This window comes from Hyperoodon ampullatus (assembly GCF_949752795.1).
Source record: "Hyperoodon ampullatus genome assembly, chromosome: 11".
In the NCBI taxonomy this organism is placed as follows: Eukaryota; Metazoa; Chordata; class Mammalia; order Artiodactyla; family Ziphiidae; genus Hyperoodon; species Hyperoodon ampullatus.
In genome coordinates this window covers 34,292,246-34,361,868 of record NC_136924.1, presented here as the reverse complement: position 1 = coordinate 34,361,868, position 69,623 = coordinate 34,292,246, and the positions used below count along the sequence as shown (strand labels likewise).

General features: G+C 55.9%; 2 protein-coding genes across 4 annotated transcripts; one reads left to right on the top strand and one right to left on the bottom strand.

Moving 5' to 3' along the window:
* Positions 1-16,536: 16,536 nt before the first annotated feature.
* On the top strand, positions 16,537-47,366 carry TMPRSS6 (transmembrane serine protease 6; the record flags this gene model as incomplete). The annotated part of the gene is made up of 18 exons (XM_079714703.1): positions 16,537-16,732; positions 21,361-21,494; positions 22,715-22,782; positions 23,345-23,529; positions 23,793-23,834; positions 26,827-27,031; positions 29,858-29,994; positions 31,312-31,424; positions 31,728-31,837; positions 39,725-39,870; positions 40,254-40,352; positions 41,311-41,424; positions 42,734-42,850; positions 43,101-43,269; positions 44,637-44,908; positions 45,373-45,405; positions 46,539-46,675; positions 47,208-47,366. 18 exons carry the CDS (start codon positions 16,537-16,539, stop codon positions 47,364-47,366), a joined length of 2,436 nt encoding a protein of 811 aa, XP_079570829.1.
* Positions 47,367-49,902: 2,536 nt separating this feature from the next.
* On the bottom strand, positions 49,903-60,024 carry KCTD17 (potassium channel tetramerization domain containing 17; the record flags this gene model as incomplete). 3 transcript variants are annotated; one of them, XM_079714581.1, is made up of 9 exons in its annotated part: positions 49,903-50,109; positions 51,038-51,128; positions 51,482-51,559; positions 51,746-51,836; positions 53,211-53,336; positions 55,087-55,182; positions 56,155-56,246; positions 58,550-58,658; positions 59,851-60,024. In XM_079714581.1, the coding sequence occupies 9 exons, from the start codon at positions 60,022-60,024 to the stop codon at positions 50,040-50,042; spliced, it is 927 nt and encodes a 308-aa protein (XP_079570707.1). In that variant the 3' UTR covers positions 49,903-50,039. The 3 variants fall into 3 exon arrangements, with proteins under 3 accessions (XP_079570707.1, XP_079570708.1, XP_079570709.1); XM_079714582.1 differs by lacking the exon at positions 51,482-51,559; XM_079714583.1 differs by lacking the exons at positions 51,038-51,128; positions 51,482-51,559; positions 51,746-51,836 and having other exon boundaries at positions 49,946-50,109.
* Between the last annotated feature and the right edge of the window lie 9,599 nt (positions 60,025-69,623).

Sequence of the window (69,623 nt, the reverse complement as noted above, 5' to 3'; positions counted from 1 at the left end):
CTCTTTTCGAACCATCTTTTGTGCTATGGGCCATATCCTGTGCTAGATTCTGGGGATACAGGGGTGATAATAATGGCTATGGAAGAAAATCAGCCAGAGCCCCATTAGCACAAGCTTTATTTGGGAATACCAGGCGTGAGAAGACTCTGAAGGAGCTTCTAACTTGGGGAAGGAAGACAAAATTTTGTGCAGGGCTGTAGTAAGGGGCAGCCAGAGTTCAGCTTGTATTGGAAATAATTGTTTGAGGATGGTTCTTGGAAGAGAGAGAAATTGTTCTTACAGATCAGCAGCCACCGTTTGGCAATTTGGATTTTATCAACAGGCAGTGGGGGAGGGACAGCTATGGGGACGAGGACCTGTGAGAGCCACAGTAGAATGTTCTCCATCCTTCAGGGTCTCTTCAAGAGGGGCATTTGAGCACTTAGCAGGCATCAGGCTCTGCTCTAAATGCATTGTATTATTAACTCACTTGATCCTTACAACAGTGCCACAAGGGAGGGACTCTTCTTACTCTTTTTACAGATGAGAAGACTAAGGCACGGAGTGGTTAATGACTTGCCTAAGGCCACACAGATGGAACACAGTGGAGCAAGGATTTGAACCCAGGCAGTCTTTAGCACTCATGCGGGCAAGCTCTTTACTGCTTTAAAGTGTGGTCATTCAAGGATCTCATACAATCTCTCAGCGACCTGGCAAGACAGGAATGACCAAGATTCTGGGTTCTGCATCACAGATCCGGACAGGCAGCCCTGAGAGGACGGCGCCCTGTACCAGTCCACACAGTAAGTGTGGGTGGAAGGATGACTAGAAACTTGGGGTCTCACCCCTACATCTTGCTGTCTCATGGCCACTGTCTTTGGGGGCAGGGAGAGGGGGTTGGGTTGTTGATTAAGCTTGAGCTCAGCACCAGCAGCCTGGGGCTGGCCCCTGTGACAGCCCCGGGACATCCCCTTGGCTGGCTCTGAGACATTTTCCACCACCGCAGGTATGACACACATCCCATCACAGCGCCCAGGAGGGAGGGTGCTGGACAAAGCTGTGAGAAAGCAAAGCCGGAAGTGCTGAGTGGGGGGAGAGTTGCTTGTGGGGATAAAAGGTACCCAGTCTACAATTCCAGGAAGTCAGGATGCAGAGGGGAGGGAGGAGCTGGCGGGAGATGCATCATCTTCCATTCCTCTGTGCACCTGGCTACACGCCAAGCCCTGGCCACAGAGAGGAGGCTGGCTGCTGCCTGGTCTGCAAAGAGTCCCCAGCCCTGTGGGGGAGGGCATGACCACGGAGGACACAGATAAGTCAACTGAGAGTCACAGCCTCCTGCTGTGGAAGGCAGTCAATCAGAGCCTCTATTGAAAATGCCCCACCTGGGAAGGCTCTGGAGTCTCCTAACTCAGGCACGGAGGGTGGAACATTGTACGGGGCTTTAGCAAGAGGGGCTCAGCCGCATGCACACATAGTAGTCATCTCTGCTTCTCCGAGAGGAACACAGTCCAGACCCCTAATGGATGCCTGCAACCGAGGCTAGTACTGAATCCAATATATACTATGTTTTTTTCCTATACCTACATATCTATGGTAGATTTTAATTTATAAATGAGGCACAGTAAGAGAATATCTGAACTGCCAGTGTCACTAGTCTTGAGTTTTGGGGCCATTACTAAGTAATATAAGGGTTACTTGACCACAGCTCTGAGATACCACGACAATCCATCTGATAACCAAGGTGGCTACGAAGTGACTAACAGGCAGGATATGCTGGACAAAGGAATAATTCATGGCCTGGGTGGGGCAGAGCACAATTTGAAATTTAGGAATTGTTTATTTCTGGAATTTCCCATTTCATATTTTTGGACTGAGGTTGACCGCAGGTAACTGAAACCTCAGATAAGGGGGGATTTCTGAAGTTGGTCGAGGTTGGCTCTTGGAAGAGGGAGGAATTGTTCTGAGATTCATTCATTCACTCACTGCGCATTTACTGAGAGCTTTTTATGCGCAGGGCATGGTGCCAGTTGCCAGGGATGCAGCAGTGGAAGAAACACCGTCCAGCCTGCCCTGAGGCCCCTGCAGCCCCTTTGGGACAACTGGGGTGGTGGTTAAAGCACTAACTCTAGACCTAGTGGCCTGGAATAAATCCTGTTTCTGCCACCTACCAGCTGTGACCTTGGGCAAGTGCCTAAACTTCTCTGTGGCTCAGTTTTCTCATCTCTAAAAAAGGAGGAATACCAGGACTATTGTGAGGATTGAAGTGAGTGCCTATAAAGTACTTAGAAGAGACAAGCTGGCTTCACGGGAGATGGGACAGGGACAGGGCTGTGACTGGGGGAAACCCAAGGGCTGCAGGTGTGAAGGCAGCTGGCTTGCTGGGCAGCCTCTCAGATGTTCTCTGCTGTCTTGGTGATGCTGTTTGGGGAGGGGTTGAGCTGGATGCCACTGCAGTGTCTATTTCCCCCCAAGCACCTGCGTAGGTCTCAGGGGATAATGGTTTAAAGTGTGACCCTCCCTATGGGTACTCAAATGCCCAAAGGGATCAATCTCTGACAGGGGGATTCCAGGAGGTGTGAGAAAGGCGGAAGGAAAGGTACTGCGTCTTCTGCCTGCCTCTCAAATCCATCCATGTGAGCTGCCACCAGCCTAGTCCAGGGCCAAGGTCACTCAGGCTGTCCCACTTGTTCCAACTCTGAGCCACTTGTCCCCTTCGAGGCTCAGTCTCTTTGTCTGTAAATGGGGTGAAAGGTGTGGGCTAGGGGAAGCTGTCTTACCTTGAAGCTTCCTTCTGGCTGAACCAGTCTGTTCTGTGGCCTCCGGAAGGATTGGGATGGGGTCCCCGCTCACTCGGCTAAGATGACCCAGAAAATCTGCCATTGCAATTTTCCTCCCCGATCCCCACCTCCATTTTAAACGCCTGGGGGAGTTCCTAATTAGATAAACCTCATGAAACATGATTGGGAGCCCACTCTGCAGCAGGCAACCCATGCCCCATTCATTCTGATAAACTCATCGAGCTCCTCCTGTGTGCACGGCATTGTTCAAAGTAGACATTTGGATTGGAGGGAGTTGGGATTGCTTGGGTCAGGGCTTGGTGTTGGTCAACCCCAGTGTTTGAGAGGGTGCCCCTGGCCAAGGGTCCAGTGACTCTTGTAAAAGTAGGTGCAGGAGAGCGCCAGATGCAGCAGTCAGAGCAACCAGCCGGGAGCTAAGTCAGCAAGTGAAGTCTGCTGCTTGTGATTTATGCAAATACGAAACTAACAATGAAACCCATTACCGCTAGGATCTCAACTCAGATGCTGATGCTGATGTGAGAAGGAGAGGGGCCAGATAATAGCAACAGTATAGAAGATGATGCCAGCAAAGTGCAGTGAGCACTTAGTAAGTGCGGGCACTGTTCTAAGTTCCCCACGTAAGTTATCTCTTTCAATTTTCACACCACTTATGGTTATTGTCTCGTTTTATGTATGAGGAAGCAGAGGCACAATAAGATCCAATAACTTGTAACTCAAGGTCATGTGGCTTATAATAAGAGTCACAGTCAGGACTTGAACCCAGGCTGCTGACTTCAGTACCTGTGTTTTTAACCCATACAGTGAAGACAGTTGAGAGTGGTGGGGTCTGTGTCATACTGAAATCGCTCAGGGCAGCCACCGCTGACGGCTGCCATGTTGGGAGGTCGACCAGATCTTCGAAACGTTTAAGGGAAGCTGGAAATTCAGCTTTTTATGTGTAGTGACCTGACTTTTAAATATCGGCAACTAACTTAAAAAAAAATTTGAAACACAAGCAGGCCAAGCAAAATGTGCCTGCGTAGGAGGAAGAAAGGAAAGCCATCCTCTGGGATTTATTGCAAAAGGTCGCTTCCCCCTGACCTCGACTGGGCTGGGTGCTCCATCCTCCCGCCCCTGTGCTCTGAGCCACTCTGTGAGCCTTTGCCGGCCCTGATCCTCAATGTCCCATCCACCACGCATCCCAGCACCTGCCACAGGCTGTTCACTGAGTGGATGCGTAGACTGTGAAGGGGTGAGGGGCGGGAGGAAAGAAGAAAGGAAGGGAGGGAGGGGCAGTTACATAGAGGTTCCAAGACCTTGGACTCGCATAGAAATCAGAAACCAGCGTGGACGGCCAAAGGGACAGAGCCCACAGGCATTAGGCCCTCACACAGCCCCACGAGCACGAACAGCTGCCCTGATGACACGGAGTGTCAGGAGAAGAGAGGCACCGTCCAAGGCCGGAGCCCGTGCTGGGGCTGCCTCTGAAGGGCAGCAGGAAAGGGGCTCCTTGGAGAGCAAGGTCCGGACCCTCAAACTCAACGGCCTGTAGGGAGGAGCTCCGGCTGCAACAACATTTGAGGCAAAAAAAAAAATATATATATATACACACACACAGAAAAATATAGACATATAAATATATATATATATATATATATATATATATATATATATATATATATATATATATATATATATATATATATATATATATATTGTGCCTTGGAACTTTTTGTTAATTCTCCACATAAGGACATGCATGTTCAGTAATGATATTGCCCTTCGTCTTTATTATTATTTTTTTTAAGATGTTGGGGTAGGAGTTTATTAACTTATTTATTTATTTTTGCTGTGTTGGGTCTTCGTTTCTGTGCGAGGGCTTTCTCTAGTTGTGGCAAGCGGGGGCCGCTCTTCATCGCGGTGCGCGGGCCTCTCACTATCGCGGCCTCTCTTGTTGCGGAGCACAGGCTCCAGAAGCACAGGCTCAGTAGTTGTGGCTCACGGGCCTAATTGCTCCGCTGCATGTTGGAACCTCCCAGACCAGGGCTCAAACCCGTGTCCCCTGCATTAGCGGGCAGATTCTCAACCACTGCGCCACCAGGGAAGCCCTCGACTTTATTTTTAAATGTTTAGTTTTGGACAGAATGCAGGAAAGAGCACAGGACTGGGAACCTGGTGATTTGGGTTCCAGCCCCACCCATGCCGCAGCCTTGCCACATGACCTTGGGTAGTTCCCCACAACCCCCTGCCTGGAACCCCTCCTGTGGGGACCCCACAGTGGAGGAGGCCAGGCTGAATGACACATGAAGAGTTTCCATTCTGGGTCCCCAGCGGCCTGGCTTGAGGCAGCGCCTCTCAAACCTCAAACCCCTGATGAGAAACCACTCCCCTGACTGCCTGCTGGGAAAGCAGCGAGAGGGCAGGCCAGGGGCCTGTGAGTTCTCCCCCAGCAGACAGAGGCCAGAGGCCAGGGCCCAGGAGGGCTGGGAGGGCCAGGAGGGGAGGGGTGGCAAGGAGGGAGGGACACACACCCAGAGGGGATGACATCAGAGGGCTCTGAAGTCAGGGGGTCCTGGCTGTGTGACCAAGAGCAAATGACAATTGCTTTCTGAGCCCCACTTTCTCACCCGTAAAATGGGTGGGAAAGAATCATTTCTCTTAATCATTTTTCTTATTAGGGGACGAGGCCAGCCCTGTGTCTGGTTAGCAGTAGCATAAAGTCACAGAGTCTTAGCCTCTGTAAGGGTCCCGGAGGCCCTTAGGACCTTGAATCCTTCTGCAGGTGAGGGAACTCAGGCCACCGAGGCGGTGACTCCTGAGAGGTCTCCCATTTCAATCGATGGTAGCCCATCCTGATGGATTCTCCTTCCTTGAAGCATTAAGGAGCATCCCTAAGTCTACCGAGGACCCTGTCCTCCATCTGCTGCTGTGATGACAGAGTGTCTGCCGTGTGTCCCACTGTCTGTGTCCCCCCGGGCTGGGCTGCATCCCTCAAGGGCAGACACTGAGCCTTGTTTGTTTCCATGGCCTTGGGGCCCACACAGGCTGGCAATGCGTAGTTGCTTGACACCTGTTTAGAGAAGGAGCAAGTGAGTGGACAGAGGTGACAGAGGGTCCCTGGAGGGACCTGCCAGGGCAGCCTCTGAAGGCTTGGTCAAGACAACGGGAAAGGTGTGTGCAGCTCACGGGGTTTCCTTTCCTCCCAGCCACACGGAGTCTCCAGAGGTCGCACCTGTGTCTGTGTAGGAGAAGGGCGAGGAGGGTAGGAGCTCAGGTGTAGAGAGAGAATAGGCTTCGGAAGTGACTTGAGGACTCAGGGTGACTCGGACCTTTGGAACAGCAGCCCACAACATTGTCACTAAGCAGCTGGCTCCCACCCTCTCATCCTGTCTGTAACAGGCTGAACTGTGTCCCCCAAAAGATACGTGGAAATCCCAAACCCCAGTAGCTCTGGATGTGACCTTATTTGGATACAAGGAGCTTTGCCGTTGTGACTAGATGAGGTCACTAGTGTGTGCCCTGATCCAATATGACCGGTGTCCTTGCAGGAAGAGAAGAGACACTGAGAAAAACACACAGGGAGAAGCCCATGCAGTAAAGGAGGCAGAGGTTGAAGTTACGTGGCCACAACCCAAAGCAACACCAAGGAGGCCAGCAGCCACCACAGCTGGAAGAGGCAGGAAGGTCCTCCCTTAGAGCCTTGGGAGAGAGCGTGTTCCTGCCAGCACCTTGATCTTGGACTTGTAGCCTCCAGAACCGTGAGAGAATGAATTTCTGTTGTTCTCAGCCACCCCGTTGGTGGTACCGTGTTAGGACAGACCTAGGAAACAACTACTCTGTCTCGGGGCCTAGAAGAGCTTCGTTTTCCCAGACACTGTCTAGACGGTGTCTGGCAGGGGCACCTGGAGCCTGCCCCTCACCCCTCACCGCAGCCCCAGGGCTGTGAGCCCTGTGCTTCCTCAGAGGGTTTCAGAGGAGTCTCAGCTGGCTGAGAACCTTCTCCAGGGCAGGACCAGAAGGGGAGCTCTCCCGCTGTCCCCCAGCCTGATCCCCCTGGAACAGTACCATCACCCCTGTGCTGGATTGAACAGTGTCCCCAGAACCCATATCCACTGGGAACCTGTGAACATGACCTTGTTTGGACACACGGTCTTCGCAGATGTAAGCCAGTGAAGATGAGGTCATCCTGGATTAGAGGGGGCCCTAAATCCTCTATGACTGGTGTCCATATCTGAAGAGGGAAATTTGGACCCAGAGACACAGACACACAGGAAAGCGGCCACATGACAATAAAGGCAGAGATTGGAAGGATGCTTCTCCAAGCCAAGAAACGCCAAGGATTGCTGGCAACAACCAGAAGCTAGGAAGAGGCAAGGGAGGATTCTTTCTTCCTTCAGAGAGAGAACGGACAGACATTTGATTTTGGCCTCCCCTCCTGAATTGTGAGAGAAGAGATTCCTGTTGTTTTAGACCACCCAGTTTATGGTAATTTGTTACGGCAGCCTAGGAAACCGATACACTTCCCATCAAAAAGACCAGCTCCACCCGCCCTGGGCGGTGCATCCTGGGCCAAGCCAACCTCTCCTCTCAGAACCTTGGTCTCTTCCTCTGCTGAGACACCTAGTCACACTCCCAAGCCTGGACCTGAGGCATCACTGTGAAGGGCCCAACTGGGGGCCCAGAGCTCAAAATACTGTGTTATCAATGGAGTAGACAGGAACTGTTATTTGTTCACTCAACAAATGTTTGTTTGTCCTGTGTGCTAGGCAGTGTTCTAGGCTGGGATCCAGCAGGGGACCAGACAGACGACCTCTTTGTCTTCACGGGCCTCACAGTCTAGGGGTGGAGAGAGCAGGGGGAGATAATTTCAGGCACGTTGTGACGCGAGCTGCATCTGGGCTGTTGGGGTGCTCTCTGCGGGGCTTTCTTGAGTTCAGACAAGGTCAGCTTCCCCAGCCTCCTCCACCATGACTGAGCTCAAGACACCGCTAAAAATGCAGATATTTGTCTCTTCAGCCTCTTTGGTGGCCACCTGTGAGCACTTGGTGTGTTCACACAGCACAAACAGAGTTGCCATGGCATTTTACCAGCACCTTGTGTTAGTTTGCCTGGGCTGTGTAACAAAATACTCAGACTAGGCAGCTTTTTTGGCCTCGTGGCATGCGGGATCTTAGTCCCCCAACCCATGCCCCCTGCAACGGAAGCACGGAATCCTAACCACTGGACCGCTAGGAAATTCCCAAAACTGAGCAGCTTAAACAATGGCAATGTAATGTCTCACGGTTCTGGAGGTGAGAAGTCCAAGATCAGGGCAGTTCGCAGGGTTGATTCTTTCTGGGGGCTGTGAGGAAGAATCCATTCCATGGCTCTTCCCTACTTTCTGCTAGTTTGCTGGCGATCTTTGTCTCGCCTTGGCCAGTAGAAACATAATCTTGATCTCTGCCCTCATGTTCACGTGGAATTCTGTGTGTGTGTGTGTCTGTCTCCAAATTTCCCCTTTTCATAAGGGCATGAATCATATTGCATTAGGGACCCACCCTTCTCCAGTGTGACCTCATCTTAACTAATTACATGTGTGACAACCCTATTTGTAAATAAGGTCATATCCAGAGGTACTGGGGCTTCCATATATGAATTGGGGGGGAGGTCAACACATCACAAGCATCTTCTCTGGACTACCAGGAAGGCAGGCAACAATCATCCCTCTGGGAGGCACCCATCCCGCTGGGAGGCACCCAGGGCTGAGGTCAGGGTTGTGACTTGCCACCCCCTGGCATCCCTCTTGGAGTGTCAACTCATCTTCAGAATGTCTTATGAAGGGGGATGCTAATGTCCAACTGTCTTCCTTTCCAACCGAGGACTTTTCTATAACATCCAGCTCTGTTGAGCAGATGTCAGACGTGTCTCCTTCATGTCCCTGTCCCCAGTACCCAGCACAGCCTGACACTTTGTAAGTGCTTAATACATTTGCATGATTAATAAACCAGGAGTCATGAGTTCAAATTTCACCAGGGCCTCCTCAGTTTCTGCAAATTGGGGCTAAAAATGGTATCGACAAAAGGGTGGTTGTGAGAAGTAAATGATATAATGCAAGAAGTGCTGGGCACAATGCCTGGTCCATAGTGAGCCCCCCTCACAGCACCCGCCAGGACCTGGAGGGTGAGGGAGGGTGTAGCTGCCTGCCCCTGCCCCTGACTCCACCCTAAGCTTGGATTGAAAGAACGGCAGCTAATGTTTTTTAAGGGCCTCCCGCATGCCAGGCACAGCGCCTGCCATTCACATCCAGTTCCATCTTTCTGCCTTCCACAACCCAGCTTTATCATCCCTGTTCCACAGGTGACAAGATGGCAGCTTGGGGAGGTGATGTGTCTTGCCAGGTCACAGCAGGTGGAAGAACTGAGATTCGGGCCAGGTCCTCTGTTCTCCAGCCCCCAGCTGGACCCTTGTCGCCCGAGTGTGGTGCACATGCTTAAGCCTGTCTCTCCCTGTCCTGCTGGGTCAGCCTGCTGTGCCCTGTGGCCTCCAAGCCTCACCAGTCAGGCCTCCAGGTGGTTCCTCTGTCCCTGCAGACCAAGGGGACCCAGTGTTAGTGTGAAATGCAGATTCCCAGGGAGCAGAAAGGCCTTCATCCCCTGTTTGTGACCGTGTCCCGCTGCCTCAGGGAAAAGAGTCTCCAGGCCATATGGTTGCCCCGTTGACAGAGGGCAGCCTGTCTCAGTGGCAGTCTCCACCCACGGCTCTCTGAGCAACTGGGGAGTTGGCACCCTTGCCCCTGCTTTCAAATGCCTCCCTTAACCCTTTGCTGCCCGCCCCCATGTCAGCCCTTCCCCCCCAGGCTGTGGCCAATCGATGGCTGGGCGGCAGATAAGTACAGAGGACATGATTGCACAAGATCTTCTGCTTTTCAAAGACTGTCCAGCTACCAGCCTGCCTGGTGCGGGGGCCTGGGCCGCTTTGGAGGGGGACAGAGGCAAGGCTTGTGGGTGTCTCTACCTGCCCCCCAATGCTCCTTGCTCCCATCCTAAGCACCCGTCCCTTGGAACGTTTGCAGGGGCGCGGGGCCAGGGCCTGAGAGGAGGGGAGGCTGGAGGGAGTAGGGAAAATTGTCCAGGGCGAGGGTGATGGAGTGGGGGCAGGGCTGGGGTCCGTGGTCTCAGGTCAGGGTTAGGCCCTGGGCAGGGCTAAGGGGTAGGAGAAGAGAGGGAAGGTGTTTCCCCCCCCAGAATCTCTAAGGTGTTCCCCACCCAGCCCCTCATTGTGCCCTCTGCCTGAGCCTGAGCCCAGCCATTCCCTTGCCTGGAGGTGGCCACCAGTCTGTACACACCCAGAAAACCCTGGTTCCCAACACGTGCTTTTGAGCACGGTCATGTCTAAACCCACCATCTCTGCTGCGGCTCCGTTCAATACCACACTTGTGATCTCAGTGTTCTGTTTTGGTCAAATGTGATATTTTTAAAAAACTTTATTGAAGTATCCAATGTTCTTGAAGTCACATTAAAAAATGTAAAAATAAGCAGGTGAAATGAATTTCAATAATATATTTTATTAACCCTATACAGCTAACGTGTTATCATTTCAACATGTGATCAACATAAAAAATGCTCCTTGAGCTTATATTACATTCTTTGCACTCAGTCTTCGAAACCTGGTATAGATCTTGCCCATGTGGCACGTCTCAGTTCAGACTGGCCGCATCCCAGGGGCTCAAGAGCTGCATGTGGCCAGAGGCCACCAAAATGGACAGCACAGCTGTCTAGAATCAAGTAGAAATTCAACTAATTTCCAGCTAAACAGAAAATAGCACCAAAGCCACCCCAACTCCATTTTTCTCCCCTCCCGTCCCCAGAGCACAGGGGCCCAGCCTCCTTGCTTCTCTCGGAGCCACTGGCTCCTCTGGTCTCACCTGTCCAGGTAAGGAGACCCGCGTGAGCCCCTGCCCACCCTGCACGGGCCCCCGCACAGCCCCCAGTCCTTGGTCACCCCACCTCATGCTCTAGGGGACCAGGGGCTGTAACCAGGCAGGAATGTCACCAGGCAACAGGCCTCGGGGGAGAGCTCAGATCTCCTGCACCTGCCCGCCAGCCTCCAGGGTGCCCACGGGGCGGGGCGAGGCGGGGCGGGGCACTGCCTGCCTCCTGCCTCCGGCCTGTTTACGTGCTCAGTCACAGTGCTGTCCCCAGCCCAACGGGAGGCCCGTGGAGCTTGGGGCCACAGGCCACAGGGGACAAGGGCCAGACACCCCGGCCATGGCTGTGGGCCATTGATCCAGCCCAGGCTGGCTGGGTAGGGGGTGGGGAGACCTTGGTCTGGACAAACAGAGGCTCTGAGGTCTGCGTGCGGCAGGCCCGACACCCACCTGCCACTCCCAAAGGTAAGCGGGGACCTCCAGGCCAGGGGACCAGGATCTATGAATGACCCGGTGACAGCGTCTACCTGGAGAGCCAGGCCTGGCTCCCTGGGTCTTAAGCCAACTGCCCTGCTCCGAGGCCTGGTCTGCTGGGCCTCACGGGCCAGAGAGTGACCCAGTGAGCAGAAGGTGAGGGGTCCATAGAGCTGGGGTCGGAGGCCAGATGTACGGACAGGCACGGGGCAGTGGAGGGGCTGCAGGTTCCGGGGGCTGGGACGCCTGGGGCTCAGCTGGGGCTGGTGGACTCTGGGGCAGGGACGGGGCAGGGGAGAGGCCTGATCTGCCAGTCTGAGCACCCCACCCTGATTCTGGGCTGGACAAGCTGCCCCCTCCGTATGCAGGTACCCCACCTGGGCTTTCCGGTATGGGAGACAGGCCCAGAGCCCCCCAACACTACACTATACAGGGGGCAGGCTCAGAGTTGAATGTGGTTGTGTGTGTGTGTGTGTGTGTGTGTGCAAGCATGCATCTAGCAGTTTGTATGTCACAGATAGCTGTGCGTGTACTTCAGCGTGTTCCCATCTGTGTACATCTGTGTGTGAGTTTATGAGTTTGTGTATGGAAGGGACTTTCACCCATTCCCCCCACGCCTGGGTACTCAGAGTCAAAGCAGCTTATGGTAGGGATTGGCTCTAGGCCTGAACGGCCTCCCTGGTAGGTCCTAGATAAGAATCCCAGCTCTACCTCACTCTGCTCTGCCTTACTCTGGCTGAGTGACCTCGAGTACGTCCTTTTCTCTCTCTGTACCTCAGTTTCCCCAGCCATTAAGTAGAGACAGCAAGGCTGCTGGAGGTTGAAATGGAATTCAGCTGTGGCGACAGCCAGCACAGGCTGGCACGCGGGAGGAGGAACGGCTCTGCCCCAGTGAGCTCAGCCTCCTGTGGGCAGACCGAGGACCCGCCAATGGTCAGAAGGGCAGGAGGTGTTGAGGAGCAGGTGCCAGGCTGGGGTCCAGGTTCTTGGATCAGGCGAGAAGCCTCAGGCCCCTGTGGAAATTGGGGGTACACCCAGTCCCTCCCTCCAGGCGCTCACCTTCAGGGGGACATGGGGGACAGAAAGAATACCCCCAAGATGAGCTGTGCATTGATGGGGTGGCCCAGGATGCTTCAGAGGAGCAGCCACCCCTCCAGAGGCACTCTGGGAGGGCTGCCAGGAGGAGGTGAGAGCTGAGCTGAGGTGTGAAGGGGCCAGGTCAGGAGGTGGGCAGCCCAGGCAGAAGGAAGAAAGCAGGTGGTAAGCAAGAACTTTCAGGGTTCAAGAAACAATTGTGTGATGCTCTTCACCCAGCGCAGGCTAAGAGCCCTAGATCTGTTAAAGGTTTCTACCATCTTCATTTTTAGAATCAATCACCGAGAAGCCCAGTGTAGCTGGGGTGCAGCAAGGGAAGAGCAGGAAAGAGGAGAAGGAGGCAGAAAAAGTTGGCCAGGCCACACGTGCACCCAGCACCCTGGCCCAGCAGGAAGGAACCGCTCTCTGCTCTCAGGGCAGGACACACAGGGCAAACAGAATAAAGCCCCTGCTCTGGTGCAGCTTCCAGCCAGGGAGGACACAGACCAAGGACACAGAAGCATATTCTGCCATTTTAGTCTTGAAAAGAGCGATAAAGAAAAATGTAGCAGAGAGAGGGGAGTGGTCAGGGCAGGTCTCACTGAAGAGGTAACATTTGAGCAAAGACTTGAAGGAGGTAAATGAGCAGGTCATGAGGCAAGACTGAAGGAAATGCATTTCTGGCAGAGGGAACAGCAAGCGCCAAAGCCCTGAGGCGACCTGTACTCCATCTGTTGAAGGTCAGGAGCTGGGTGTGGCTACGGTAGAAGGAGGGAGAGGACAGAAAGATGCACAAGGGCCATATCACGGAGTCCCTGGTGGGCTGTGACGAGGGCTTTGGGCTCTGTTCTAGGCGGGGCATGTGAGCAGGGCACGTGGTGAAGACCCCTCTGGTGGCCATGTGGGAATTGGCTAGTGAGGGTGGCCGGACCACTGGCTAGTGTAGGAGTCAAGGAGACAGATGATATTGACCTGGATGATGGTGGGAGCCACTGAGGTGTCAAGAAGGGGTTAGGTTCTGGGGTTAGTTGGAAGGTAGAGGCACAGACTTTTCTGGTGACTAGATCCTCAAAACAATGGGGGAACCATTATATAATAAGAATAAGAGACAGGTCATCTTCACAACTGTCAGTTGTCACAACTGTCCACCTCCTGCTGGGCTATCAGCCCCAAGAGGATGGGAATGAGGTCTCTTATATTCACCAGTGTGACCCCCGTGCCCAGCACAGAGCCTGGCACCAAGCAGGTGCTCAATAAAAATGGAGGGGTCTGGTGACTGAATCTAGGACCCCAGAGACCAGCACCGTCTTCCATGCCCTTGCCCCTGAAGGCAGCAAGATGTAGGAGAGAGCACTGCACTGGGAGTCTGGAGCCCTGGGGGCTCTACTCACCCATTCTTTCTTTTTTATTTTTTCTAATTGTATTTTTTTCAATTTTAATTCAGTTTTTAAAGGTTACTTTCTACTCATCCACCCTTTCCCAGAGGATTTGTTCAGGTGGCAGGCCCTGTGCTGGGTTCTATGGGGATCCAGAGGTGAATAAGACACAGGCCTGCCTTTTTTGTGGGGGAGAGAAACGAAGCCAAAAGCCAGTCAGATTGTTGATCTGACCAAGGGCTGCCTAGGGGAGGAGGTGGCTTACTCTCCAGGGCCCAGAGCCCATCGCTGGGCAGGTGGCCTTGGAGCTGGCCTTTAAGGGTCCCACCGTCCTTTAGGCAGAGGGTGTGTCTGTACAAAGGTGCATCTTGTGGACCTGCAGGGTGATGTGCGTGACGGAAGGTAGGGCTTCAGGGACGAGGGCAGCAGCCGGGCCGTGGAGGGTCTTGGGTGCCACGGCAAGGGGTTTGGAGGTGGCTGGGAACCTTGAGGGGGTTCTGAGCAGGTGAATGACTGGAGGTGGGCAGGGAGCCCTCTCTCGTGACAATGTGGAGGAGGGGCTGGAGGAGGAGCTGGGAGGCAGGAAAGCAGTTGGGAGGCTTCCCCAGGAGTCCAGGTGGGAGGGAATGGGAACCCCAGGTGTATGGCCCGCCCACCAATTTGGGCTGTGTCTAATCTTGGGTTTTCTCAAAATGGGATCTTCTGTGATACTCAAAGTTCTCCCAGATGGATGTGAGAACCATTTATGAGGGAGGCAAAATCCATGGAGTGAAAGAAAGCCTGGCTTGGGGGATGGGGAGAGGAAGGGTGAGGCGTACTGAGCCTCCTACCTGGGACTGCTCCCCTAGGTGCCTCCTCTAATGGACATATGACCTTCTCTGAGCCTCAGTTTCCCCTCGTACCCTGTGAGGCAGTAGAGCAGAGTGGTCAAAGCGTTATTCTGGAGACAAACCGCTTGCGTTTGCAGCATGGCTCTGCCGCTAACCAACTGTGAGATCTCGACCAAGTTGCTCAATCTCTCTGTGCCTCAACTTTCTCATCTGTAAAATGGGGATAATAAGAGAACCTATTCCCCCCTCCCCCAGGTCTGTGGAAGGCTTACATGAGACAGTGCGTATAAAGCACGGGAAACAATTCAAATAAATGTCAGCTGTGATCACCTCTGTGCTCCCCGAGTCCCCAGTATCTCCTTGGTGATCCAGACTCAGAGTAAAATAGGGATGTGCCTCTCTGGCAGAGGGAGTGGACCTGGGGCTGAGAGAGGGCAGAAGCCGGCCCGTCACTGGGCTCTCCCGGCTCTAGCCACCCAGTCAGCTCATGAGGGACAGCCAGTTTCATCAGGGGTGCCTTGGACACTCCAGGCAGTGGGCGGGGATGGAGGGGCTGCCCCACCCATTGCAGGACCCTTCCCATCCATGGCCCTGGCCCCGTGAAAGCCAGCAGGGCCTGATACAGATGTCCAGATGTCCTCTGGTTGGGGTGGAGGGGAGTCTTATACCCAGGTGAGAATCACCAGCAGTCACCTCCCTTCCTTGCATCCATGGGGGCCACTCAGGAGATCCCTGTGGCTGGAGCCAGAGATCCTTGACTGAGAACCTTTGAGCATCACAAAAGATCCCCATTTTCAGAAACCCTCTGTGTGAAAATCCAAGACCCAAAGCAAAGGACACCCCGCCCACCCACCCACACACACCTGGGGATGTATTTTAAAGCCGCAGTGGCCTTTTGGGATATGGTAAGAGGAGGCTAATTTCCCACTTGCTCTGCTGGTGGGTGGGCAAGTGAAGGACCTTCTCTGGACTGTGGGGAAACCTGCCAGAGAAGCCAAATAGCACTCAGAAGCTTGTCTGGGGGTCTAGAGACACAGCCACTGGTCTGGGGCAATGACCAGGATGGCATTCAGTTATTATTTCATCATGATTTGTTAATTAACAGCTCATTTACAGGAAGTAGCCCAGAGTAGTGGAAAGAGAAGGGAGTCAGACAGCTGGGCTCGACCCCTACTTACCTGCTGTGTGATCTTTGGCGAGTGGCTTAGCCTCTCTGGGCTTCAGTTTTTCCATCTGCAAAATGGGCTGGTTGTCAATGCCAGACATTCAAATCACATTGGGAAAATGAGGCTAGGAAACCCCTGGACTGAGTTGTTGCTAAAACATTCTGGGTCTTAGTTTCCTCATCTGTCCAATGGGTGCAGGACCTTGAAAGGCTTTTGGAGGTTAAGCAAGATAATACATGTAAAGTGTCTACACAGAGTGGGCTGAAGAAGAGCATGGGGACAATGGTCCCCACATCCTGGTGACCAGAGGATTAAAGGGGGTGATATCCGTAAAACGTCTTGCACAGACACTAAATGAATATTAGTTTTTGTCTCCTTCTCAATCCTCTGCCCCTAAGAGACCTTGGGGCAGTGGGGAGACAAGAGGGATGGCGCCCCTTGGAAGGCAGTCCCTGGCTCAGCACAGAGCTGGCTCAGAGCTTCTGGGGGAGGGCGAAGTGAATGGATTGAATCGATGCTGTGGAAGCTTTGTTATTGAGAAACAGGAGGAAGGAAAAAACATCCCCCGAATGGGAGGGAAGCTGAGGGCAAGAGGAGCTGGTTTACAGAAACTTGTACTCCATGTATGCACCCCAGTTCCATCTGCGGGTACCTTGGGGGGTGGGGTTCAGGCAGTGAAACCTCCATCTCTCCTCTGACCGCAGATGCAAAGGTGGGGATTCTGGAGCCAGACCAGGTCCAGCTGGTCATCTGGGCGAGTTGCTCTGAGATGTGCTTCGCTCCTCTGTGAGCTGGCTCAGTGCCCACTTTCAATTACTGCTACCTGGCGTTATTCTCCTCCTCCTCCTCCAAAAGGCAGGGGTGCCGTCTTACTTCTGTGCAAGGCTGGCGTTCAGTAAAGGCCCCCTTGCAAATGCCAGGCTGTTTCCAACCCAGGTCTGTTTCCTTGCCAGGATGCCCATGGCCGAGGCCCCCCAAGCGGCTGGCGGGCAGGGTGATGGAGGTGATGGCGAAGAAGCAGAGCCGGAGGGGATGTTTAAGGCCCCCGAGGACTCCAAGAGAAAAGTCCGCGACTACCTCCGCCTGGCTCCCCTGTGGCTGGCCCTGGTTGTGTTGGCTTCAGTGGGGGTCCTGCTCTGGTATTTCCTAGGTAACTGCGGGGCCCTTAGGAGAGGTAACCTGGGGAGGACTTGGGGTGGTCGAGGGAGCACAGCAGGACAGATCAGGATTCCAGGTGCAGCAATGCCTAGAAACCACTGTGCGACCTTGGACATGCACTTCTCTCAGAGTCTCCGTTCCTGTCCCGTGAGATGGGAGTGCAAGTTCCTTGCTGGGGCCTAGTGCCCCCAGTTCCCAGCAGCTGCGGAAGGAGTGCTCTCCCAGTACCCAGTTCTTGTAAAGTAACAAGCTGAAGAGGTGTAAACATTGCCTCCCCTTGCCTGCAGCCCTCCTGGGTTGCCCCTGGGGCTTGGAGCCACCTGGCTCAGCTGGAGGAGGCCCAGTGGTGCTGGTGGTGCCTGGCACCAATTAGTGCGTCTGCTCACTGGAGCCCGACCTGGGAGCTCTTCTAGGGTGGGGACCATAGCTCTATCATCTCTGGGTCTCCAGGGCCCAGCATGAATGGGAATGAAGGGGAGGGGGGCACAGAACTCAGGGGTCCAGGGGGATGTCCATGCACGCAGATGGCTTTATACCCCAGCATGGGCACATGTGGAATTCAACCCAGAGGGAATGTGGGTGCAGCGGGGGCGGGGAGGGCAAGAATGTCCAGAGCAGGTGGCTCAGGCGTCTCCCATGTCCTGAATTTTGACCCTCCCTCTCTGGTATCACGGCCCTCAGTCAGTCCCCTGGAGCCCCAGAAGCAACTGGCCCATGTTCTGGGTCCATTCGTCCATCCTTCTATTCATTCATTCAGTACTGAGGACCTCCTATATGCCAGCTCTGTGTCAGGTTGTAGAGATAGTTCTGCTCTCACCATAAAGCTTGGCATGTGCTAGGACAGAGAAAGCTGAGGGGGTCCCGGTGGAACCCTAGCAGGGACAGCCCACCTTGCCCAAGTGATCAGAGACCTCCCATTAAACCTCTGCAAAAGTTAGATCATTTTCTTACTGACTGCATCTCCTGGTGGAATTTCAGGTCCACTGAAAGGAATGGGGACCCATTTTGGAGCAGCCACTGGGGAGATCAGCCTCAGCCCAGCTCTAAAGGGGGTCGAGGTGGGGGGGTATTCTGGAACCCCCGGGTTGAAGCTGTTAGGAAGTCTGGGTCTGATGAGGACCCACCTGCCGTGATACCGGATGGATTGTGATTCTGTTCGGAGCCGAGCAACGCAGGCCGGGAGTGGAAGCTGTGTGCATTTCACCACCGGCAGGAAGTCAGTGCCCCAGATAATACAGGGCTGCCGAGGCCTCCTTAGGCTGTGGGATAATTAGTCTTCAGGGGAAACCATAGAGAGTCAGGCTGGAGGGCCAGGAACTCACCTGCCAATTGTCTTTCTTCTCAGAGTCTGATTTCTCCTGATTACACTCCTAGAGTGAATCACCCCCCTGGGGGTGGGTGCTCCGTGGGGCTGAGGACCCAGGGGGTGAGTGCCCCAAAGCCTCCACTGGGGGAAGCCAACCCCTTCCCCAGACGGATGAGGACAGAGGAGGCACTTTAGGAGATATGTGAACGATTCCTCCCGCGCTGGGCCAGGCTGTGCTCCGGGTACCGGGCACTGGGCGAGGAGATGGATCAGAGACACGCCGTGTCTGGTCTGGAAGGGGAGCTGGACAAGAGGCCTATTACACTGGAACAGGATAAACCTGAAGGAGCGAATGACTGGTTCAGTGGCAGCCTGACCCAGAAGGTGGCCCAGGAGAGGAGAGGGCGGGGGCCAGCTTCCCAAGGCCGGGGGGCCCTGGGCTGGTCCACTTGGAGCCCTGTAGTGGGGCCCTTCATGCGGCCCAGCTGTATCTCCCTGGTCTTCTCCTTCTCCTGCTCTCCTGGGCCACAGTGTTATGCTTTCTTCTCAAACCTCCCTCAACCCCCACCCACTTTGCCCCCTGCTTCAATGAGAAAACGGAACCACTCCGAAGAGAAGCCCCATAAATGTCCTCCCAGCTGTACCCACGTGCTCTCCGCCCATCCCCACGTGTGAACCAGCCCTGCCCCATCTAAAGTCAGCTGTCCTCCCAGCCCAGATCCCACTCCCTTTGTCCTTGTGGTGGCCGGGCTCCAGCCATGTCCCCTCTCTCCTCCGGTGGCATCATCCGTCACTGTACAGCGCTTCTCATTGCTCCTGTACCGAATCTCTCCCGTGCCTGCACACACACACACACACACACACACACACAGCCATTTCTCTGCTCCCCTTTGCAGCAAATCCCTGTTGTTTGAAAACGCTTCGGCCTCCCGTTCCACACCTCTTTCGGGCACCCTTTCCGATCTGACTCCCTGCCCCTCACCCCTGAAACTCCAACAGTGCTTGTCGGGGTCACTAGTCCTCACGTTGCAGAATCCGGTGGTCAGTCCTCGTTGTATTTGTCCCATCGGCAGCACGTGACCGGGTGCCTCCCTGCCTCCTCCTTGACGCGTTGTCCTTACTTGGCTTCCAGGGCGCCCACACTTTCTTTTCCCTCAGCTCATGGTGGCTTCTCCTCCATGTCGTTTCCTGGTGGAGGGACCCTCCTCCTCTCTGCTCCCCCCACCCCCAACCCCGACATTCCCTTATTCCCTGAAGATTCCCAAATTTTCATTTCCGGTCTGGGCCTCTCCCTTGAGCGCCACGGTATCACCGGGGCCTGCTCCTCCTCCAGGATGTCTAAGTGCATCTCAGACCCCACTGACAGTTAACTCTCTTGTGAATGGTCAGGCTACCTTTTGAGTATATTTTAAAGGGGCTTTCATTTTTAATTGATGTTTACCAGTTGTTAATATCAAATGATATTGAACTATTGATTTTCCATGTTTCAGAGGCAATGTGTGTTTATATATAAGATTTTTGGAAGTTCGAGATGTTGAGAAGATGGTATATAACTTTAGGGTATCATCCATTGTGACCTAAGAAAATCCTTTAAAATTGAAAAAAAAATGGAGGGAACATCCCAGGTGGTGGCCATTCCATCCTTCCCGTTGCTCCCCTAACTGCTCTCTTTCTTTTACTCCCCAGCCCCAATTTGCCACCAGCAAACCTGGTCCTCTCTAACCCCAAAATATACCCTGACTCCAATCACTTCTCTCCCTCTTCACTGCGCAGCCTGGCCCAGTCTCCCCTGGACCACTCTCACTCGACGGCTGCAGGAGCCTCCTGTAGGTCTCTCTGCTTCTGCCCTTGCCTCCTTAGAGCCTGTTCTCAACACAAAGGCAGAGGGATATTTTAACAAAGCAAATCAAATCATCTAACTTCTCTGCTTAGAGCCTCCCAGGGCTCCCGTCTCACCCAGAGCAAAAATCAAAGTCCTTCCAGGGTTGCAAGGCCCTACATGACCTCCCCCTCCCCCATGTCATCTCCTCCTCCTTCTCTCCCCTAGCTCTCTCCTTGCTGTTCCTCAGACATCCAGACAAGCTCCTGCCTCAGGGCCTTTGCACTTGCTGGTCTGCTGCCTGAAATGCTCATCCCATAGATTAACATCCACATGGCTGATACCATCTCCCTCTTCTCTGGCCTCCAAGTTGCAGCCCACACCAGCCCTTGATTTCCACGCCACTTACACCTCTAACGTGTTATGTCCTATGTTTGTTGTTTATTGTCTGTCTTTCTTGTTAGACTACAAGCTCTGAAGGATAGGTTTGTTTTTTCTTTATTATTTTGTTCATTGTTACACTGGTATATTCCCAAGTGCTCTAGGCCAGTCCCTAAACATAGCAGGTTCTCAAAAAATATTTATTGAATGAACGAATAAATGACTGAATAGGGGTATAAACCCTGGACTGTGAATCTATTGTCTTCACATCAGCCAAAACAATCTTTGCAAAACGGAAATCTGATGACGTCAACCCTGATTTTAAACCTTTCATGGTTTCCCTTGCTCATTAGGGAAAGACCAAAATCTTGCCCTGCTGATGTCTTCAGTCTCTTATTACCCCGCTCCCTATCTGATTGCTCCAGCCAAACAGGCTTTTGGCCCTGGGCTTTACCATGATCCCTCTGTCGCAGGGCCTTTGCACATGCTATTCCTGCTGCCCTGAAGGTACTTCCCTCTTTCCGCTCTTCCCAGTTTACTCTCCACTCCTCCCATCTCAGATGGAGGGTCACCCTGGCCCAGGTTTTCTTTGTCATGTCCCCCCCTTCAATAGCACCTTGTGCTTCTTCAAGACGCTGCTGGCAGATGAATCCCACAGGTTGTATGGTTACTGGGGGAACATCTACCTTACCCACTACTGTCAGCTCCACACAGGGAGACCCATCTGTCTTGGTTTATTAGTGTACCCCACATAGTAGGTGCAACCTGGACAACCCGCTGGACAACACAGAGGTGCTAAACCAAGAACTCGACCTTCTGGGCCCATGTGGGTTTCTTGGCATCTATGTCCTGGACTGATCACTGTGTCAGCTTCTGCCTGGGAGCCTCTGGGACACCATTCGTCAGTGGGTCTCTCTCTTCCCTGGCGTTGTGGGGCCAGTTTGTCACTACACAAACTCTGAATGACAATGACAAAGATGATGATGATGGTGGTGGTGCCTTGGAGGCCCAAGATGCTGGAGGCTGAGCTGGGGGTTCAGAAGAAGGTGTGGGGTTCACAGGAGCCGTCCCCATCTGTTCCCTTGGTTAACTTTGCTGGTTTCTTCCTGGGTAGGGTACAAGGCAGAGGTGACGGTCAGCCAGGTGTACTCAGGCAGCCTCCGCGTGCTCAATCGCCACTTCTCCCAGGACCTTGCCCGCCGGGAGTCCAGTGCCTTCCGCAGTGAAACCACCAAAGCTCAGACGATGGTAGGAAGGATTGCGGGGATGGGAGGGAAGGATGGTGGGGACAAGAAGGGAGAGGGGAGGGGTCTGATCACGTCAAGCCAGTGGGTTAGTCCATCCAGAACACTCACTGGGATCAGAGCCCTGTTCCAGGCACAATGGAAAGGAGGTGGTGTAGGGTGGTGGGAAAGTTAGTGGGCTCTGGGGTCAAATTCACTTGGACTAAATCCTGATTGTGCCACTTAGTAGAAGCATGACCTTAGGAAATTAGGGCAGTGCAGGGATGCTGCCCGGACCCACCCCCACACCCTCTCTTGCCGGGCAATGGCTTACTTCACTGGGGATGGTCTCCCATGGCCAGCACCTGCCACTCTTAGGCCGCAGGACAGCAGCACCCTGAAGGGCGGGCCGGAAGTGCTGAGGAGTTATTCCCAGCAGCAACCCTCAGACCTGAGAGATGGAGAAGGTGGATAAATACCCCGGCTCCCTTGGCCCTTGGTGGGAGCAGTTCTGAAGATGCCCCCGCAGTCTCTCAGAGGTCCCTGTTGGATGGCACCTCAGTTGCCACAGCTCTGGCCGGCACCTGCACAGCCGTGAACGGCTGCCTCCCTGCCCATCTGTCTTCCCCACTGGTGTTCCTTGGAATCACCTCCAAATAAACCACCTGCCTCAGGACCCGCTTCTGGGAGACCCACCCAAGGCTCTCTTTCCTTTCGTGTAAAGTGGAGTGATAACAACAGTGCCCGTCTGTAGGGCTGTCGTGGGGTTGAAATGAGAGAGGAGAGTGTGGACATTACCTCTATGCCGTTCAGAGTGCTGTAAGAACCCACAGCCCTGCCGTTCCACCCTGCCAGTGGCACTGACACTGAACACGTGCAAAGACCAACCAGCTGAGCTCCCGTGGCTGGTGGCGGGGGCTGAGGAGGGGACTCGGGAGCCTAGTGGGGCTTCTCAGAGTCGAGGAGTGACTTTTGATGAGGGGGAGAGGGCACTGGTGGTCTGACTGAGGTCAGAGCTGGTAGACGTGGAGGTGTCAGGGGCAGTGCCCGGGTGTGGGGGGAGGGGTAAAAAGATGGAATGAGGTTTGTTTCCCGGCGTGGCCACTGCCCACCGTGTGACCACGGGCAAGCCTCTCTGCTCCTCTGTCAAGCAGGGCTGCTGGGAGGGACAAAGGGCATCCCAGGGCAGGAGGGGGTTTCTACAGAGGGTCACCAGGGGGCTCTGCTTGTTTCCCCTCCTTTTAGCTCAAGGAGCTCATTGCCAGCACCTGCCTGGGTACTTACTACAACTCTAGCTCCGTCTACTCCTTTGGGTGAGTCACCTGGGCCCCACGACCGGCCCCTGCTAGAACCTTAGACTCAAAGAATGAAAGACACTGTAGGCTTCTGAGGCAATGGCTTCATGTTTTAAAATGGGGAAACTGAGGCACGGAGAGGAAACTTGGCTTCCTACGTGTGACCTCCCTTCACCCAGCTTGGCTTTCTCATCTGGAGAATAGGCACAATGGTGTGGTAGGGATTACCCTAGACAGTGGCTGTGGCGCCCTTAGCAGCGGCCTGATGGGTATCAGGTGAGGACATGGAGGAGTGGTAGGCAGCTGTCCCATTCACTTATGACAGGGTCTGCGGCACACAACCTAACCTCTCGTGCCTCAGTTTTCTCATCTGTGAAATGGGGCTGTTGAGAACCCCTCCCTCAGAGGTTGTTAGGAGGCTTCCAAGTGATAGTGGAGAGCAGAGCCTGGCAAGTAGTAAGCACTCAATGCTCATGAGCCGCAGTTGGTGTCCTCCCCCAGCTCCCATCAGGAGCAAGGTGCTGGGCGGGGCCCAAACTCCAGGCTCCGCCCCCAGCCCCTCTCACTGCTGCCGCATCAGGGAGGGACCGCTCACCTGTTTCTTCTGGTTCATCCTCCAAATCCCCGAGCACCGCCAGCCGATGCTGAGCCCCGAGGTGGTGCGGGCCCTGCTGGTGAAGGAGCTGCTGTCCACGGCCAACAACTCGGCCCCTGCTCCCTACAGGGCCGAGTATGAGGTGGACCCCGAGGGCCTGGTGATCCTGGGTCAGTACTGGGGGCGGGGAATGTGGGACGGTCTGGCAAGGCCTGAGAAGGCTGCCGCCAGGGCTGGGATGCTCTTGGGGATGGGCCCCCCACGGAGTGGCCAGGAGCCAGGACTGAGGGGCAGGGCATGGGGGAGGGTGGGCAGTCAGGGTCAATGTCAGACAGGCTGGCTCTGATAGTCTCTTCTATTTTTATTTTGTATTTCATTTTATTTATATATTTTTTTATCTCTGTTTATTTGTTTGTTCATTTCCTTTTAACAGAAGCCAGTGTGAAAGACATAGTTGCCCTGAATTCCACGCTGGGTATGCGACTTTGGTTTTTCCTCCCCACTTTCCTTTTGAGTTGGTGTTTTCCTTGGTTTAATTGAGTGTCAGGGGTCTACATGGCTTCTATGGGTGCAGGGGGCATGGTCTGGGGTTACCCAGGGGGCACCATGGTGGCCTCAGTGATGGGTCCTGAGCAAGACTGGGGGCGTGTGGGGGGAGGGGAGGAGGTGTTGTGCACATGTGAACACGTGTGTGTGTGTGTGTGTCTCTTGTACAAAAGTGTGTGTGTGTTGCGTGTGGGGGGTGTGAGCGAGTAGCAGATTTATTTGCACATCAATGTGACCCTACTTTTCTATCTTGGAATTCCATTTGCCCACAATCTACCATTTCCACTGACGGTAGAAAATAATCTTGCCGATTCGAGGTATATCAATCACTTTGGCTTTAAAACTTGGTCTTTGGGAGATATTTCTGTCACATTCAAGGATACTCCCTCCAACTTTTCCTTCCCTTTCTCAGCCAGCCAGGCTAATGTGCCCTCTCCTCCCACTCCGCCCCCATGCCCTATTGCTAGAGTCACCTTGCTTTTCTCCAAGGGGCTCCAGTCTTCCCACTGAACCCTGGGAAGCAAAGCACCAGCAGGGCCACCATGCTGCACAACACCAGGGAGCACTGCCCACATTATGGTCTGTGTGTCTGGAGACTCCTGCACTTGTGCAGTGTGTCACCTAGGCTACTGTACCCTGTGGCTCTGAGCATGAGTTCCAAAATTCCCAGATTCTTCCTAGACTACCTCGGGAGGCAGAGGTGAAATCCTGGTTATACCTTTTCTGACCTTCCTCTCCTCCCATGTGGCTGGTCACATGCTTGTTTCCTTGGTGAATGGAGGTGATGGAGTCAAAGGACAATTTTCAAATACTGAAAATCATGATTCTCATACAAAGATATGAGCACATGTCAAAGATTTATTTAACTCACTGATGAAGGGACCAGTAGGATGTTCCCTCCTTGTGTCCAAAGGAGAGCACAAGAAACAGATCTTGTGCTTATCTATCATCTATCATCTAACACTGCATTGGTGCCCATGTTGCTCTGACCCTTGGTCTGGAATGGGCCTTTCCATTGCCCTTGCCTGTGCTGGGTGTCCACGTGTCCCCAAGTTTCTGGCAGTTGCTTTATAATGATCCTTACTTAGTTCAGTGCATGTCCAGAGCCCCCGCCCTCCTGGAGCGCAATGCCTAATGGGGCAAGGATGACAATTCAAGTCCTCTAAATGGGCTTTTGGGGCAGTTTGTCCATGCCAGGCCCCATGCCTGCTCTGAAGACACCAGCTGACCGTGTCCTCACCCCTGCCTTCGGAGGAGCTCTGAGCCCCATGAGGGAGACAGACACATAAACAGAATCTCACATCACCAAGTGCCAGGGTTAGAATAGAGGTCCTGGAGGCAGTGCAGAAAAGGAATTGTTCTGCCCTGGGGACAGAGGTGGACCCTGGGGGCTGTGACCCAAAGCAGAGGAAGGGATGTGCTTCTAGAGGGAGGAAGGAGTTGCTCCTGACCGGGGGGTCCTGGAAGCCTTCATGGGGGAGGGGGCAACAGACTCAGGATTGGGGGATAGGTAGGAATCTGTCAGGTCCAGCGGGGAAGGGGCACTGTGGGCAGAGGGAAGAGCATGAGCAAAGGCCGGGTGAGGAGAACACAGAAGGCAGTTCCATTTACTTTCTCCCAGGCTCCCCAAAGATGTTTCTGATTATCAGCAGAGACCAGCACATCCCTCTCCACTTAATTTGCTTCAAAAAAAAGTAATTATTAAAATGGCAAAAGCAAAGCATCAGCTTGGAGCAAGATTTAAAGAGTATAAACGCCTAGGAACAGCCGGGCACCTTTCCCCAGGGGTCCTGACCCTTCCCCTTGCAGATGTCAGAGGTCTCTCCCTGGGGAGGTCAGCTCCCCAGCTGGAGTCAGGATGGCCAGGGAAGAGGGGGTTGAGCAAGAGGCCGCAGTATCAGAGCAAAGCCTGTTCATTCACCTCCATTCCCTTCCTGGTCCTCAGAACCACACAGAGAAGGAGGTGGGACAGGGGTTAGTACTCTGTCCATTTGACAGAACTCAGGGTGGCTGAGCGACTGGCCCAGAGCCACACAGCTGATAAGAGGTGGTGCCGGGATGACCGTGCAGAGTCAGGACTCCCTGCATACCAGGCTGCCCCCCACATCCAGGGCTTACTCCCGAATCCTTCTGCTTCCTGGCAGAGCACCCATCCTCCCTGCTTCACAGGCTCATGATGAGGTTTAAACCACATACTTATGGCAGCATACTAGCTTGAGCTCACTTCCTCTCCCCGGGCTGCCTCCCAGCCCCACTGGAACACACTCCCTTCTCTCCACCTGAAATGAAGCCCTCAGCACGCTCCCCTTATTGCTTGGCCATCCCACTGGTCTTCCGGCCTCCTCAGCTTTGCTACCAGTAGCCAGAGGAGTCTGTGATCCAAGCCTGACCGTGTCCCAGCCCTGCCTAACCTTCCATGGCTCCCACGGCCGCAGGAGGAAACGGCTTCTCTCCCGGGCGTGATCTGGGTCCTGCCTCCCTCCTCCCACTTGCCCTCCTGACTCAAAGTCCCCTGTCCGCCCTGGCCTGCAGCCCTTTCCTCACTCTGTGACCTCCCAGGACTTCCCTGGGAGCCCTCACTTCCACGCCATTCCGCCCAGTGCCTGCATCTTTCCCTGCTGCTCTTGTTGCTCCCGGGAAGTGACGGGACCTTTCTCTGGCACTCGCCTGGCATGGAGAGCTCAGTGAGTGCTAAGGGAACGAATGAATGAACCAATGAATGAGTGCATGGTTGAGGAGGCTGGGGATGGGAGCAGTAGGGAAACAGAAAGCTGGGATATAACATATCTGGGCTGATCTCCATCCAGCTGCTCTCCCCGCCCCACCCCTGCTTGGGTGAGGACCTGACAGGGCTGGGCCCACTGCGGGTCTCTCCTCCCAGCTAACAGGGGTCAGGGGGCCTGTCCCTCTCCCCACTCCAGGCTGCTACCGCTACAGCTACGTGGGCCAGGGCCAGGTCCTCCGGCTGAAGGGGCCCGACCCCCTGGCCTCCAGCTGCCTGTGGCACCTGCAGGGCCCCGAGGATCTCATGCTCAAACTCCGGCTCGAGTGGATGCTGGCTGACTGCCGGGACCGGCTGGCCATGTATGATGTGGCTGGGCCCCTCGAGAGGAGGCTTATCACCTCGTGAGTCCCTGGGAGGGCAGTGGGGGGAAGGCTGGGAAGCGGGTGACGGTGTGGGGTCAAAGCCACACCCAGTGATCTGAGACAAGGGGCTGTGCGACCCCAGGCCCTGGTATTTGGTATCCGGTAGAGAGTGAGGCCAGCCCAGAGGGAGATGGTGAGAGGAGACTGGAAATGGTTATGTGCTGTGAGCAATCCCCTTCCCCTCCCCCAGCCTCAGTTTCCCCATTTGTAACAAAACAGGTGTACTAGATGACCCCTAAGGTCAGCTCTGGGAGGCGATGTGATCTTGTTAGAATGCTCCAGAGTCTGGCAGCCCCAGACTTCCAACCATACTCTACTGCTTTCTAGCAGTGTGCCCTAAGCCAAGTTACTTTGCCTCTCTGTGCCTCAGTTTCCTCACCTGTAAAATGGGTGCACAGCCATGCCTACCGTGCAGGGTTATTGCGAGGATTTAAATCAGACCTGCTGGGCCAGGCTCCGCACACACAGCAATGCTGTCCATTATTACTATACATTAAATGTATCCATTAACATCCAGTAACTGCTATCCATTACTACTATCATTATATATAGTCAAGTTGGGGCTGAGTCACGGAGGGCATGGAATGCCAGGAGCAATCTGAACTTTAATACTTGCTAAGTGAGGAACTAACAGAAAGTTCTTGAGCAGAGGAGAAGGGCTTTAGGATATGACATGGAATGCAGAAGGCGGGCAGGTGGTGGGCCGTGGGGAGACCATGAAGGGGCTGGAAATGGCCTTGGCCTCCAGGAGCCTGATCACCCCCCCACGGGGTGGGAGAGGGGCGTAGGTCTGTAGGAGGTCAGGGGACACCCTGGGGCACCGGGCTGCTGCCTCCTCTGTCTTTCTCAGGCACCCAGCTTCCAGCTTTTGGGATGGGGGGTGGGACCTGCATGTTCAAGATCAAGGGCAGTCCTGAAGGGTGAGCTGGGTGAAGGTTCTCCCCGGCCCTCTCCCCCGGGGCCTCTCTGACTCTCCAGGGTCTGAGGCTGCGCTCTCATCTGCAGCCCTCCCCGCCCTGCCACGTGCTGACCGCAATCTGGCATGTACGTGGGCTGGGTTCCTGGAGGGCTCTGGGGAGCACAGAGAAGCCAGACACAGCTCATTTCCAGGCCTGATGAGGGTGGGGACGCTTCAGCGCTTTCCCTGGGGCTTCTCCAAGTGCCCCCCCGCATCCTGCTGTTGCAGAGGGGACCTGACTGCCGACTCAGCTCTGTCCCTACTCACTGTGGCACCAAGTGGTTCACTCCGTCTCAGACCCTTGGAGAAGGTGTAAAATGATGGGTCAGACAAGACTGGGGAGGTCCTCAGACTTGCACCCCAGACCATGAAGGGGGGACTTCGGTGGTAATGGGAATACGGGGGGGCGGGGTTGGAGGGTGGGGGGAGCTGGTGGGGCCTCCACCAACTTTCACCTTGTTTTAGTTACAACAAGGGCTCAGCTGCTAAGTAAATAAAAGAAATCCCTAATATTAAAAGCAACCATTAAAGGCGACCTCAGGTCCCTCTTAATCCGAATATTTTACCTCCCACCTCCTGGAGGAAAGGAGCGGTGGAGGCGGGGAGGGCCTGGTACCGGAGGGTGGACCCCTCCCCCCGCTCCCCGCAGTGAGATCAAGCCAGCGGTGGTCAAAGCAGGAGGACGAGGAAGTAGGGACCAGTGCCTGGGCAGGCGGAGGCCAGGGGAAATGCCCCTTCCCAGGACCCTGGGGCACCAGGACCCTCCTGGGGAAATTCCTGGGATTGCTCAGTCTTCCCTCCGCAGCGGCCAGGGTTGCCAGGGCTGCTGTGGGTGGTGTTTTTGAGGCTGTGCTTGGATTTCTCGCACTTCCCTGGGTGCCTGCAGCCCCCCACATGGCCGCCCACTCCCACCGGTCAAGGCCAGAGCTCCAGGGCCGGCGCCCCGGCCAGGCAGTACCTTGCAGCTGGATGTTGGCATGCCCCCTCCGGGGGAAGCAGGGTTATTAGCTTTCTGGGAATTGGTCTACCGATTAGCAAGGGCTCCAGAGAATTCTGTCGGAGGCGAGGGGAAGTTTGGCAGATGTTGGCAAAGAGTGAGGGAGAGGGAAGCCGGGAGCACCCCACCTGAGATGGGCCGACCATGGGCATGGACAGAGCAGGGGCGCCAGGCGCCGTCACAGGCAGTGCCTAGCGTGGGTCTGTCTCTGCTGTGGACCCAGGGTGGGGCCTTGGCACGTTCGTGATCCTGGGTTTCCCCACCTGGAAACCAAGCGGTTGACCTTGACAATCTCTGAAAAGCCTTTTCAGGGCTGACATTCCTCTAAGAGTCTAGAATTCTAAGATACAGCTATTTCCTCTCTGCCTCCCCCATGGCAAGCTCTGAGTAGAATCCTGGGGTGCCCAAGGGATCACCAGACCGCACACCTGTCTTCTCTCTATTCCAGCCCAGAACAGGGCCAGGGGTCAGGTGTGGCCAGCCAGCGGGTATAGTGCCAGTCTGGTCTGCCTACTGGGCACTCAGGGGTCACAGGGATTCTGAGGGGGTGGAGGGGTGCTATGGGACTGGAATGAGCCATCACAGTCGAATTGTAAGCTCCAGAAGTCTGGGTAACCTCTTGGCTTCTCTCCCCTGAGGAGCTGGCCTGACCCTTACAGGGCCTCCATTCAGCCCCCTGGGCCAGAGACGGTCGGACACCTGCCTGAGGACACACAGCAGACTAGCCGAAGACCCAGATGTATAGGCTGCCAATCCTTCCTCCTCTGCTCCTCCCGGAAACCTGCTGCCCTCCCTGATGCCCGTCTCAGACCCCCGCCTCCCCCCTCGCCACCTTTCTCTGTCCCACCAGGGTCTATGGCTGCAGTCGCCAGGAGCCCGTGGTGGAGGTCCTGGCATCGGGCGCCATCATGGCGGTGGTCTGGAAGAAGGGCCTGCACAGCTACTATGACCCCTTCGTGCTCTCCGTGCAGCCCGTGGCCTTCCAGGGTGAGGGGTCAGGGGTCCCTTGGGGATGGGAGGGGCACAGTGGCAGAAGCCAGGGGTGCTCCTCGGGCTTGCCTTCACCTTCTTTGCTCTGGTTGGGGATGGGATGGGGGAGGGAAGGTTCTGGAAGGGCCTCTGCTCTCCAACCTCACCTCCACCCCTGGACCCCCTTTATCTCTCTCTATTCTCGCTCCATTTCCCCCACCTTCTCCCTCCCTCCCTCATCTCCCCCTCATTCTCTCTCCTGCCCTCTTTCTGACTCTCTCTTTCCTGAGTTTACTGTCTGTCTTCCCTCCTCTCTCTGTCCTCCCCTGCCCCCTCTTCCCTCTGCACCCACCCTGGCTGAGCCTGGAGCGTGGGGTCCGCCAGACAACCCTCTCACACCAAAGGCCAACCACACAGTCGTCCCTGGAGATGGCGTAGGATGCTCAGGGGAGGGCGATTCACAGCATTCCTTGGGAAAGGGTCCCTCAGGCTGCCCCACTGAGACTTCCCCACTCCCCTCCTGCTTCCGGATTCCCCCTCCTCCACCCCCTTTCTCAGGAAGAGCACGTCCCACCCTTCACACCCGATGGCTGGCTGTCCTGGGCTGTCCTGGGCTCAGTGGAAGGGAGGGTTGCAAACAGGAGCTACACAAAGATCCTCTCCCCGCCTCTGCCGGCAGTCTGCCTCTTCCCACCGGCTTTCCCCTCCGTCCCCTGGTGTCCACCCCATTGGTCTCCTGCTGGTGGCCCAGGGCCACAGGTGACCCCTGGGACTCCCTGGAGCTAAAGAGGTGCCAGAGCTGCCCGTTCTCATGGGCATCTCTGACATAGCTCTACGGGGAGGGAATGGGGGGCTTTAGGGCCCCTGACTTCCATGGAAGGTGTTGTGCTAGCTGGGAACACACCTGCTGCCCGTGCCTTGTCCTCTCACTGTGTGACCTCAGCCAAGTTGCTCCTCTTCCCCAAACCTCATCTTTGAAAAGGGGAACGATTCTCCCTCCCCAACCCCCGTAACTGTGAGGCTGGCACAGCAGTGAGCACATTCAGTAAACCGTGAAGGGTTGCACAGCTGATGTCAGTAGCGAACATTTATTGAGCACTTACTACATACCACGTCTGTTTAATCCACTCAGCTACCCTATGAGGTATGTACTGTTATTGTCCCTGTTTCACAGATGAGGAAACTGAGGCCCAAGGTCACACATTCACACTCAGTCATCAGACTGTACTTTTTAGTGTCAGTAGGGGGCATGGGTTTCAGCTGCCCCCCACCTGCTGGCAGGTGCAGCGGGGTGGGTCCAAGGCACCCTGTGTAACTTCTGTTCTCCGGGCCAAGCCTGTGAGGTGAATCTGACCCTGGAAGGCCGGCTGGAGCTGCAGGGCATCCTCAGCACACCATACTTCCCCAGCTACTACTCACCCAGCACCCATTGCTCCTGGCACTTCACGGTGAGCCCACCTACCCTCTGCCCAGAGCACCCTATAGACCTCCGGGGATCCCAACTGGTAGGGGAGCACTGTCCTGCCTCTGCTGAAGCACCCACAGGCTGAGCTCTGGGTACCAATCCTTCCAGGGTGGGTGGGATGTCTCTGTTGCCATGGCGACGCCTGTTTGCTGAGTGACTGACAGACCTCAGCCCCAGCTGGCACTCTGTGTTGGCAGGCCTCTTCCCCGCTTTGTTGTCCTGGGAGGTGGGACCACCACCTGGCCGCAGCCCATGGGCCACCTGGTGACTAGCTCCTCTGTCCCAGGTGCCCTCCCTGGACTACGGCTTGGCCCTCTGGTTTGATGCTTACACTCTGCGGAGGCAGAAATACGACATGCCGTGCACCCAAGGCCAGTGGACCATCCAAAACCGGAGGTACCTGCGCGGAACCCCCTTCCTGTCCCTGCAGGTAACCCCCCTTGGGAGCCCAAGTCTGGGACCTCAGAGGGGCATCATGTGAAGAGAGCAGAGGTCAGGCCTGTTGCCTCACCCTTGACCCAGTCCCTGTCCCGGCCCCCAACCCGGGCCTCAGCCTCCCCTCCTGCCACCCGGAAGTCTCAGACACACATATGTCATCAGCCACCTTGGATGTTGATCCTAGTTAGAGTGAAATGGTTTCATTTCCTTGGGTGCTGTCACCCCAAATCCTTAAATGAGACGATGCAGAGCCACAGGACTCAGCAGTGCTGGGGTGTCTTTCCCTAAACCCGCCCAAGTGCAAATGGAGGCATCTCTTGCCTTATCCTGCTCCCTGCTGTTGGCCAGATTCAAGCGGCTTCCCGACTGTGAAGCTGCAGAGCCAGTGTCCATGCCGCTCTTGCTAACCTGACCACTTCCCAGGGCCACCCTGAATCACCCGCGCCCCCTGTGGGGCGCCAGCCCTTGCTATCTGTGCTGCCCTTGGCCCCCCGGTGACAAAGTTCCTGAGGAAGAATTGAGTCCCTTGTGGAGGTGGGCAGGACACAGCGTGGCCAGGCCATCCTCTGGTCAGCATGCCTGCAGTTTGATCAGTAGGATGAAGGCTGGGAAATGCCCACTGCGGCTGGCACCCTGTGGGCCACTGTTGGTCCTGTCGGCTGCAAAGGAGTGGGGTGGGCAGGGAAGCAGGGAATGGAGGCAGTGCAGATGCTCCTTCCCTGGTCTGGGGAGTGAAGGAGAGAACTAGGGCATTCAAGGGAGGGGATATTTACAATGGGAGGGGCTCTGTGTCTAAATGCTGTGCGGGAGCATCCCTTAGAGGCAGAGAGGATGGGTCAGGCACAGGGGATAACGGGGCGGGAGGGGAGTGGGAGGCAGGGAGGGAAAGCAGAAGGACACCCTCCCATGGCTCCATTTTTGCAGCGGGGGCAGAGGCTTGGGGAGAGAGAAGGGATCTCAAAGTAGCCTTGCAGATCTGGGGAGACCCCTACCCACCTGCGGTCCAGAGATACTGAATAGAAGATTCTACATCTAGTAGCAGATTGGGCCTCTGCTTGCCTTCCAACCCTGAGGTCCTAGGGGTCTAACAGAGGCTGAGATTCTAATATGCAAGGTTCTTGATTTCTTGGTTTCAAAGATTTTGAGTATCCGAGATTCCAGTACACTAAAATTGGAAAGTTCTAGGACTCTGGAATTCTTGGATTCTGGGGTTGGTGTCCACGTTCACCAATGGTTGTATTTTTTTTTAATATAAATTTATTTTTTATTTTTGGCTGCGTTGGGTCTTTGTTGCTGCTTGCGGGCTTTTCTGTAGTTGCAGCGAGCGGGGGCTACTCTTCGTTGCAGTGCGCAGGCGTCTCATTGGGTGGCTTCTCTTGTTGCGGAGCATGGACTCTAGGCGCGCGAGCTTCAATAGTTGTGGCACTCGGGCTCAGTAGTTGTAGCACATGTGCTTAGTTGCTCCATGGCATGTGGAATCTTCCCGGAGCAGGGCTCGAACCCGTGTCCCCTGCATTGGCAGGCAGATTCTTAACCACTGCACCACCAGGGAAGCCCAACGCTTGTATTTTACTTATCGATTGATCCTTTTGAAAATCATCAGCCAGACAAAAGGGGACAGGGATTGATGATGCTCGTTGACTCGTCATCATCCCTTCCAGGGATTTTGCAATTTATCAGGGACCATGATTAAAAGGAAAAAGAAGACATGTCGAGGGTGTGAGTTCAGGCCTATGCTGTTTGGGGGTGATGTCAAGTGGTGTGACTCTGGCCCGGTGCTTTTTGGAGAGCAGAAGGCATCTTGTCCCACAGGTCCCAGCATGTGGGTGGCATTTCTGGGCTTGGCTGTCTTGATCCTCTGTGGTGCTCCCTCAGGGCCCCTCCCCACCTGCCTGGGGGCTGCCCAGACTGAGGATGGCTGGGCTCACCCCCCAGTGTCAGGAGCCCAGAGTGACCCTGAGAGTGGTCCTTGATTCACGGTTCTCCACATGATGATAACGTTTTTTTCCCGCCATCCTCTCAACCCCAGAGCTGAATCTGATATCTCGACGAGGGGCTAGGAAGGGGCGAGAAGGGCCTGGGTCTGATGCTCCTGCACTTACCCCCCCACCGCCATGGCTATTCCATTAGCCGGGAGCCGGGCCCTGGCACCAGGTGCCCCATTCCACCTGCTTGGTGCTCAGCACAGGGCATCAGTTCATGGCCCGACAGCCTGTGATGTCAGAGGCATCATCATTCCATTTCCCAGAGAAGGGAACCGAGGCTCAGTGGGATTAAGTAGTACCCAGATGGGTCCTCAGTCAGGGCCTCTCTCCCATGCCCACCACTAGCCATGAACTGCAGGACACACGGTGGTCCACAACGTGCTCCCCCTGCAGGGCCTTCTTCCTGTATCCCTGACGTAGCCAGGAGGGTCGGGCAAAGGTGTGGGCGCTGGGTGCTGGGACTTCATGAGCTACCCTTGGGTTTCAAGTGTGGGCCACAGATAGGGAGAGTCTTCATCAGAAGGAATGATAGTGCAATGGTGACATTTCAGGCATGGTGACAGAGTCTATCGGGGTTGGAGGGGTCTCACCCTCCCCACTGTCTCAAAGCACCGCTGAGCTATAGAAAGTGGGCTGGGCTGACCATCGAGCCCTACCCTCACCCATTGTACAGGTGGGAAAACTGAGGTCTAGGGAGGACTAAAGACTTGGTTTCTTGTCCTTGTCTTTTTGCACTTTTGAAGTGGTGGCGAGGGACCAGGGTGCAGTTGGGTGGCAGTTGGGGTGGGAGGGTGAGGCTTGACAAGGCCCGGCACTCCCACCCCCTCCTCTCACTTCTCAAGTCTCCCCCACCTGCTGGGGGGTTGAAGATGTGCTTGGGGGAGTCTGGTTACCTGGTTTCTGCATATAAGTCTGGGTACACCCCCTTCCTCATCTGTAAAACAAGGGGGTTAGGCCTGCCCAGGGTCCAGGGCCCCAACTTTTTATTATTTACCCATCAGAAAGATGTCTTCCAATAAGTTGTGTTTATTAGCTCCTAATGAAATGTCATTCCAAGTTGGGCTGGAGAGGTGGAAGGAGCTTAGCTGTTGGAGTGAGACACAGCAGTGTTCAAACCCTGGCTCCTCTCCTTCCATTCAGCAAGGACTCACCCCTCTCAGCCTCAGGTAACTCATCTGAAAAGTGGGCATGAAGCAGGTCCCCATCCAGGGAGGAGTAAATGAGATCGTGGGTGGAGGATGCCAGCTCCTGCAGGCCGGGATAGGCAGGAGCTCCAGAAGGCACCGGCCATGAGTTCGTAACTGGCTCTGGACTCTGCACCAGGCAGGCCCAGAGCTCAGGTGCCGTTTCCTTCATCCTCAGCAACCTGGTGAGGAAGCAGGCCCCGCATTGCCTCCTTCATAGACCGATGAGGGACTGAGGCGCAGAGAGGCAAAGGCATTCACACAAAGTCACCCAGCTCGTAACTAGAGAAACCAGAGTGGAGCTAGGCAGTGTGATCCAGAGCGTGTGTGGTGGCGTGCGGGCCTGTGTGCGCACGTCCATGCCCGTACGCGTGCTCGTCTAAGTGTTCACGCTCAAGCAGAATCTTCCTACAGAGCCTCCGAGCAGCTGTGCCAGCTGTTCCCTCCCTTGGCCAAGCCATCCTGACTAACGCACTGGCATCCTGCTGAGGGGACGGACAGCTTCTGGGGCTCCCCTCTCATCAGCTCCGAGAGCAGCCTGGGAAGTCCCATCCCTGTCTTCTCAGACCTTCGTTAAGGGTCTGGGGTCCCCCGGTGGAGACTCATGGCCCCCTGCCCCCAGGCTCCTGCCCGTGTCTGAGTGTGGAAGGGAAGGCAGAGGTGTACCTCCAGACTGTAAGCACCGGACAAACCATTTCCTCTAGTTCTGATCTTTTTTGATAACCATCAGCCTATGTAGCTGCTGGGAAATTCTTTGAATAAACATTTGTTGGAAAATCTGCTTGTGTGGGTGGCAAAGACACAAGAGGTCTGGGGAAGGGTGTAGATTTCCAGGCACAGGATTTGTAGGGAGGGGGAGGCACAGTCCTGGGGCCCAGAATGGCCATTGACGAGGAGCGACAGAGGGTGGATGTGGGGAGAGGGTGTCTCACCCCTCAGGTGCCAGCACAGTGATGAGGAGAGGCTGGCCCGGGTTCCCTCCACGGGCGGGGCATCCTTGGGCACGTCACCTCACTCCCCTGAGCCTTTCTGCCCTCCCCCCACCTCCCTGTTTTCTCCCCAGTTTCTCCCCAGCAGAGGCCTCCTGCCCTTTGAGTGGCCTGGTGGCAGGGGAGGGAGCTGACCTCGTGAAATCTGGCTGCCAGCTGCTGGGTTTCGCAGAACCCACTCTGGCTGGGAGTCAGTGTGGCACAGGGTTCCCCCTTTCCGGCTCCAGCAGGCCTGAGGAGCCAGTGGCTCTGCCTGTCCCCATCGGTGAAGTGGAAATGGTTGGGCTGATCACAAGAAAAGTGACATCACAGGGGAGGAAGGTGGCAGAGGACGCAAACCCTCACTCAGAAGGCTCTGCAGCAAGAACCAGAAACGATGATGTGCAAAGGGGCCAGGCCAGTGTGTAGTCCCTTGAGGCAGGCTGGGTGGGGGAGAGGGAGGGAGGGAGGGACCTGGATAGCTGGGTCACACGTGCCCTGCCTAATTCGGGCAGCCTCTGATCGCTTCCAGCCAGTGTTTCTAGGGCTTATTTTTCAGAAACAAGAATCTAAGATGTTATGTGAAATTAGCTGGCAACTACATTGGAAAAAATGTTTTTAATACTGCATAGGCTAAGTAGATCATCTTTAGGCTGAGTGATTCAGCCTGAGTTGCCGGATTACAGCCCCTGCCTTGAATTCTTTTCTGACTCCTGCTAACGAAGAGCCTTGCCCCAGGAATTCTGCCGCCTCCTGTCTGCCCCAGCCCTCCAGGGTGAGAACTAAATGCTGCCCAGGCTGAGCAGGTTCCTGATTTACCAGGCTGAGCCACAGGCTGATACTGGAATCCTCTCTTGGATGCCAGTAGAGAAATGTCCTATTGGCAGACGCTGGTGCCTTAGAGCCTCTGGCCAAGGCTTGAGGTGACCATGCAGCCCTCAAATTCTTATAAACTGAAACATTCCACTGCCCTCCAACCCGGCTCTGGTTCCTTCCCCGTCTCTCCACAGTCTCCCGTAACCGTCTGGGGACAGTGCCCCAGGCCCCTGAACCTTAAGCATGTTCAGGAATGCACCTGATTCCTCATTTCCCCCTGCCCGGTATTTCCCAGCCCCCAGATCCCCTGTCCACTCCCCAGGGCAATTCTCTGGGGATAGTAATCCATGATAGCATTTGTTTATCTACTTTAAAAACAAACAACAACACCCCCTTGCTTCTTTAGTTTTAAAAGGACAAGGACGAGGCTTGTTCAGGAGCGCCCCCTGGTGGCACCTCATCCCGCTCTGGTCCCCCTGGGCTGCAGAGCAGTGGTTCTCAAAATTTTCCATCTCAGAACCCCTCTATACTCTTTAAAAATTATGGAGCACCCCAAAGATTTTTATGCCTTGTATAAAAACTATATTTTTAACCTATATTTACAGTATTAGAAATGAAAACTGAGAACATTTAAAAATATTTATCTGTTCCTTTAAAATAATAAGAAACCCATTACATTTTTTTTTTTAATTTATTTTATTTATTTATTTGGCTGTGTTGGGTCTTCGTTTCTGTGCGAGGGCTTTCTCTAGTTGCGGAGAGTGGGGGCCACTCTTCATCGCACTGCGCGGGCCTCTCACTGTCGCGGCCTCTCCTGTTGCGGAGCACAGGCTCCAGACGCGCAGGCTCAGTAGTTGTGGCTCATGGGCCCAGTTGCTCCGCGGCATGTGGGATCTTCCCAGACCAGGGCTCGAACCCGTGTCCCCTGCATTGGCAGGCAGATTCTCAACCACTGCGCCACCACGGAAGCCCCGAAACCCATTACATTTTAACATAAAGGACATATTTTATGAAAAATTAATTATATTTTCCAAAACTAAAAACATTTGGTGAAGAATAATATCACTGTTTTACATTTTTGCAACTTTCTTTAATAATTGGACTGGTAGACGGCAAATGAATCCCCACACCTGCTTCCACATTCAATGGGTTACACATCACATAGTCTCTGGAAAATTCCACTCTATCTTGTGTGAGAAGAGAGTGAAAAAGGCAAATGATACCTGAGAATTATTATAAAAATAATTTTTACTTTGGACCCCAAGTGGTCCCCAGACCATACTTTGAGAACTGTTTATTGGTATGGGGGCAAGAATATGGTCACTGCAGGCAAACAGTATGGGGAAACTAAACCTTAGGCCAGGTCTGAGGGGGGTCATGGGGAACATGAGGGCTCAGCCCCTAGAGCTCATGTGGCATTGAGGGTCAGGGTGCACCTCCCCACAGTGCAGGCTGGGTGGGGCCTCCTGGGTCCTGAGGAGGTTGGATTCTCGTCCAGCTCAGCACTTCCCTTCCTGAGCCTCATCTGGAGAGCGGGATGAGAACAATTCCTCCTCACAGGGTGGAGTTGCTGTGAGAACCTCAAAATCCCCATGCAATTAGGTCTCCAACTGTTATTGAACTATTAAATGCTTGCCGTGTTCTGGAAGTTCTGAGGAAGCCTCTGGCCCCTGGGAATTAGGGGACCAGCTCTGTGGGCTGCTGCATCTGCTGTGGGATGTTCCCATCATGCTTTGGGGCACTCCCACTTGCTCTCTTGACTTCCTCCTACCTTCTCTGCTGGGGGCCTTTTCACCTCTGTCTGCAGACCTTTCCACCCATGTTCTGGGTGTTTCCCTCACCTGTAAAGGCATTCCTGTTTGCTCTGTGAGGATACTCCCTTCCCTGTGGGAGGCATTCCTAGGAGCTGACGGGGCCGACCCATCTGTTCTGTGGAGGGTGTCCTGCCTGGGAAGGCAGGGAACCCCAGGCTGCTCTCTGGGGAGGGTCCCGCTGCTTGGGGGGCGTGGCTGCGCCTGCTCCATGAAAGTATGGCCTCTTGCTCTGTAAGGCCAGGTGTGAGCAGGCACAGTGTGGGATGAGCGCCGTGCCCCTCACCCTGGAGGCGGGAGGATTCGTACCTGCTCTCTGCGGGGAATTCCACCTGCTCTGTGGGAACAAGAGCATCATTGGTGGGGACGGGGGTGTCCAGCAGGGATGTGAGTGTGCTCCCACAGTTGAGGGGTGGTCCCACCCGAGTGTGGCCACACACGGAGAAGGGCTGCCCATCAGCATGGCACTGCTGATCCTGGGAGCGGGACTGGTGCCTCCCTCATGCCCAGAGGGTCACAGGGAAGCCGCCAGGGCTGTGGAGGCTTCTCAGTGGGTGGGAAAGGCCTGAATGGGGAGCGAGGCTGCCTTCTCACTCCACACCGAGCACAGGAGGAACATCTCTTCCAGTCTATGGAGGGTAGACCAGTCAAGGACTATTGCTTCCACTGACACATTGGAGCCTTTTGTCAGATGTCAGGTCAACAGAGATGATAATTTCCCTTGTTTTACAAGGGAGGAAAGTGAGGCTCAGGGAGGGACTCTGACTTGCTAGGCTCTTACAGCTCCTAGGTGACTGGAACTAGAATCCAGACGTTAAATTTTATCCTGCAGGCAATGGGGAGCCATTGAAGGTTTTTGAGCAGGGGAGTGACATAGCCAGGCTGCTTTCTAGATGACTCTGGGGGTGAGTGGCCACCCAAGGGAGAAATCAAGACAGAGGAGGTGGGGGTGGGCTGGGGTTGTGGCTCCCCCTTCCTTTCCGACTGCCCTGTCCTTGCCCTGTCTGTACACGGGGACCCAGGCTGTCCCTTACCTTGGACCAGACCGTGTGGCCCTGAGTCTGTCTCTGGTCACCCCCAGGCTGTGTGGCCTGCGCACCCTGCAGCCCTACGCCGAGAGGATCCCTGTGGTGGCCACCGCTGGCATCACCATCAACTTCACGTCCCAGATCTCCCTCACCGGGCCCGGCGTGCAGGTGCACTACAGCTTGTACAACCAGTCAGATCGTGAGTGTGGGCAGGCTGGGGATTGGGGCGGGGACCCCCTAAGCCCCTGCAGCTTCTCTCTGCCTCTGAGCTGTCCCTGGAAGCACCAAGAGGCGGGTCAAAAGGAGTGTGTGTGTGTGTGTGTGCATGCGCATGTGCGCACATGTGTGCACGAACATATGCAGCTTTGTGTGTGCTCACGTGGGCAAGGCAGTCATACGTGTTCATGAGGTATATATACACTCATACCTACCCGAGTGGGTGCTGCGTGCATGTGCCTGGACATGTATGTCCACATGGACCGTGTACACAGGCGTGTGGGTACACACGTGAGCACACGTGTGCCTCGTGTCTGCACGTGTTTTCATGCTGACACGTGTCCTAATGGCTCCTTCCCTGTCCAGCCTGCCCTGGAGAGTTCCTCTGCTCTGTGAATGGACTCTGTGTGCCTGCCTGCGATGGGGTCAAAGACTGCCCCAACGGCCTGGATGAGAGAAACTGCGGTGAGCTGCCCGCCCACCCCGTCGCTCCTGTCTCCTCACCTCTGTGCTGGGCTGAGCCCACTCTTTCGAAACCCGCCCCACACAGGCAGCTCCCATTAGCAGCATCCAGGAAGTAGGGCTCCCTCGCTGTGCTGAGATGGCATCGTGGAAGCACAGAGTGAGGACCACCCAGTAGGGCAGTGACAGGGACAAGGTGGGACCCAGGTGTCCTGACTCCCAGCTCAGGGCTTCTCCCCACCAGGCCTTCACCCCCAGCCTTCTGCCAGGACAGCCGTCCAAGAAGGAACAGAGCAGATGAGGGAGGGTAGGACCGGAAGGGGGAAGGCTGTCAAGCGGAGTCCAGCAGACCCAGGTTGGCCAAGGAGAGGATCCTTTATCTGCCTCCTTTGAGTGGGGTCCTCCACTGCAGGGGTTCAGACTGGAGCTGCCAACTCTTCCTGGGGTCGTGCTCACCACTGCCCAGCCCTGGCAGAAGGGGCTCAGGGTCCTGATGGTCCCCAAGCCAGGGCTCTCTCGGATTAATACCTCTGCCTCTGAATCCTGGCTTCTGGCCCCCAGAGTCACCATCAGTACAGCCTGTTCCAGTCTGATCTCCCCAGACCACCTGCATCCCATCAAAGTTTTACATATGTGGGGAGAGAAGCAAGAGGGAAGGGAGGTGTGCCTGCCTCTGGGCTGATCCTGCCTTCATGCTCGTGAAGGTGCCTCATATTTGGAACCAGAACATCCGGCTTCAAGTTCTGGCTCAGCCAGGTGACCTTGGAAAAGTCACTCCATTTCTGTTTCCACCAATGAAATGGAGTCTCACAGGGTTGCTGTGACACTCAGGTGTAAAGTAGTTGAGAAAGAGATTTGTGATCATGACATGGGATACAATGCACAGTCACAGGCAGCACAAAGTCCCAGCCTGGTGCCTCTGGCTTCCTCCCACCTGTCCCCTCCCTGTGTCCTCATACAGTGTGCAGAGCCACATTCCAGTGCCAAGAGGACAGCACATGCATCTCACTGTCCAGGGTCTGTGACCGGCAGCCTGACTGTCTCAATGGGAGTGATGAAGAGCAGTGCCAGGAAGGTAGGGCGGGGTATGACCAGTTATCTAAGAGGGAAACCAAAGAATGGGCTCAGCCAGATAGCCCAGCCCTTCTGCATGCTTCTTCTGCAAATGTTTCTGCCCTCTTGTCCAAATACTTACCAACCCATTTATAAGTATGCCTATATGTCCGTCCATCCATCCATCCAGCCATCCATCCATCCATCCATCCATCTATCCATCTTCTGGTCTCCCCAACCATCTTGTCTGTCCAGTGATTCATACATCCACTCACTCACTCATCCATCGGCCTGTCCAACCACCTATCTCCCTATCCACTAAGCCATCAATCTACTCAGTTACTGGTTTACCCAACTGCCTCTCTGTATGTCCATTGTTCCATCCTCCATCCATGCATCCATGGACCTCTCTAACTACGTGTTTGTCCATTGGTCCTTACAGCCACTCATTTATCCATCCAAATAGCTGCTTGTCAGTCTTCTTACCAGACCATCAAGTCACCCATTTGTTGGTCTGCCCAATCTCCTGTCAGAGTCTCCAGTGTTTTATCCATTCGTCCATCCGTCCATCCATCTGACTAACCAATCTTCACTCACAGACTACCCAGTGATATGCAAGGCAGAGTTGAGAAATGGGAATAAAAGACACCAAAGTGGTCCCTGCCCTCTGGGGATTATCTGATAGTAGAAAAAAAAAATGATGGGTGACTCTCTGGCCCAGACCTTCTGGACATCATGTCCAGCATATGAAGGCTGGAGGATGAGGAGGAGATCAGGCTGAGAAAGCTTCCTGGAAGAGGCAGGCTTTGAACTGGGCCTTGAAGAGAGGTAAAATTTAAGTAGCGGAGGAAAGGCGAGCAGGCGAAGACTGTGGAGAAGAAAGCTGTTCATGGTGAAGGCAGTGAGGGGCAGTTGTGTGGTTGGGTGGGGCAGGGCCCGGAGGGCTGCCAGGCTGGGAGGGGAGCTCAGTGTGAAGGGAGGGGCAGAGCCGCGCTCTTGGGAGCCTCACTGGGCTGAAAGTGGGGGCACGGGTCTGCCTTCAGGTACCGTAACTGGAGGTAGGTATAACCTTACGGTCAGGAGCCCAGGTCTGAGGGGGGAGACACTGCCTTCTCTTAACAGACCAGCGTGGGGGGCGAGGAGGGCGGAGGGGACATGGCCTTTAGGGGACCGTAAAGGAGCCTCAGGGAACCCTTTAGTGCAGTCAAGAGACCCCTCCCCGGTCACCTCCTGGCCTCTTCCGGGCTCTGTCTTCCCTGGCCTTGTGTTGGAGGCTCCTTTGGGCTCAGGGACCCACCCTCTAAGCCCTGCCCCCACCCCCTCTATCCCAGGGGTGCCTTGCGGGACCTTCACCTTCCAGTGTGAGGACGGCAGTTGTGTGAAGAAGCCCAACCCACAGTGCGACGGGCACCCCGACTGCAAGGACGGCTCGGATGAGCAGTACTGTGGTGAGCCCTGGGGGCCCCGACAGGCTGGGCTGGGCAGCATGCCCCTCCACCTGCTGGGCCCTCCCACCCTGCGGAGCTGGAGGGAGAGCTCATCGTCTGTCCATCTGTCTCTTTCTACCGCGCCTCTGCCCCCTGGTGTGGGTCCTGCCCGCCTCTCTCCCTCCCTCGCCTCCCCCTTCTCTTTTTCTCTGTGTCTGTTTCTCTGCGGCCGCTCGCCCTCTGTCCATCCCTGTCCCCTCCTCCACCCTAGACTGTGGCCTCCAGGGCCCCTCGGGCCGCATCGTGGGCGGGGCCGAGTCCTCGGAGGGTGAGTGGCCCTGGCAGGCCAGCCTCCAGGTTCGGGGCCGACACATCTGTGGGGGGGCCCTCATCGCTGACCGCTGGGTGATCACAGCTGCCCACTGCTTCCAGGAGGACAGGTGAGGGGGATGGCACGGGGCCGTGGGCCGTGAGAGGTGGGGTAGGGAAGGCTGTGACGGGGTACAGTGTGTCTGAAACCTAAGCAGACAGAGGGGAGGGCGGTGGGAAGTCCCTCAGACTGGCTGTTCCGACACTTGGGTTCAGCCCTGGCTCCACCACGAGCGCACTCTGTGCCCCTGGAGAGGCTGCTCGAGCTCTCTGTGCTCTACTTTTGGTATCTTGCTCTCAGCTGCGTCAGTGATTCATTTATTTACTCATTCATCTGTTCAGCGATATTCATTGTGCTCCTACTATGTGCCAGGGGCTGTGCTAGACACTGGGGTACAGCAGAAAACAGAACTTCCTGACCTGGTCATAGACCATGAACCCTCCTCCTCCAGGCATGCCTGTCTGTGACCTGGGGTGGGAGAGGGGCGGCAGAGAAGCCCACAAGAAGGGACGTCTCACCCTGCCCCACAGACATCTTCCTCATCTCCGTGGTGGGCTGACAGCACCCCCTCTCCACCCCTAGCCTGATGTCTGGGGCCCCAGACCCGCCCCCAGCACGGCCAGTTCCGGACTCTGTCTCCACACCTTCTCCTCTGTCCTGGGTCTACACAGTCCGAGCCAAAGGCCTGGAGCCACCAGGGCACCCCTCCCCCTCCCCTCATACTCAGCCAGTAAGCAAGCCCTCTCAGTGGTCTGGACGAATCTTCAGCCACTGCCTGTGCACGCTGCCACCATCACCACTGGGTCACCCCGGCAGCCCAGAGCTCAGCTCCCTTTTGCATCCTCTGCCCAGGTGCCCGGGTGCCCTTCTGGGTGCGGTCTGACTACCCAGCTTCTTTCACTTCATCCCTGGCTCCCCACTGCCCACAAGGTAGAGGAAGACCTGGATGCTGACCTGGCCTCCAGGGGTCTGCACAGCCCACTCTCTGCCAATTCCTCCACACTCAACCCCCTCCCCCTCCTCCTGAGGACCAGCAAGTTTCAGGGCGTTCCCAGCTGCCCCATCTATAAAGTGCACAGAAAAAAAGGAGAGAATGATCTGCCAGTGCCTGGCACTGTGCTAAGTTTTTTACATACACAGTCTTATTGAATTCCCTCAGGAACATATGAGTAGATGATGCTATTCCCATTTTTCAGATGGGGTGACTGAGGCCTAGAGAGGTGCACACACACCTCGGGAGGGATGACGCTGGAGCTGGAACCCAGGCAGGAGGGCTCCAGGGCCAACACTGAACACCGTACCACCAGCTGCCTGGCCTTCCAGAGCAGGGCGGGGATGGGTTAGAGGCTGGTGTCCCGGGGGGAAGCTGGCTACCCTAGGGATCTGGGATGGGATCGGGGAGGCGGCCGCTGAGCGAGTCCCCCTCCCTGCCCTCAGCATGGCGTCCCCAACGCCGTGGACTGTGTTCCTGGGCAAAGTATGGCAGAGCGCTCGCTGGCCGGGTGAGGTGTCCTTCAAGGTGAGCCGCCTGCTCCTGCACCCGTACCATGAGGAGGACAGCCACGACTATGACGTGGCCCTGCTGCAGCTCGACCACCCCGTGGTGCGCTCGGCCTCCGTGCACCCCGTCTGCCTGCCCGCGCGCTCCCACTTCTTCGAGCCGGGCCTGCACTGCTGGATCACAGGCTGGGGTGCCCTGCGCGAGGGTGGTGAGCTGGACTGCGGGCAGGGAAGATGGGATGGGTCCCCCTCATGCAGCTTCTGAGCCTGGAGGTGAGCTGGCAGGGGGCCCTGGGGCTCCACTCCAGAGGCCCGCTAGTCCTGGGATTAAACTGCGCTGGATTTCATGGAAAAAAACAACCTTTAACTATGGCCGTGGGCCTCTCCCCTTCCCTTCCTGCCAGAAGGGCATTTAAGGAGAACCAAAGTCATGGAAGGATATCCTAGGGGATAAGTGTGGAGTGATGGGGCAGGCCAGGGACCCCACAGCCCATGGGCAAGCTCCAACCCTCTGCTCCTTGGACAGCGGGGGGTGGGGGGGTATGTGTCTGTGTTGGGGGGAGGCTCTTAATTATTAACACTTACCGCATGGAGGTTAGATTTTAGGGGAACATGATTTCATTTAATCCATCCAATAACCCTAGCTATTGGTTATCACGGACCCCATCTTAAGGATGGGGAAACGGAGGCTCAGAGACATTTAGCTGTGACTCAAAGTCACACAGCCAGAGAGCGTTGGAGCAGAGACTAGAACCAAGGACTATCTGACCCCAGAGCCCCTGCTGTTTGGCTGCTGCCTCTCAGAAACATGAGTTTGTCCCCTTCCCTCCTACACTGACCGGAGCTGGCCATCCCTAGAGGCCACCTCTCAGTTCTGTACATAACTACAGCCACGCCCTGCACCCTTCGTGGTGGCGCCTTTAAAAATGTGTACTGTGCTTTACAATCTGGAGGTGGGAGGACTGAGGGATAATTTAAAGACGGAGAAACTGAGGCTCAGGTGAAAAGTGACATGTCCAAGAGGAGGATAGAGAACAGTGTAAAACAAGGATTGGTCCACTTCCTCATTCATTCATTCAATGACACATTTATGAGCACCTGCTATATGCCAGGCATCGAGTTGGACAAAGGGAATATAAAGACAAACAGGAAACATTCTTTGGGGAGCTGACACGGATGGGGAGGTACAGGGGGCAGTGGCAGCCCAGAGGAAGGGCGGGCTGAGCTCAAGCTTGGAGGATAGGTCAGCAGTGTCCCAGCGAAGGGGAAAGGCATTTCTGATAAGAGCACAGGTGGCAACCCAGGGAGCCCTGAGAACACCCAGTACCAGAGGGGAGCCGGTGGATCTGGGTGAGGATCTGGAGCCAGGAGTCCTCCTCCTGACCTGCTCGAAGCATCAGGGCTTTGAGAAAAAGCACGGATGTCTGGGCCTACCCCAGCTGAACAGACCGGATCTCCGGGTGGGACTAGGCACAGTGTCGACTGAAGCTCCTAGGGAGAAGTGCTGGCTGGACAGTGGAGAGATGCTGACGAGTTTTAGGGGGGAGTGAAGGGGTGAGATGTGTGTTCTGGAAAAATCCCCCAGGGCTGTCACAGAGCGGAGGGGAGGCAGCCAAGAAGCCTCAAGCAGGAGGGGAGGGGAGGACCTAAGGAGGACCCTAGTCCAGGTAGGCCTTGGGCAGGGTCGGGGTGGGGTCTGTCACCATGAGCTACTCAGAGAAGAAGCCAGAACAGAGTGATGGAGAGGTGGAGGGCGGGGACGGAAGGGTGGGGAGGGAAGAGTGGGGGGCCCCAGGCACCTCCTTGCTTCTCACCTCTGCCCCCGGCCCCACCGGGCAGGCCCCACCAGCAACGGTCTGCAGAAGGTGGACGTGCAGCTGATCCCGCAGGACTTGTGCAGCGAGGCCTACCGCTACCAGGTGACCCCCCGCATGCTGTGCGCTGGCTACCGCAGGGGCAAGAAGGATGCCTGCCAGGTGACTCCTGCGGGGTGGGCCAGATCGGGGAGAGAGGGCACTGCTCACATCACCCGGGGCCTGGCCTTCTGCCCACAGTGGCCTGCTGCAGCCTCATGGCAAGGTGGGCTTGGCTCTTCCCACTTTATGGATGAGGAAACTGAGGCTCGGGAGGTTGAGAGACTTGCTCCAGGTTGCAGGCCCCAGATCAGAAGAGACCCCGGGGGGGCAGGTCTGAGGCCCAAGCCCGGCTCTGCTCCTTGCCCTCCGCAAGGCACTTTGCCCAAGTGAGGCAGCAGAGAGGACTAGACGGAGCCCACAGAAGGCAGGCGGAGCTGGGCAGGGCGTGGGGACACACGTCCACGCTTCCGCGAAAGCCAGGCCCTGCTGGAGGCCAGGCTGGGCTGGTTTGGGCCCCCTCCATTTATCGGAGGCTTCCAAAGGGGATGCCCACAAGGTAGATGTTCACTCAGAACATGCCCAGCAGTCGGGACCCTTGCCTGGAAGGGGACGCCTCTATCCTGACGTGGCCCTGTCTCTTCCCCTCTTACAGGGTGACTCGGGCGGCCCGCTGGTGTGCAAGGAGCCCAGTGGCCGCTGGTTCCTGGCGGGGCTGGTCAGCTGGGGTCTGGGCTGTGGCCGGCCCAACTATTTTGGTGTCTACACCCGCATCACAGGTGTGATTGGCTGGATCCAGCAGGTGCTGACTTGAGGAGCTGCCCCCGCAGAGCAAGGGCCCCCACCTCTTGGACTCAGAGAGCCCAGGGCGCCCACCAGGCAGGGGAGCAAGTATTCTGCCGGTGGCAGGGCCCCGTGGGGACAGGAGGTGGCGTCTCTCCTCTCCCACAACCTGTTGCCTGACATCTGCCCCAGTGAGGACACAAGGACGGAGAAGGGCCATCAGCTGGTGGTCAAGACTTCCCCTGAGGGCCTGGGATGGTCACCAGGCCCGGCTGGGGGCGTTTCACATCCAGCCTGTCCCCTCCTGATTCTCTCTTCTCCTTCCCCTTCCTCCGCTGCTGACTTTGGTGGGGAGGGGTTGAGCAGCAATCATGTGGCTGCCGGGACCCCACCTGCCCCCGGCCCAGCGCAGAGGCTGCTGGGCCAGCATCCTCTCCAGACAGCAGATTCCAGCCTTTGAAGCCCTTGGCCTAACTTGAGGGTGGGGGAGGAAGGTGCCCCCGCAGGAAGGGCCCTCAGAGCCCTGGAGACAGCCAAGTGGGCCAGCCGCCACTGCAGGCCAAAGGGTGGGGAGCCCCAGGTCCAGGGTCCTCCCACGCCTACCTGTTCCTCTGGCCTTCACTGCCCATTCTCACCTGGAGGTGAGCTCAGCTGCCCTGTGGAATAAAGCTGTCTGACCCGAGGTCCTGTTCTGGGGATTGAATGGGGCCCCGGGCACCAATCTCATGCCTTTGACTGAGCAGCCCCTGTTATCTGCTCAGCCTGTTGGCTAAGCGTCCAGAAGGCCAAGGGGGGGGGGGTCAGTGGGGGAAGCGGTGGCCTCCAGGGCAGGGGCCTAGGTCCTGGGAACAACCCCAGGAAGGCAATGGTTTGGTGCCCCTCAGGTCAGAGTGAGGGCTGGGACAAGTGATGCGCTCCTTTGGAAGCTTGGAAGGAAGCTGAGGGGCAGAGAGTCTCATGATCGCACCAGGGAGGGGTCAGGAGTGGAGCCTGGAGCGGAAGCCCTATCTCCTGATTCCCAGGCTACCACTTCCCCTCCGGCACGGCACTGCCTCTGCATTCTGAGTCATTTATTCAGCAAGCAGCTCACAGGCTCCTACCACGTGCCAAGGGCCGCACTGGGGTCACAGAGCTGCACAGAACTTGGCTCCTGATCTCGGGAGGGGTGGGGATGCTGATCCAGGGTGAAGGGGCTTTGGGGTAGCCTGCACCTCGGGAAGGCTGCCTGGAGGAGACTTGGGGTTCAAAGGTGGCCAAGGTGGGGAAGAGCATTCCAGGCCGAGGAACAGCATGTGCAAAGGCAACAGTCCCCAAAGTCAGTGGCCTGTTAGGGAACAGTAAGTTGTTTTTAGTTGGAACAGGAGGTCCTAGCAGGGGACCTCCTGCTAGGTTAGGAGGGAGCTGAGGTGGCAGTGTGAAGCCAGGAAGGAGAGCACCTTACCTGAATGGCGAGGCGAGACTGGGAATTGGGACGTAGGGAGCCAGGCTTGGGAGGACCTGGTATTCTGATTCCCAGAGGTCCAATTCCCTACCCCTCAGCACCCCAGCTAATCTAGGTCTGCCTGGAGGCCGGAAGAGACCTGCGTGACTCCAGGGGGCGGGGCCTTAGAAGTCACCTGGCCCACCCCTTCACTTTACTGTTGAGGAAACTGAGGCCCAGAGAGGGGAAGGTATTTTCCAAAGTTCACCCAGCAAGGCAGAGCTGGTACCCTCGGTGTCCGGCCACGGGACAGAGGATTCAACCGTGATGCTCCTGCCCCCAGCACACATGGGAGAGTGACAACAGGGCAGGGTCCCTGGGCTTTATGAAGAAGCCCCATTGCCTTTGGGTTGTCTACACCACCTTAAGTTTAGCCCCTGTCCCCAAATGTGGCCCAGAGAAAGAGAGGGAGACAGCCAGGCTGGCTGTTTCTTCAGGTTTTATTACACGGTGGTGTTGGACACCGCTGAGAAGCAAGTATCCAGCTGGGGAGGCCATAAACGCAGGAGGGGCCCCTTTGTCAGCCCCTGCCACCCCAGACTCTCCCTTGGGCAGAGGGAGGAGTGTCCCCCTTTCCCTTGTCACCAGTTCCTGGTGGCCCCGCTGCCCCTGCTGAACCAATGCCTGCCTTCCTCCTGGCCAGGGTGCTGTGCCACCAGCACTACAGACAGCAGGGGGGTGGGGAGCAGCCAAGGTGAAGGCCGAGTCACCCATCCCCTCCTTCAACAGGGCTAACCCCACACCCTTCATCGCCCACCAATCCCTCAGTCTCCATCCTGGGCCAGGCAGGTCCAAGTCTGCGCCCTGTGCCCTCCCTGAGGGCTTTCGGGGACCTCTGCTCCTCTCGGTAACCTCACAACAAACCTGAGGTAGGTAGGGCAGGACGTGAACCCATTTGACAGACAGGGAGACTAAGGCTCAAGGAGGTGATGTGACTGGGCTGGGGGGGAGCGTATCTGCCATGCAGCTGGGGACCTGAGGGAGGGGACGTAGGGGCCTGGAAGACACAGCTGGACAGTGCCACACTTTGACCACCGGCAGGTGGCTCTGCCCAGGGGTCCCAGGGCCCACATCAGGCCTTGCGAGGTCCCAGTGGGCCCCCACCCGGCCCCCGGAGGCAGGGGCAAATCACAGCCCCGCAGGTGTAGACAGAGGTGACAGCGGGGAGAGCTCTTCCTCCGCCTCGGGCTGGGGGCCCACCCCGTGGTACAAAAATAAAGGATTTCAGAACGGAACCCCAAGTCCCTGGAGGCGATCTGGGGCCTCACATCCGGGTGCCTCTGGCTTGTAACAGCTAGAAAATAAGAGGGGCCAGGGAGACGGGGTGGGGAGTGGTCAGAACACCGGGGGGAGGATGAGAGGGTGAGGTCGGTGAGGAGGGGGTAGTGCAGGGCCAGGAGAAGGGCAGAAAGGAGATTGGAATGGAGGGAGGGAGGGGTGGGGAGAGAGGGAGAGAGAAAGAGTCAGGTGAGTCACGAGGTCCTTTCTGGGAGGAAGGAGGGGGGCTGAGGCCCAGAAAAAGTGAGTTCAGAGCTGAGGAGGAGGGGGAGCAGGGAGAGGACCCAGCTCGCCCATCCGGGGGCCCCATGCCCCACCTTGGGCCGGGGGATGGCTGCCTAGGAGGCCACATTCTGCCAAGGCTCTGGCCAGGGGGTCAAGGCCCAGAGGCTGGTCACCACTGTCTCAGGCAGAAGGTCACAGAGAGCAGCTGTCCGTCCCCATTTTAGAGGCAATTGCGGCCCAGAGAGGGACAGTGACTTGCCCAAGGTCAGACGGCAGGCACATAAGACTGAGTGGGGGCTTGTGAGCACCTGGCCAGGGCTTTTTTTGCCACAGCCCAATCCTCAGCCAGCTCCGGCTGACTCCTCCTAGGCCAAGGGAATCCAAGTGTGGCCTGTCCTTCCCAGCCCCGCAGAAATAGGGAACTCAGTGCCTCAAGGCTGTGATGCAGAAGCTCCTGAGCGCGCAGGGATGAGGTCAGGGCACCTGGCTTCCGTTTCCCTTCCCTCCTTCCCAGTGTGGCTCTGATGCTGCTGCGCAGGTGGGAAAGAATTTCCTCCCCCTTTTGTCTTATCTCAGAGCCTCATCCCCAAGGCCAAGATAGGCTGAGAGACTTGGGGGAGGGGAGAAAATCAGCCAGAAGTTCGGCTGAAGTCCAAAAAACAAGAGATGAGCACCCTCCTGGCTTCCGCCCCTGCCTCCAGCTCTGCCAAGCTACAAACCAGGCATGGCAGCTCTGGGGGCAGGCGAGGGGCCCAGGAGAAGCCCTCACCGCAAGCGCAGCCTCAGGTCTGAGGGGGTGCAGACAGGAACCTGCAAGGAGGAAACGTGAGGAGGAGGCGAGGAGGTGAGGCGCTGCAGCAGGGCGGCCCGGCCTTAGATGTGCCCGGCGGGGTCGGCGGGCACCAAGGAGGTGCAGCTGTGCCCCTCTGCCCCGGGCCCGGAGGCGGGAGGCGCCAGAAGGGGTGTGGGAGGCGGCAGGCGGGATGCTCTGGGATGCGGGGCCGGGGCACCTGGGTGGAGGGCACAGGAGGCTGGGACCACAGCAGCCCCGGGATGGAGGTGTGAGCAGGCAGAGAGAAAACCCGGACAGGGGCAGAGAGGGAAGAGGCAGGGTGCAGATGAGATCCAGGAGGAAGAAGAGGTGGATGAAGATGAGGCAGGACCTCCGGCGGGAAGCGGAGGAGGAGGAGGAGGCGGTGGTGAGAGGGAGAAAAGGTTAGCGGGATCCTGAGATGACTGGGCTGCAAAGAGAAAGTGAGAGAAGGGATGGTTATGCAGGTGAGGCGCCAGGCACGCGGCTGAGCTAACCCTGGAGGGCCCGCCCCCCGGCCGTCCCGGGACCCCAGGCTCCGCGGCGGGCTCCAGCAGGGAGCGGACGGGAGGCGCGGCCTTTATCAGCGGTCGTTCTGCTTGGGGGTTGGCTGCACCTTTCTGCTGCGTATCTGCCTCCACCTCCACCTGCACCTGTGCCACCTCCACCTCCTGCCGCTGCTGCTCCTCCAGCTGCTCCTCCGCGCACTGTGGACCAGCCGGCAGACCCAGGGAAGAAAGAGCGCAGAGCTAACGAGGGGGCCAGGGTCCGCTGGCGGCTGTCCCCGCAGGCCCCCGTCTCAGCGTGAAGGGGACGGGCAATGGGCACCTCCCGGGAAGGGGAGTGCTACAGCCACGGAAGCTGGGGCATCTTGTCGGATCCCCGGGCAAGCCTTCGAGGGGCCTGGGGGAACCAGCAGAGGGTGGAGTCCTGCTGAGGATGCTCACGGATCGGCATGGCAGCCGGGACGTGGAGCAAGGCTGGGGGAGGGGTGTCAGAGGAAGGGGGTGGGTGTGTGGCCAGGGTAGCCTTGAGGGCTGCCTGGGAAGGCCTCGTTTTAGGAGGACCGACCCAGAGCAGAAATGAGGCCAGGGAAGTCCCAGGGCAGACACCAGGCAGATCTGAGATGTCAGCACCAGGCTCGGGCACCCCCGGTCCTGAGGTCTCTCCCAGAGAGGCAGGAGCAGCAAGCTCACCTTGCACCCTTGCAAGGCCGTGCCGGCCACTGGCCCCGATGGGGCTGCGGTGGACAGGGGAAGTCACGGCCCAGGGAGGCAGATGGCCAGACGGGAAGCAGAGTTCCTAAGTCTCTAGCACATAGGGACAGGCTCCTAGAAGGAACGGTCTCCCTTCTTCCCAGCCTGCCTAGCTGCCTGCCCCACTGGTCCTACCAAAGGCCCCTCAGGCTTCCGATCAGCTCTGGGTCCAGGGTGGCAGGACCTCCGATTAGCCCCCTCCCCCGCAGCCAGCTGATGCTGCCTCACAGGCCAGGGTGGAAACACAGGGCCGGACCCCAAGGCCTCCAGACCCCTCTGCTGCTGAGTCCTAGGAGGCAGCCTGCGGGAGGGGCGGGATTAACAGATTCGGCTTCCCTGCCCCAGCCCAGGCCCCTGGGAAATAAATTGGCCCTTTGGATCCCAGAACTTGCAAGCTGGTGGTCCACCCCTCTCACTCCTCTGAGAACACAACCAAGGTGCCCAGAGGGGGCGGGACTTGTCCAAGGTCACGCAGAGCGCTCACACCACGCCCAGACCCCTAGTCCAGTGCACTCCCCCTTGTGCTACGCTGCCCCGTGGCCACCATGGGACCACTATCCAAGTGGCATCTAAGTCCACCCTCGCCGTGCCCTGGGGATAATCTCATCTCATTGCCCCCCCAAGTCTGGGCCTGGGTAACTGGCGTGAGCAGGCAGGACGGTGGGTGGCATGGGATGGATGGCATCGGCTGTGAGCAGGGGTTCAGGCGTGTGCAGCGGGAGGGAAAAAGAAGCACGGATGGCTAGGTGGAGGGCAGCGAGGGGAGGGAGGAAAGGCAGGGAGGCCGAGGTCGGGGCAGGGAAGGGGCCGGGGCAGAGGGCTCACCTTGGTTTTGCGGCTGGACTCGGAGCTCAGTCCGTGCGGGGAGCTGTAGAGCTCCTTGGACACCACGCACAGGAACTCTGCCTGGTCCTCGCTGCCATAGTTGTAGGAGGAGCCGATGCTCACCAGCTGGAGGGGCGGAGCATGGGGAGAAAACAATAGGGTGGGGTTGAGGGGACGGGGTGGGCGGACACTGGCACCTGTCGACTGTGCCCTGATCTTGCTGTTCAGGCCCATCCCTGGGTTTCCAGAGGACACCTCTGGCGCAAAGTCAGACTCCTCTCCCCCTCCGCCCCCACCTATGCCTCTGGTCTATTTCCAGGGCCAGCCTCCCCACGTGGCTGGGCTGGACCTGATCCTTAGAGGAGGAGGGTTATCACTGCTGTTCCTCTCCTGTATCTAGCAGGCAACGTCCTAAGAGCAGGCAGAGGCCTGTAATGGGCAGGCTGTCTCCCTCTGTCCCAGATGTGGCTGAGGCAGCCCCAGAACCAGGCTGCAGGATGGGGTTGGCTTGACCTGGTGGCGCTCCATAGAATATTCTGTTCACTGTTGGAAGCAGAGGTAGAACGGGTCGCCCGTTCCTTACGCCAGCGGTCCCTGACATGCTCGCTCAGCCTTTGAGAGCCCATGCAATTGCCAAAGACTCCCTTAGGCTTTCAAGAGTGGCCCCACCTTTGTTCTGGGGTCCCTAAAATAATGACACCTGCAGGGCCCCTTCTGGCTGATAAAGGCCCCGCACATGATGGGTCTCATTCGGCACCCAGGAACCCTCATCCTGCAGACAGAGAGGAAAAATCAGCCCCTTCGGCAGATGAGGTTTGGAGAGGTGGTGAAGTCCCACAGCCAGGAAGAATCTGAATTTGAATGTGGATTCAAATTCAGGATTTGAATCTGGGACCCCGAGTCCTCTCAGGGGTCCTATAGACTTAAATGCTTCTAATAATTCACAGGATGCTAGCTAGCTCCAATGTTTCAAGGCCTACTTTGGGCTAGGGACTTTATCCATGGTCTTTCTAATCTACACAACAGTCCTGCAAAGGAAGCACTGCTGGCCCATGTCACAGATTAGGAAACTGAGGCCCAGAGAGATACGACTTCCTCAAGATCACACAGCATGTCAGTGGTGAGGTCTAGATATGAAGCCAGGCTTCTGGCTCCTGGACTGGACTTGTTCCTCCATCCTGCCCAGCCATCCTGGGAAGCCTGGCCTTCTTCAACCTCCAGGTGCAAGGGAGCTTGTATGGATAAAGGGTAACCCAACCCTTCCCCTTCTCTAAGGGCAAATTTGACCTTGGGTTAACTTGTTGGCTCTGATCCTCTGGAAACCTGAGAGAGGTGTGACGTCAGCTGCATTACTAGGGCAACACCGTTTATGATAAAAATCTCTCCTGGTGGTAAACTGCATAGGTACTGGGAGGAAGTACAGGTCACCATAAATACCTCATGGGAAGCCGCTGCTCTGGGTTCCCCTGAATGTGGCAATGCTTGGAACTGGGCATGTCCCTTGCAGGGACCTGGAATCTATACCTATGGAATTGTTACACGAGGTGTGGCCCCAAGGAGACCTCCGCTCTCCTATGTGGATCTTGTCTCCTCGCACCAGAGCTGTTGCTTGGGGGCCAGAGACTCACACACTACGGTGTAGACCACTACCTGGTTGCTGAGAGGACTCCCATTAAAGATGATTCCCGGGAGCTGCCCTGCGGCCAGCAGGGCTTCCCTCCTCTCTCCTTCCTGGTCAGTCTGCTGCCAAGTGTGGCCTTTCTTAATCTTGTTTACTCTGTCTTAAGACCCCGGGCGGGGGCTGCAGTGGGCACCCCAAGGCTGGGGCTGCGGGAAGGGAGGGGCCTGCTTTGCCTGGGGGTGTGGCCCAGCCCACCTGCTCGAAGCGCCAGCCGTCGGACATGGTGGAGACCATCTGCGTGAGCTCCTCCTCCTGGCACTGCAGCACACGGTACACGTGCTTGGGTGGGACCTGCAGGCAGAGGGGGGGCGTGGAGGGCACCTGTGGGAGTGCCAGGCACCCCGGGGGCCGGAAGAGCACCTGTCCTCCCCCCACCATCTACCCCTAAGAAAGACAGAAGTGGGGGAGGGGAGATGGGAGCCATGATCTGAGTACCTACTATGTGCCAGGCACTCGACGTGCATCTTCTCACTTAATCCCTCCAAAAACCCTAGGAGTTATGGGATGTTCATGGAAGTTCAGAGAGGGTCAGTTACTTGCCCAAGGTCACCCAGCTGAAGAGTAGCAGAGCCAGAATTGGAACACAGGTGACACAAGTGGGAAAGGAGGAGGGGCTTAGGGGACATCCTGGGACACTAATTGAGGCAGGTCCTCCAGGGGATGCGGGGCACCCTCTCTTCAATCTCCTGGGGCTGGGAGACGGTGCCTCACTACCCATCTCCCACCCTCCACGTCTCCCCCAGGGTGGGCAGAGAATCTCTCCAGCTCCTCCTACAGCCTGGCCACTTAGGCCTAGGGTCCAAGCTCAGAAACGCCAGCTCCAGAAGCTTGTGCCATGACCTCCAGGGGACCCCCTGAGCCCATGAAGTGGACAATGTAATAATCCCACATTGCCTCCCCCAGGGCCCCCTGTACCTCCACAGTGACCCCATTTTGCCTGGGAGGAAGGGAAGGGTGGGCAGTTCTCAGCACCTCTATATTCCACAAGAGGAAATCAAGGTCCAGAGAGGGGTGTGATTGGCCCAAGGTCACACAGCAAACAGAGCCGAGGCAGGGAAAGAACCCAGAGTCCGTCTCCCAGTCTGGGGCTTTGCTGAACAGTTGGGGAGCTGGACAACCACTCCTCCCCTTACAGGAGAGCTCGGCCTCCCCAGGGAAAACTGGCTCTGCCTCTCCCAACCTTCCTCCTGAGTCCCCGCCCCCGTCCCCGCCACCCCCTGCCCTGGCCAGGGATGCCACCTCGCTGCCCTGCAGCCCCCCGACCTGTGTGACGGTATAATCCTTCTCCTCCATCCGGTCTTTGATGATGCGGATCAGCGGGCCGATGTTGTAGAACTCCGCTTCCTCCAGGACCCCTGGCACAGACAGAGCAGCACCCCACCCCCGTCACTCCCACTGCCCCCGTGCCCCGTTCTCACCTTGTCCCCTCCACCTCCACCCCCTGCTCCAGTCACACAAGGGTGATGGGCCTCTGAGTTCAGGGGTCAGGCAAGAGGGAACACTTCCTTCCTTGGGTCCCACACTCTCTGTAGCAGGGGTGAGAGGCTGCCATTCAGTGGCCCTATATCCCTGCTGTGCTGAGCACAGTGACCCAGGGATGGCTGCCAGTCCTCTAGTCTGGGGCTATCCAGAGGCAGTGGGCCCGTTGGGACTGGACCCTATGCCACAGTGAGAAGGGGCTTGGCTGGCCCCCAATTACATGTTCCCATTTATGAAGCACACGCTAAGTGCCAGGCACCGTGCCAGGTATGTTACACTCTTTACCACAGTTAATTCTCAGCACAAGAAGTAAGTACTTTCATCACCCCCACTGAACAAACAGGGAAACCGAGGACCAGGCAAAGCAGCAGCTGTGCAAGGTCACACATCTGGCACTCGGCAGAGCTGGGATTCACACTCAAGTTCCTCTGCCTTCTAAATGCATAATCTTTGTGCATGTGCATCTCTCCAATCACTACACTTCACAGTTTGCAAAGCCCCTCCTGTGCTCACCACAAGCCCCAGGGTCATGGAGGAAGCAGGCGTTATTGTCCCCATACAGTTAAGGAGACTGAGAGTCTTAGAGACTGAGCAAGTGCCCTCTCCAGTGAAGGGGACAACCCTCGGCCTTAGGACTCCCCTAAGCTCCTGCGGGGCAGAGACACTTCCTGTCCTTTCCATGACTGGACTCTGGGCTCCCCGGGGACAGGGCCCATGTCTGATGTCCCCAGAGCCCACACCCACCTACTACAGAGGAGGCAGTGAGTGAGTGCTACTGCCAGGATGCCCCCCATGGAGCCCTGCAGATGACAGACAACTAACTCTGCATCACGGGTCCTCAGTGCCAGGCACCGTGCTAAGTGACGCACTTGCATTAGCTCCTTTTATCCTCACAGCAGCTCAGCAAGGTGGGTGCTATTGTCACCCGGTTCCACAGATGCAGGCATGGAGGCACAGAGGGATAAGTGACTTTGCAGGTGTCACACAACTAGTCAGTTTCCTCCTGGATCCCCTGGCCCCTTGGATCAGGGCTCTAGCCCTGTCTAAAGGTGCTAGGAGTGCCAGGGCTTGACAAACCCAGAACCTGTAAACAGGTGTTGGCCTTGATGCTGGAGTGTTTACCTCCCCTCCCCATGGGACCTACTCCTGGGCCCAAGCCACGCCCATGGTACCTGCTGCCCCAGGGGCTGCCGGGAAAGCTGTGGGGCTCCACAAAGCCGACGCCTACAGCGGGCCCTGATTTTGAAGCTGTGGCCTTCTGGGGAGCCACCTGGCTTCTAGATCACTGTGTCCCACAGGGGTCAGGAGGGAAGACCGTGGGCCCGAGTGAGGAGGGAGGGGCTGTGCCAGACACCTCCAGGGTACAAGCCCCGGGACTCATGACATCTGTTTTCCCAGAACATGTCCCTAATGTAGATCACCGCCCCTCCTTTATATACACAAGTGGAGACTCAGAAAGAAGTGACATGTCCAAGCTGGCCTGGCTGGGTCAGGTGACCCAGAGCCACACCCTGTGCCCTAAGGAAAAGTGGACTTGGCACCCCTTGCTCCTGGCAGGGGCTCTGCCAACAAGCCTTTCTCCCAGGCATGGCTCCCCACTGTCTGCTGGGCCCGGAAGTGGGCATCTACAGGGCCTCAGCCAGCCAGGCCTGGGAGGGACCAAAGCCCTGCTGGAGAGCAGGCTCCGCCCACCCCTGCCTTCACCCGCAACTGTGCTGCAGGGGCTGCCGGATCTGGGCGAGAAGTCACCCACTCGACCCACCTGCGGACCCATGTGAGCCCTCACCAGGCATCTGAGATACCCCATCACCCAGACAAAGAGAGCCACACCTCTCCCCATGGCCATCTCCACCCACAACTGGCTTCCCAGAAGGCCAGGGGAAAGGGCATCCCTGCCCAGCCTCACTGGCTCCCTCTATCCTCTGCTTCCGTGTTTCTGTCACCTCCCCAGCAGCACCCAGTGGAAGCATGAGCCAGTCACCTTGGCACAGTCCCTAGGCTCAGCCTGGGCACAGGCTTTGGGAGTCAGTCCTGTCAGGAATGAGAAGCAGGAAACATAGAAGAAAGCAGATGTCCCCTGAGGACAGCCGAAATGGCTTTGCACCTCCACAGGAGGCCCCGGCAGACTGCAGAGGGCAGGGCTAGGGTATGGGCCCTGGCCTCCCCCAGACCAACTCACCCTCCTCAGCCATGTCCTTGTCCAGCACCAGCTTGCCATGCCGGAGGAAGTTGAGGATGGGCCCGAAGTAGGTGGGGTCACGGTCGATGAGGTAGGCCCCGGTCTCATCCTACAAAGGCGAGGGGCACAGGCAGTGAGAGAAGAGTGAGCCCCACTCCCCTGCCTGACCTCTCACTTCAGTCCCAGTAAAGGATGGATCAGAGGGAGGGCGGGAGGGGGTGGAGTGTCTGCTCTTCCCCAGAACAGATTGTCCTGATGGAGTAAAAAGGCTTTGGGGTCAGATACACCTAGGTTCAAATCCTGCCTCGGCCTTTTCCTGACTGTGTGACCTTGGGCCAGTGGTTTGGCCTCTCGGAGCCACCCTCTTCTTTCCCATAACTGGGGAGCATTGTGAGCATCCAGTGAGGTCTGAGTGGCACCCGACCCAGCGTACGGCTCAGGGATTGTCCCTCTTCGACGTTATTCCCTGAAGCCAGCCCTACACTGTCTCCACCAGATCCCCTGTCATTCTGGGGATGTTTACAAGTTTCCAAAAGAGCCACTATCTCATTGGATACCCTCAGCCTGCAGCGAGGCAGAGCAGGCATCAATACAACTCTACAGAGAGAAACCAGAGACATCACCAGGTGAGGGGACTTGCCCAAGGTCACAGGATCAGAGGGTCAGGAAACAGGAGAGAGGGGGCCTTAGAGGTCATCGCCAGGCCAGCCCGCTGGGGTTACAGACAGGAGGCTGAGCAGGATAGGGTTTGACCCAAGGTCATGCAGGAGGTTTGCAGCAGAGCCGAGATGGGAACCCAGAAATGGTGCCCCAGGCCAGCGCTCCTACCTGATGAAGCCCAGCTGAGAAGGCACCCCGGGATTTCTCCACCCAGCTCCCTGTACCCCAAGGCTACCCATACCCCAAAGAGCGGGGAGGCGGGGAGAAGGAGACTCAGTAACTCCTTCCGTGGTGCAGGAGTCCAGTTTGGGCAGGAGAGAATGCCCTAGGTGTCTGCCTCTTCCCACAGCCCCAGAGGAGGGGGAGAGTCCCCATCCATCAGCCTCCTGGGTTGGGAGCCCAGATCAGCGCTCAAAAACTCCAAATGGGCGCAGCCCGGCGTTGTGCTGTTGCCACGGCAATGGGCACATCCCTCACTCTCCGATCCATTTCCTTCTCCCCTCCTCCGGCCAGTTCTTCCCGCCTCCAGCTCTTCGGAAATAAACCCAGCCGAGTTTCCAGCCGCGCGGGCGGGCCAGGCTGGACAACCAGATTCCGGCGAGCTAAGGATCCCCGACCGCCGCCCACCCCGCGGGCCTCACCCGGTCAGACTGCAGCTCTTCCCCCTGGCACAGGCGGCTGAGGAAGGACTTCTGCTCGCGGCACAGCGTTTGCCGGGTGGTCAGGAACACCGTGCCCCCCACGTTGAGCCTCACCCACTTGCTCCAGCCGCCCGCCCCCGCCGGCGGCGCTGCCTCGCGGGCCTCCATCCTCATCGCTCTTCCCAGCGTCTGCATCCTGCCTGCAAGGCGGCTGGAGGCGGGCATGTACCGTGCGCCGGGCATGCCGGGAGTTGTAGTCCGCGCCGCCCCGCGTGAGTGTGGCCAGGGGTGAGGGTCAGCCGACGCCCTCTATCCCGCCTACTCCAGCCCCGCCCTACTTTGCCCTTCCTGGGATACCTACAAACGGGAGTTTCTTAAAGAAGCTCTTTGGCCAAGTTACTCTGTGTTTGGGGAAGGTCAAGTTCCCCCAAAATAGTGATACCCCAAATCAGCGATCCTCCCATTTGGTCTCCACATTGTTTTCCTTTTGTCCAGTTTGGGTTATCAAACAGCTGACAGGAAAAGGAACTTCTCCCTCCCCAAATTCCTATAGCATTTACCTGTATCTGTTTTCTAATATTCTTTCATTCTGCCTTTGGGGGTGGTGGGGTGAGGAGAGCTGGGTCCTTTCCCCGCATAAATTCTTTGAGGACCACACAGTTGGGCTTAAAAGTTGGCTCAGCACCTTCTGTATTCCAGATGCTTTATGCATCCATTATATTGGGTTGGCCAAACAGTTCGTTCGGGTTTGTCCATAACATCTTACGGAAAACCCAAACAAACTGTTTGGCCAAGCCGATATTATTCATTGGTGCTCTTAGCAGCACTGGAGGTCGCTGTTACTGTATCCATTTTACAGATGAGGACACAGAAGTGAAGTGACCTGCTGGACTCACACAGCTGGTGAGTGGCAGGCTGGCATGAACCCAGGTGGGTTCCAAGTGCATTTCCACCACCAAGGCCCCTTTCCTGCTCCTTGGGAAAGATTTCTCGGGAGGAAGAGTCAGGAGGGTGCTGGATGAATGTTTGGAGAACTGGGTTTTCATCCTGGTTTTTGTAGGGTGAAGTGCTGGGAGAGGTCTCAGTTTACCCATCTGTAATTCAGGAGGAGGAAGAGGGATTGGTTCTGTGGGTGCCCTTCTGAGCCAGATAACTCAGAGGTGGGACTGCTCTCGTGGGCCCTGCAGGATGTGGGAAGGGAGCAGCTCCTCCTGTGGTTTGGGACCAGGGAGGGACAAGAGCTGAAGGGAAGCTGTCCTCCCTAACTTCCTTTCCTTCTTACTGTTTCGGTCCTGGTCCTGGATTAAGGGGGGAGGGTCTGAGGCTCCCCTCAGTGATCTCAGTGTCACACACACAGGGCCCACACACTGGGCAGCCTGGCCCTGCATGGCAGTGGCGGGGGGCGGGGTTCTGTTACCCCTCCGGCTCTGCTTTCTCCGTAAACCTTTCCCCTCAGCAGGGAATAGGTCACAGCCGCTAGACTTCTGCTCCTGGGGACTCGTGTTCTCTTAAACACAAATTCAAGTATGATCTTGAGCAACTGCCTCCCTGGACCTCGGTTTTCTCTTTTGCAAAGTGGGAATTAGAATAGTTGCTACTGGAGAACATTGTTGTTAAGATTAAATTATGTCGGTAAAACACCTGGCATAGCCCATGGCTTTTAGTATAGTGAATAAATGAATGAGTGAATGAATGAAATGGGTTACAGGATATGAACTGGCCTTGGAAGGTCAGCGGCACCCCTGGCCCTTGGTGAGTCCTCAAGCACTGTCAGCTAAAACAAAACCAGAGCAGGGAATATTTCTTTTCCACATAAGGGGTGTAGGCAGGGAGTGATGTGGTCAGATATGTAACTTGGATCACGCTGGGGGCTGCAGAGGGGACGGTTTGAAGCCCCAAGAGACCAGCCAGGAGGCCACCTGGGTGAGAAGTGGGGAAGCCCCAACCAAGGTGCTGTCAACTGGGCCAGACAGGAGTGGGCGGCTTCAGTGCATACTTGGGAGGCGGAAGTGAAGGTTGAAGGGACTGGGAGGGAGGGAGGAGGAGGAAGGAGGAGGGGCCACATGGATAGCCCTGGCTTCTGGCTTGAACCAACAGTGTTTCCCTGAAGCAGGAGAGGCAGATATGGGGAGTGATCAGCTTTGAGGAGGTCGGAGCCTGTATTTGCAGTGCCTGTGGGCCAAGCAAAAATTGTCCTTGCAGGTGTGATACTCAGGAAAGCAGCATGGACTGGAGAGGACAGGTGGGGCTGTCCCGAGCCTAGGGTGGGGAGGAACCTAGGAAGGCCCTCTCAGGGGGTGGCTCCAGTGGATGAAGAGGACGGGGCAAAGTCTGGAGAGCAAGGAACAAGAGCCATACTCCAGAGACCAAGAGGGGGCCAGTTTGAATGAACAAGTTCATATGAGGAGTGAAAGTGGAGAAGGCAGAAGAGTAGCATCATGGAGCCGCGGGAACCCAGGGCTTGCCTGACCCAACCTGTTGCTGCAGAAGTGACAAAGCCAGGGCTGGGAGGCATAGAAAACTTGCACGGCGTTACTCAGCGGATGTGGAGCAGACCCCAGGTTTCTCGGGCCAGCCCTCGCGCACCTGGGGCTGCCTCTCCTGGCAAGGAGCATGGACCACGCAGCACACTTGGACAGCATGGAGCTTTTAAGCTAAGGAGGCATGTCATCCATGTGGCACTTGGGGAAGTTTAATCTGGCGTTGGTGCACAGTCGGGTTGGGGCGAGAACCTGGGGCTGGGAGGGAGAAATGGGGGTGACCTGCCCAGAGCCCCCTCCTCCTCCCTGCTCATATCCTGTTTTCTTGTGTTTCCGCCACTGCACAGTGATCATTCTGAGGACAGACACCATCCCTGGGCTGCTGTATCACAGGTGTCACTGGTCCTGGCTTAGGAGGGGCGAATGGAACAAAAACTCCCCAGTGCTGGGAGTGTTTTTAGGACAGGGATCAGTCTTCTTCCTTCACACTGGCTTCCGCTGTATTTTTTTCACTGCTTCAGTGCTTCCTATGTGCCAGATGCTATTCTAAGCGCATCACCCCATGTAACAGGTGTGCTCAGGGAGACAGGTGATAGCAGGAGCTACCCTTTACTCATCTAACATGCCAGAGACCGTGTCCCAGGCATTCTGTAACAGCAACAGCAGCTGTCACTGATGGAGGGTTTACTCTGGACCAGGCCAAACCCGTGCATAATTCTCACAACAGCCCCATGCAATTGATCGTGTTCCCACCTCCATCTTATGGAAGATGAGACTGAGGCTCCAAGACCATGAGCCTCCCTAAGTGATGCTGGGAATGGCTACCAAGGGCAGAGCCGGCCTCCGAGCCTGTCTCATTGACTCTGAAGTCCAAGACAGCATGGAGTCCCGATGCACCCTTGCACAGGCGTTCTTAATCTCACCAGGTGCAGATGAGGAAACCACACTCACATGAGTGGTCCAGTGCAGACCCGCTTAGCCCAGTGCCAGGGCTCATCACCATCGTGGGCTGGGGTCCTGAAAGTGTCGGGGAGGCTAGGCCAGCACTTTTGGTCCCAGAGTGGAGGGGAAGGCTTTTGATGAGCCAGTCTTACCCACCTCCTTCCTCAGAAACCCCCAGCTATCCCTAGACACCAGCATCCCCTCAGTAAGCATCTAAAATGGTCCCACCTGAAGCAACACCCTCCCTCCCACCAACCATCTTTCAGTGCCATGACTGTCTGTTGAGCACCAACTAGATGACAGACATCGAAACACAGAGATGAAGGTGCCAGAGGCGGTCCCTGCCCTAGACGGGGCTTCGGTTTGGGGGAGGTGAGTCTGAGAGGTTTTGAAAAAACATGGAATCCCAGACTGTTCTGCTTGTAATCAGACTGGTACTCTTCATAGTTTTATGCATGTATTCTCCATTTAGAGGATAAAACCAAACATCCCTTAGACACTTTCTCTGGAGATTGGTTACCCTGGAGGACAGCCAAACTTCAAATGCCGGCTGGTTGCACTGCCCCCTGCTGTCCCCTTTTGGGAAGAGCAGCTCTCGGGTGTTTTTTAACATGGCTCTGAAGAGGGCTTGAAAGTGAGACCGGACAGAGAGGTGATTAAGGGGCACAAAGCTCCCAGATAAGGATGCCAGCCCAGGCTTTGCAGCTTGCTAGCTGGGTGATCTTGGGAGAAGTACTTAACCTCTCTGAGCCTCAGTTCCCCATATCTCAATTGGGAATAATAGTACCTAGCTCATGCAGTTGTGAGGATTCAATAAGCTAACACGTGAAGCCACATGAACAGCACTCAGCACACTGTCCGGGCAAAGCCTCAGTGGATACTGGCTTTCATGAAACCAATCCTGCCACTCTGTCTATGGTCGTTTGGGCCAAAGATCAGAGACTGAGCCAAAGGCTGCCCCTTAAGATCCATTTCCCATTGGCCAGGGATGAACCAACCCAACAAACACTTCCCTGCTGGGGTCGGAGGGAGAGGCAGAGAGAACGGCCACCCCAAATGACCCAGCTTCCAGAGCAGAGCGGCTGCCATTTCCTAATGCTAAACCCCCAAGACCTAAACGGACCTGGGAAACTCTCTACTGCCAGGCAGAACTGAAGGAACAGAAAATGCATCCTGAAGTTCTCACCTGGGCACGTCACTGTGTCCTATTTTGAACCTTCTCATCTTCTAATCAGCGTCCCCCACATCTGAGGGTTTTGTTCACATCTGCTGTCAGTTCCATGACTAAGATGTCATTCATCCCTGCTGGGTTTTTTGGATTCGGTACTCCTCTTCCCCACGTTCAGAATGTCAGAACATTCTGATTAGTCTCAACTCTTCCTTTTTTTTTTGCAGTACGCGGGCCTCTCACTGCTGTGGCCTCTCCTGTTGTGGAGCACAGGTTCCGGACGCGCAGGCTCAGCGGCCATGGCTCACGGGCCCAGCCGCTCCGCGGCATGTGGGATCTTCCCGGACCGGGGCACGAACCCGTGTCCCCTGCATCGGCAGGCGGACTCTCAACCACTGCACCACCAGGGAAGCCCTCAACTCTTCCTTTTTTGTGTGTGGTTTTTCTTTTGCATCAAATCCAATCCTATCACTGCCTTGGCTGACAGCTCTGCCTCTTATCTTGGAGTGGAGGTTGTTGGTTCTGAGTCGGCACCTTTTCAGGTCACCTGAGCAGAAGAACAAGCATATCCAGTGAAAGAGAGTGTGTCCTGACCAGCCAGAAGTATTCAAACATGCTTTCAGAGGCCCATGGTCCAGAGTTTGCATCTCTGCTCCATGGTTCCCTGGCTGTGAGACCTCACTAATTACTTATGTAACCTCTTCAACTCTCACTACACCATTTGCAATATTTACATAATAATATTATTCATACTTCTTAGTGTTATTACATGCAGTAAATGTTAGCTATTATGACTGAGCACCTACTATGTGCCACACCTGGGCTAGAAGTATTCCAGCCCAGATGGGTATTATTATACCCATTTTACAGACAGGGCTCAGAGATAACTGGTCCACAAACTTGAATATCTATAAGATAACAAGTACGCCACAATGCATTTACCTGGAACTTCCTCTAATTTGTCAACAAATATTCACAGAGCCTGCCCCAAGTGCTCGATTTTAGCGTTTCCAAAATGGAGATGCGGACCCTACTCCCCTTGAAGAGCCCGTACTGTGGGCCTGTAATGTCTGCAGACTCCAGGGGGCGCCATTCGCATCGCGGAAGGGCAGCCAAGGGTATGGAAGGAGGTGTGCCTTTCTCCAGTTTGCACAAAAGTGCAGCTGGGTTTGAACGTGCCGCTTTCCCAGCCCAGGGCCCGGCTGGATGCCCTCAGCCTGCGTGCTGCTCTCTTCCACCAGCGGGCGGGGGCTCACAGACCCTGCGGAACTGTGGCCGGCGATTCGGCTTCACCGGCAGGGGCGCACCAGTCTGCCCGGGTCCTTGGGGGCCCTAGCACTGTTACTTTTATTCTGTATTTTGATGCTGAAAGTCTAAGAGTTGGTCAATTGGAACTCGTCTAAGCTGGCTCCTGTATCCTTTTTTAAAAAATACTTTCTTATGGGCTTCCCTGGTGGCGCAGTGGTTGGGAGTCCGCTTGCCAATGCTGGGACACGGGTTCGTGCCCCGGTCGGGGAAGATCCCATATGCCGCGGAGCGGCTGGGCCCGTGAGCCATGGCCACTGAACCTGCACGTCCGGAGCCTGTGCTCCGCAACGGGAGAGGCCACAACAGTGAGAGGCCCGCGTACCGCAAAAAAAAAAAAAAAAAAGAAAGAAAGAAAAAGAAAAAAGGAAGACAATGCAAGAAATCATATACAGAAAAGTAGAAAGTGTTCCCCCCACCTGTGCCACACTGTTCCCACCCATCCCCATAGGTAGTCAGTCTCATTAAATAAAGTTTCTGGTTTATTCTTCCTGTATTCTTTTTGCAGGAATTACAGATACATGCATATTTTCTTATTGCCCCTTCTTTCTTACACAAAAAGTAGCATCTTTTCCATTGCTGTTTTGCACTTAACAATACAGCCTACCAGAGTTTATTCAACCATTCTCCTATACACGTATATTTAGGTTGTTTCCAATATTTTACAATGACAAATACTGTACTGCTGTAACAAGTAACCCAATTATGCATAAGTGTTTTCCTGTTGTTGGAGGTGTATCTTCAGGGAAAATTCCTGGAAGTGGGATGGTTGTTTCACAAGGTAAAGGCATATGCAGTTTCATTTAGTACCAGTGTGATTTTTCAAGCCTTTCATGGTTCAGAAATGGGGAAAAGCTGCAAGAGGCAGGAGTGAGAGGGAGTGGAGGCTGACAGGGGAAGAAGGTGAGAAGAAAGAGTGGACAGGAACCAGCCTCCCTAGGGGGCTGCACCATTGCACTGGCTCCCAGAAGCCTCCCTGGAACCCAGCTCACCTAGGAACTTCTGGAAGCCCCTCCCACCTCATTCTGGGCCAAAAAATTCTGCAGTTTATCACATGCTTGCACCTAATTATTGTACATGTTTTTTAGCACTCAGTGATCGCCTGCATCCTTGCATTCTTCTCTGTCAACTGCTACTATGTTTTTTAAAGAGAGGAAGTACATCTTTTAAAAAAATTATTTATTTGGCTGCGCCGGGTCTTAGTTACAGCACGCAAGATCTTCATTGTGGTCTGCGGGATCTTTAGTTGCGGCATGAGGGCTCTTAGTTGTGGCATGCAGGATCTAGTCCCCTGACCAGGGATCGAACCTGGTCCCCCTGCATTGGGAGCGCGGAGTCTTAACCACTGGACCGCCAGGGAAGTACAGCTTTTATAGAGTCCTGGAGAAACGTATCAGAGTGCACATGTAGCCTGGCAAGCCAGTTAGGCTCTGGTTCCATTATTCCTCGCCTGTGAGCAGAGGTGTGGGCATGTGTGCATGTGTGAGTGCGCTTGTACGGGGCTTCTGAAACCCCCCCACCCAGACAGAACCCCCACTCCCGCATCTAGGACCCCCTCCCCAGTTCTGTCTCACAATGATGAAATCATTCCATCCAGAATTCCAATCCCAGCCCTACCCTTCCTGGGACCTCAGGCGAGTCACCTGACCTCTCTAAGCCACCATCTTCCTTACCTGTAAAATAGGGGATATAATAATACCCATTTCTCAGGGCTGTTGGATTAAGTGAGTACAAAACACTTAGCACCCTCCCTGGACATGGAAAGTGCTAGGTAAAAAGGGATTATTAGGGTCTTTCTTAGCCTGGCCAGGATATTTATGTATATGTCAAACTGGGATTTCCCTGGAGGTCCAGTGGTTAAGACTCTGTGCTTCCACTGAAGGGGGCACAGGAAACTAAGATCCCACATGCCACGCGGCGAGGCCAAAAAATAAATAAATGAATATGTATACGTCAAACATCTGTGAAGCCGTGACCTGTCACTGTGCTGGGCCAGGAAGAGAACCATGAATAAAATATGTTACTCTCAAGGTGTCCAGGCCAGCACAGGGAGGCAGGAGCGACCTGAGTAGGACAGAATCTTAGTAATGAATAATGCATGTATGTAGGGCTTACTGTTCAGGCTCTGTTCTCAGTGCTTGTATGAACCTGATCCTGTAAGGTGGGTACTGGATTATTCCATTACAGATGAGGAAATCAAAGCACACTCACAGTCAGGGAGGTGGAGGCCCAGATGCTTCCAGAGGCTGTGCGTTAAACCTTATCCCCTGCTGCTTCTCTACATGGAGTGAGGGGGAATGGTCCAGGGGATTCAGAAAGGGGCTACTGGCCTGTGCAGAGCTGCTTCTCAGACCCAGAACCAATGGCTCCACCCTCTCCTGTTCCGTTTCATCTCTGAAACCCCTCGCCACACCTGCCACGGTCTGTCTGTCCGCCCCTCTCCACTAGGACAATTTCCCCCTCTCAGAGTCTGTCTTTATCTTCCATGCCCCAGATCCTAGTACAGGGCCTGTCCCTGAGGGTGTGTGCGGGAATTAACAATTGGACAGGTTGCATCTATGTGTCTTGGGCACGGGGCCGGGGGGCGGGGTGGCGGTGACTCAGACCAAGGCAGTGGGAATAGAGGCGGAAATCACGGGCCTGGGTGTTGATTGGCTGTGGGGAAGGGAGGCCAAATCTGGAGAACTGGCTGCTGGGTCTGGTCACAGGTGACCCCTGTGTGGTGGCCATGCACACTGAGACAGGGGACATGAACAGAGGACCAGGGTGAGGGGCCCAGCAGGCAGCGGACACCGGGATCTGAGCCCAGCAGGCTACTGGAAACCCTGGTTCAACATAGTGGTTTAAGGCCTAGAATAGGGGGCATTATCCAGAGGGAGTGGGCCCACCTAGAAGCAGGTGGAGACTCTGCAGAACACAGATAGTAACTGGGAAGGACAGTTGGCAGGGATGATTTGGAGTTGCAAGGATCCGAGGACTGGAAAGTCACAGCAATGGGGGCCATTTAGCTTAGGGGCAAACTGCCGCCACAACAAAGTGATGAAACAGAGCTACAGAGAGTTCATGTAACCTCAGTACACTGTGTCCCACCCTCTGTTAAATTTGGGGGTACTTAAAATTATAAAGCTTCAGTTAACCTGAAAATTTCATCTTCTCCCGAATGACTCATTCTCCATGTGTTAAGGATAATAAAGCTCCATGCTGCTTATATAATGACTAGTTGGGGTTATTTCCAGTAGGAATGACCTACAATAGAAAACGCCTTAGAGCTTTCCCTTATCTGACATCACACCCACCCTGTGTGTGACAGGGCAGTTTGCTCCCGTTTTCCAGATGAGATGACTGAGGCCCCGCCCGGAAGGGTCTGGAAGGCAGAACTTCTGGGGCCTCGAGCAGTGCCAGGACCAAATAAGCGCATAGCTTTGTTGTTCAGCCCACTGTGTAGGGTGGGGGCTTCTTCGGGCCATGATCCCTGGAGGCAACGAGCCAGGGAGTGGACACAATCCAGTGCAGCTGGTGAGACAAGGTTGGCAATCTTCCAACTGTTTCTGACACAGAGGGGGTGCTCAGCAAATATTTGCCAAGTAGACAAAAATTTCATCATCCCCATTGTCCGATGTTGCAAGTTCCTGCCTGGAACACATGGGGCGGGTGGGACAGGCGCTGGCAGTGGCCTGGACTCTGCAGGGAGTGGTTAATTAATTATTCTGGGAGTTCAGACATGCAGGAGGCAGGGCAGGGCTCAGGGCAGCCCTGGGCCTTTCCTAGCCAACTCCTGCAAAGTTAAACCAACCACAGCTCTGAGAAACCTAGAAAGGCACGTCTCCATCTCCCTTCTCCCGCTTCTGAACCTGTCCAGATCCACGGAGAACCTTCCC